The sequence below is a fragment of the Rhyacophila brunnea genome, unplaced genomic scaffold (assembly GCF_057557595.1).
Source record: "Rhyacophila brunnea isolate RB1 unplaced genomic scaffold, BYU_Rbru_1.0 scaffold_1, whole genome shotgun sequence".
Taxonomy (NCBI): domain Eukaryota; kingdom Metazoa; phylum Arthropoda; class Insecta; order Trichoptera; family Rhyacophilidae; genus Rhyacophila; species Rhyacophila brunnea.
Window position 1 is genome coordinate 56,119,506 of NW_028232751.1, and position 72,089 is coordinate 56,191,594.

A 72,089-nucleotide genomic window follows, 5' to 3' on the forward strand; every position below is an offset into this window, starting at 1 on the left:
AAAAATTATAGTATTTTTAGTATAATTTTGGTCCTCGTACTATGTACGATATAAACCAGCTATAGTACGCCCAAAATACTATAATTTTGAACATCTGAAAAAATATGTAAAAAGTGCTCAAATTTCGAGATTTCCGTTCGAAAAATTGGTGCAAAGTACTATAATCTCGCAATAAAGGAAGATTTGGAGAACTTGAAAAAAAAATGCTCGAAAAACGTTAAAAAAAACCCCTTTGACTTTGGTTTAAAATGAAATTTATTGAATTCTTCCGTATGCACTTTTGGTCGGAAAAGGTACATAAATAAAAAGGGGTTATTTTTTTCTGAGAAACAAAAAACCTATACATTTTCAACAGATGATAACGCGTACTATATTTTTCCCCAAATACTATTTTGGAGGCTCTGTACTATAATTCCAATTTGAAAAGATGGCAACACTGGGTTAGCGTACCTTTTTACCTACGCGTGCCAAAATTTCCCAAATATTATTTTTCGTTATAACGTGCCGAACAGTTTTTCATGGGGAAAAAAATATTTAACAATTCTACTTATAAAATGATGATGTTCTAGATACCACTCACAGAACATAGGTACGCCATACATTTCGGTCCACCAATTTTGAAACTGTCTGCCCGAATTACCTACTACTACTAAATTCACCATGATATTAATCTAGTTAACCTACTGTCACATAGTGGAACAACTTAATCTTTAAATTGCGTAGATTGCGATTTCCTTTACTGCACAGTGCACTCAAATTCCATAAGTTAAATTGAATTATTGTTACCGTTACTATTTCTGACTGCTCTTACATGAAGTAAATTGCATCGTTTTCTCTCGCACGGCATTGCTCTAGCTTACTACGTTATCTTTCCTGTCAAAACTATCGAACTTAGTAAATATAAATACTAACAGTACTTAAATATAATCAGAGTTGACTGAACGATTAGATTATGTAGCATAAGTTTTACATTATTTGGATGTTGAAAGTGTTATTTAACGTAAATAAATGTATTGTAAATTAGAGTACCTAACTACAGTAGTAATAGTAGTAACCAAGTGTGTAAATGTAACCAAATTCATGTGCAAGTACCTTCTCTAGAAATTCGCCTACAGTGCGACTTTTAATATCGTCTTTTATGTCACCACGGTCGTTTTTGGGACTGAAATCATTAACTTACCCCGCTGGTAGTACATTCCCCGTGCCCATAATTCAGTGTGTTTGATATCGCTTGTAGTTTTATTAACATTAAAATGCATAAACCTTTTCCGTAGAAGACGACATGCATTATTTCGAATGTAGAAATATTGTGAGGAGGAGAAGCAGAAAAGAATGCCTTTATTTCCCTCAAAAGTGCCAGACAAAACAAGTAAACACGCAAAAACACGTGACGTAACCGTGTCAGTGCATGCAGCGCTGTGACGAAAAAGTCACAATGTACATAATATACAACTCGACTTATTATTAACAAAAGAAATTAAAAATCTAATCAAACTACAGATTAATTAAAATAAATAGATGCAGTGTTTCTATAAAGAAATACTACAAAATATTTTGTCATAAAATTTAAGCCCATTTAGAGGATCGTAAATGCTGAACTAATGCTTTTTTTCATAATGGAAAATTTCACAGTCATGCAACCAGGGGCGGGTCTAGCGGTAAGCGGACTGGGGCCCCGAGGTACCAAGAACTTGGAATGTCTTTAAAGAATTGTCTTACAGACGGATTTTGATAATTTCTGTGATTGGGTGCAGTTCATCGTTTACTTTATTATGGTCTCGCTACTTAAGTCTTAGCGATCGTGCCCATAGAACGCGTCGAGCGGGCGAAGTCCGCGTATGAAGCTTTTATTCATAACCATAATCACACGTCTTGTGCCGCGCATTACCCTTCACCTATGTAATAAGCGGCCCAAGCAGCACAAAATAATTATTATTACAGCGCGTCTCATAACAAAGCAATACAAATATTATATTATTTCGGGGCATGTCATTAATATTTACGACGACCAGCGATAAACTGGACACGCAATAAAATTAAACAATGACTTCTCTGTAATTAAATAATTGCTTTTCGCCCGTCGATCGACGACGCTTCGCGCAGCGTGATTTTGGTAGCCGTGTTCAATGAATGGACTTCTTTGTATTTTCATTAAATCGTATCGCCGAGAAGCGAAAAACGGTGACTCATGCGGCAGGCGGGGCGCAAGGCATCGTCGAGTCCAGTGGGCGCTGGCTTATTTGATGACGTTGTATTTTTGATGATTTACGCGCCACTTGTAGAAATTTTGCGCGAGCGCCGCACTCGCTGCGTCAATGGGCTTTATGCCTTAGTTTCCGAACAATAAAAAAATGCACCGAATTTCATCATTTTTCCTGACGTTTGAAAACAAAAAAGTCGGACATGAATTTACAACTAGAGAAGATTTCATAGTAAATTCATTTTATGTCATATATGATAAGGCAGAACTATCGCAAAGAACACAAACACATCCATGCAACTCAGCCTCTGTCTGTGCGAATGGCATACCATACACCAGGGATGGCGAACCAATGGTGAGATGATTTTGCATGGCACGCCAATGTTTTATTTTTAAGAGAAAAAATTACTTACTGAAAAAATACAAAAGAATTTTACAAATAAATTAAAAAATAATGACGACATAGCCATGCGTATTTTCTTCGATTTTTAAAATTATTTTCCCGAATAATATTTACCTATCGATGTGGTGGAAACAGAAACAACGAAATGCGTAAATGACAATCGCCTTGTACCTAAATTGTAATAAAAAATAGCACGCTAATACTACACATTTCAAGAATAAGCATTAACGTTTGTAAAATAATTGTAATTATATAATTGTATAGGTCGGTCCTAAGGCTTTATGCGTCACACATAATATTATCGCACTGACCTCACCAGGCGGCGGAAGAAGCCGTCTCGTGATCCTCTGATTCTGATCGATTTACAATGGTTGAGACCAATGAAAATGATTATGTTCAATCAACAAATCTGATGAAATTTTATCGACATTCGTTCAAATACAAACAACTGATGGCTATTTTGCCTCAAACATTATCGCTAAAATGGAAGAATAAACGAAGGAAGCGTGGTTAAATTGCTTCCATGATCTCTTTGAACATGGAAAGAATTATTCAAAGAATAAAATATATAAAAGGGCTAGGAACACGGCGAAAGATAGAATCTCAAGAACTCAATTGTAATTTTCCAACGTTCGTAAGAATTCTTAAAAATGTTTTTCTTCATTTTTTCCTTATGAAAAATTGCTCGGCACGCCAGACAGTCGAAAAATAATATTTGGGAAATTTTGGCACGCGTACGTAAAAAGGTTCGCCATCCCTGCCATACACACTAAAAAGTTACTTCGTTTTCAATCGCTCTATAATCTATATTACTCCAAACTCAGCGCTCGAAATGGAAAATTTTACGAACCGGAGCGCTCGATAATTTTATGAAAATATTAACGTTGTTATCTAATTGTATACATGTATTTTATAAAAATAAGTCTGTTAAAATTTTTATTATATGACATATATAGCTCAGGCGGTCAAATTAATATTTCCACGAGACGGAGCGATAATTTTGGAGATTTTATGAACCGGAACGGCGCTACGGTGCGTTCCGGTCCATTTCGAGCCCTGTCTAAACCTATACCTAATTGCGGTATTAATTGCTGACAAGTCTTATTATATAGAGTGAACATCTACGGGAGCAGAGTGGCATTAGACCAGGATGAAATTGTTCAAATTCAAATTAAAACTAATTGATTTGTCATATACTTGGGATGCAGGATTGATAAACAACAAAAGGAATTCGTATTTGTTGTTTACTGTTTATTTTTAATATTAGAATTTATATATTTTTTTCGACCATGTCCGATCCTAATAAGATCACATGAGTGGAGGGGACGCTCTACAGAAATGCCCTTGAGAATTGAAAATATGATATTTTTATATGTGGTCCGAAATAGCTGGTGGGTCAAAAGTAATGGTCAATAAATTAAATTTAAAACAAACAAACTCGCTTCATTTTAGTGAGTATGGGGTGACCAAAAAATAATATCTTTTAATATACTTCAATGTTACTAAATTCAATATGTTAATCAGCTTTTTGGTGGGAAGTATTTTCAACCAATACGAGAACTAAACATACGAAGGATGTTGAAACACATATTATCTACATACATTTTTATTTCATGTGCTATCCAAAAAACATTATTAATAAATAGTGTTTATTTTTAATGTGTAAGACCTAAGTACATCATTATTAAAAAAAATAGGTTAGTATTTTTTAATTCTAATGCATATTTTTAAAAAACGTAGAATATATTTAGTGATGTACCCGATTAGTTTAAGTTTAGTCTGACACTTTTACAAACTAGTAACGCAACTTTTTTATAATATGTACTAGTGAAACAATAGATAGGTACCATTATTGTATTTTGTTGGTTGAGCAAAGCCAATGCACGAAATAATTTATAACGCCTAAAAATAAATATTAGGTATTGTGCATGCACCCTATATACCTACTTTTATTATTTTTCACATTGTTTTACATTCGGCCGGCCGGCCGGCGAACAGCGGTGACGGAACCTAATAAATCATTGCAATGAATTGTTATTATGTTTTTAAAATAAAATCTTCGATGACCAGGATTTTGTTGTAAATTTGATTTTAAATGACGTGGTACTCGCTCTGTGGACCAGTGTTGCCATCTTTTCAAAGTGGAATTATAGTACAGAGTCTCCAAAATTATAGTATTTGGGGAAAAAATATAGTACGCGTTGTCATCTGTTGAAAATGTATAGGTTTGTTACTGAGAAAAAAAAAAAACGGAGAATTTGAGAAACTCCGAGACCCCTTTTTATTTCGGTACCTCTTCTGACCAAAAATGCTTAACGAAGAATTCAAGAAATTTCATTTTAAACCAAAGTCAAGTGATTTTTTTTACCTTTTTCGAGCATTTTTTTCCTAGTTCTCCAAATCTTCTTATATTGCGAATTTATAGTACTTTGTACCAATTTATCGAACGGAAATATCGAAATATTAGTACTTTTTACATATTTTTTCCGATATTCAAAATTATAGTATTTTGGGCGTACTATACCTGTTTAATATCGTACATAGTACGCCGACAAAAATTATAGTACAAATACTATAATTATAGTACGGTTGGCAACACTGCTGTGGACTCTGTTTGACTGAAATATGAATCACACTGGCCCCTGTTATACCCACTCTTAATATCTCAATCTATTAGGTCCATACCTCAAGTACTCTGACTCATACACAACTTGAAAAATAATATGTGTACTTACCAGACCCAGGATTTGAACCTGGGACCTACGACGCTATAGGCCGACGCGCCATCCTGGGTATAGGTATAATATATTAATGGCTTAACAATTCTACTCAACTTTGTTGTCAAAGGGTGACTATAAAATAATTGTCTTATGGGCTGGAAATTGCTATGTCTCCTAGTCAACCCTGTTCATATTTCTATGAGTCAGCCCCGATAATGATACCGGGCTCTTTTGGGTGCCATAGAATTGGATCCTTAGGGGATGATATCCTTGGGCGGTGTTACCACATAACTGGAAGGGAGCATCATTTCAAAACGTCCTGTGTGTGATTATGCGGGCACCGCTTGCGCAAAATAATAGATAATAATATTAGGTAGTGTCACGAACACGATTAGCGTGCCCCTGAGAGGACACTCCCATAAGGAGTAGTACCATCCAACCGCTCGATCTGATCATAATAGTCAATGTACCACCGGTTATGTAGTTATAGGCTTACGACCCTCGACAAAGCCGAGCCATATATGATGTATGCGGAAGTCCTACAGTTGCTCCAGCAGGTCCCACTGATCCTCAGGGTGAACTGTAGATGAGATAAGTCGGTCACAAGGACCATGAAGAGTGGTGGTAAGAATGTAAATAACAACGGAGTAATAATAAAGTAGTAATTAAAACCCATTTAATAAGATGACTACGCTCATCATGCAAAGAATATGGGTACTAATTAAGATGGTAGTAATAGGTATTTCATGGTAGTAATAGGTATTTTGTAATGTCAAATAAATAGCTGATAGGTATATAAATATTAAAATAGCATAATACTGTATTGGACTTCGATTAAATGTAAACAATGTAATTAAAACGAAATGAATCTTGTATTGTATAACTGCGATGATTAGGTATTATCAGCGTGTATAATTGTAGACCGACATTAGTATATAAATTTGTAGCCATAATTAGAGTATAATGTTAACATAATTAGACCCGCGAAATTAAGCTAGATAATAATTAATCAATATTTCAATCAATTTAATTAGACAAAAATCGATCTAGACCTGAGCTCCATACACAGCATCCACATAGCATCTAAAACATTCGTGAGGTACCTAATACCCTTGACTTCTAATTTTCATCACTTCCATATTAATATCATGCGCGTAATCAACGCATCTCGCGCGCGATTACCCCGCGGTTTTTCTCGCGGGTCATATGTAACATACGCGGAGCGGCTCTTGGAGCTGCGTTCGCCAGTCGGTAACCGGACAGTTGTCTCCCTCGCACAACTGGATCAATTCCCTATCCCGACCGCGACCGCAGCCTACTCGCTCATGTGTGGAGCCCCGTCCTTGTTACGCAATCCGTGACAGCCGCTAGATCCCCATACAAACACATTATTAATGATAACTAGAACTGCGCGTGTCCGATCAACGTAAAATTTAAAATGACGTACGCGTCTACAAACCGCGGAGATCTCAGTTATTCCATAGTACGCGTAACTATAAGAGTTCGCGAGATATAGAGCTCAGGACAAGATTAATTTTACCGCCTTAATTATAAATTAATTAGATATAACATTTATATGCATGCATAGAGAATAAGGCCTAGTATTTTAATAATTTTAATTTTTGTCGTTAATGTATACGTAGTGCGCGGGCGGCCCACTTATAGGTCCGAACTTGTGGCTCCCGCCGCTCAACCATGGCGAGACTTATGTCGCGAGGTGTATACTCATATGCTAGCTTTTGAAGAGCAATTTGACGTATCACACTCTTCGATGCGTTGAGTTTTCGCTTGGTTAATTGAAATCTTAAAGTACAATACAAGCTAAAAAACGCACTCTTTGTATGAAGAGCTAAGTGAAAACGCGAGCCCAGCGGGATATCGCGGCTACGACTTTGTACCAGCGGCCCGCGCACACCAAATACAGTTGATTTCAGCTCTCTCGCGACTTGCGATTTCGCGGGGCGATCGATTAAGTCCAAATCTCATAGTGAAAATGATATGTGGATTTATGACCCATGGAACGCTCGTCCTAGGGGATGAAATCTCCAGATTTAGATAAAAACCCAGGAATTTTGAATCCTGTATCCAGTTTTTCACTGCCTCCGGGGCCGAGTCCACGCAGGACGTCGGTCTGACATTTCCATACAAATTCATATATTTGTGCAAGATTGCACAGGAGTTTGGGCCCACCCAACTCCCCCTTTCCTCCTGCGGGTTAAATACCTAAAGTTGGACTCTAACGTTTCGGCGCGAGAAATCATTTACAAATACCTAACCCCGACCTTATGTTACTTTATCCTGACCTATCCGGTACTTTAATATTTTCGAGCGGGAAGTATAGTTTCGTACAGTGGTTCCTCAACGGAGGCCCCGAATCTTCTTTTGACTTTTATCTGCCGCCCATCGGGTCGCATGAACCTGACCGTCAATCCAAGCTTAATAGTGGTGACCTCTTGATACTTTGGACAATTGTGAAATTTTTCTTCGAATTAATATTTCTTTGTTACGAGTGTTAATGTACTTTATCTTTGACGGATGACCGTATACCGTGCTTCGAACATTTATGTGAATAATATTAACCTTCTGAACACCAATAATTATAATATAATGAACCATTGTGAACTTTTGTGAACATGAACAATATATGGACCATTTTCCGACTGTGAGTTTTTATTCTGGTTACCAACCATCTGAAGACCTTGGCCTGTGACTCCTCTTGGCATTGACAACCTCTGCTTCCAAACCCTTGGAACTAGCCGTGGCAGTAGAGGGCCCCGTCAGTAGGTACCTATGTAGGTATGTAGATTAGGCATGAGTTATACCTAGCAATAGCGAAGGGTTGTGGTAGGGTGTTAAGATTCGCTATAAATTGTTAGTCATACGTATTTGTTTTTATTACTAAGACTACAATTTACAGATGGTTATGGTTAGTTTTTAAAAATCAATGAAACCCTGCCCAAGCCAAACCATAATAAATAATAATTTTCGTATATTTTGGGCGATACGACAACATTGTGCACACTTTTTCATTCATACGTGTTCGTTTTCGTTAGATTAAGAATACATAATATTACATAGGTAGGTATATTGTTGGTTATTTTTTTTAAATTCATTAAGCCCTGCCTCAACCAAACTATAATAGATAAAAAATATTATTTTATTTATAAAATATCCAAAGATATATATGATTTAATTGCACAATTTTAGATATTTATAGATAGGTATACGAGTATTTTTTGACTATTATCTCTTATGGCTTGGTTTTCGCATGGTTTAATAAAATTGAATTTTAAAAACTAACTAACACCATCTTTAAATTGTAGTCTTATTTTAATGAAAACAAAAACATATGACTGTCAAAGTTTAGTGTGGACTATTTATGGCGGATCTTAACAGCCTACCTCCACCCTTCACTATTGATATCAGTGTATCCCAACCTTATTTGTGCCATGCCCTTCAACTTCAACGCTTCAAAAATGTCCTTTATATCAACATTTTTCGTTACCTAACAAATTTTGAAAAATAAATGAATTGCTTGAAATGAAAAATGTACATAAATGTACAACTCGGAAGAAAGTTGATGAGATCCTGCTAGGGCCCTAGGCACATACCTTGAATGATTAAATATTTTCATTAATTGGGTAGAAATAATACATGATTCATTTAAAAACATTTATTTGATATATTGATATCATAAATAATAATAGTCACAAATTATAAGGATTGAAAACGGCAATTTTGCATAGGTAATTATTATATTATTATTTTACCCATTTAAATGTAAACCGATTGTATTGCTGGAAATGCGTTATCAATGTTCTTGCCAAGTGAAATTTGTTCCCAATATTAATTAATATTCCGTTGAGATATTCTGTTCCGTTGACAAATTCCACCTGGCGAAGAGTCAAAAATATCAACAATTATATTTACAATGTATCAGATTCGTTTGAACTCTTTGTTAGTTTATCTTTTATTTCTTAATATGGGATACAACTTAAAAAATAATCGAATGGCATTCGTTAAAATATCAAAGAGTCAGATGAAAAAAATTAATCAGGCGAAAGCCAGTGCGCGTTAAGTATTCTGCACTATAATAAAAATAAATAAAAAATGGCGGTACCAGTTAAATAAATACTTTATGAAATTCCTCATTTTTTTTACATTTTCCTTACAATAATATTCGCTGAATATAATGTCCCATGAAAAACATTACTAAGTTTTTTCTTATATTTATATAAATAGTTACTTCTCGTACAGTCCTTCATAATGATGATCAAAAAATATGCACGTCCGTGCACACGTGTATGATAATATGGTGTAAATGACAACAAAAATATGAAAAAAGAAGATGTTTTATATATTATTTATTTATTGTTTTTTTTTGTTGAAGTATTAATGTACGTTTTCTGTTGTTTAGTGGTATCTCGAAAGACAGTTTTGTGATTGATGAAATAGATGGAGAGTGCTCGTCTATTCGGTGATGGTCCTGGTGGTCGACGACTCCTGCACGAGGTAGACTTGGCTTCCGGGCACGGAGGAGGTGGTGACGAAGGTGCGGTGCTTGGCACGAATCAGAGACAGGTTGCTCTCGGCACTGTCGGCGCGGTCTTCTGCGGCCTCAAGTTCCCTCTGGAAGCGGCGGACGCGAGTTACGCTCTGTTGGGACATGCCCTCCTGCAAAGAAAACGAAAGCAATTAAATGATTTAGAATAGATTCCGTCATACATCCATACAGTATAGGTCAGGGATGGCGAACCTATGACACGCGTGCCACTTTCCCCGCTTCTTTTTGTATGACCCAGTTGCTTTTACATTTTTAATTCTTTTGAACGTCGTCACTCGTCAGTCATCATTACCAAACCAAGCACTCACTCCACATATTATAACATATCACTGTAAAAATCGAGGAGTTCCCACTTAACCTTCAATTGGAAGTGATTAATCTCCAGTGTACATGCTAAAGACAAATTTTATGAAACGAATCTGAATTATATAATTTCATTTCCAAGCAATGACCAGAGTTCATTCAAATCATATAGGTATGTACTAGGAAATTTACATCTGTTTGCGTTCTGTTTATCTGCGTGAAAAGACATTTTTAAAGATGAAATATGTATGTTAAATCGAATGATCAGTATTAATAGATGACCTAATTTTGATTATATGGAGTAGGTACTAACTTCAAACCCTAATTTATTGAAATGTCATCTCAAAAAAAGCAATCGAATTACTAGAGCTGTATTTCAAACAATACATTGTATTGTGCTTATGTATTTATTATATTCAAAAAATGTTCAATTAATTGGCGAAAACTACATGGGTAATAACTTGAGTTGGCCTTTTGGTGCTCAGAGCTTAAAACATTTACAATTTGCCCCTTTACAAAAAAAAATACTGACCCCTGCTCTAGGTTATTAAAATTTACGATGTTTTTTGTCAAAGCAATGACAATGATAATATAGATATAAATAATATTAAGAAAATCGCAATATGTAAATTTATAAATATAATTCAAGGCTTCAATAGTTGCCCACATTGCCCACCTATTTTTATATTAGGCACTTTATACAGTAATGTAGGTACTTCCTATCTCTCTATGTAGGTACCTACTAGGTATGTTACCTTCGAAAGATTCTTAAAAAAAAATACCAATGAATTGTGCATTAACTAAATGAATTGTGAAAATACCTACATTAAAAAAATATAATTCCCATTAACAAACCTGTTCTTGGATCTGCCTCTTGTAGATGCTAAGTTTCTGTGAGGTCTTATCAAGCGAGTCTTGCAATAGTGAAATGTTCTTCTGGTCTTCTTCGCACTGGATGAGGACCTCCTTGACAGTGCGTTCCTTCTTACGCAGGATCTTGATGGTTTCAGCATGCCTTCTCTTTTCTTCGTCAAGCTCGAGTTCCAGATCACGCATGCGTGCTTCCAATTTGCTGATAATCCTCTTTCCTCCGACGATTGCATTGGTTTCGACTTCTTCGAGACGGACGGATAAGTTCTAAAACCAAACAACGAGTAAACTAATATAAGAGTTGTTCAATAAATAGTAGGTATCTTATAATTATTGCCATTTCATTTTCAAGACTAAATTGATAAGTGACTTTTAAGTTTAAGTTTAATGCCAATACTACGGCTCCTAAGACTATTTAAATGACCGATATAATTCATTTTCATCCCAATAACACCCCCGTTACACCCCGGGGACAGTTTTGCGGTTTTTTCGGAAAAAGGGCACCGCGTACAGGGCCTTGAAACGTGGAAGTTAATGCTGCAACCTCCATTTTTATTGAAAATGTCGCTAAAATGTGTACATTTAAAAAATATTGGCGTTTATTTCAGCTCGATCGGAGGTTAAATGGCAAAGTTAGATGCAAATAATTTTGTTATTAGAATCGCTAATCGGCAGGTTGGCGCGGGCGACGCAGTGCTGCCACATTAGATCGGAATGCTTCACTCACGGACAATAATTGTATGTAGCGGCATCAAGAGTGGGGAGTAGTAAAAATCTATATATTTTGGCACCAAATGGAAAAAAGTATATCGAAAAACCCTGGAATGATGGATTGGATATTTATTTTATATAATGGATGGATATTATATAGAAAAGTCTTAAAATAGTAAATTGAATATGTACTTCTTTTTAAGATATTTAAATAAAAATAATAATCTCTAATATTATATTTTTTAACTTTTTTAAATTCAACCTTTGCACTCTACGTATTACATTTAGAATATTTATTTTCAAATATTAAACCATTCCACCCCCGGGCAGCGCCGGGTTATACTGCTAGTAATAATACTTATATTATATTGATGTCCAGTTTATACCGAAATCGAGAAACTGCCCGTTACCAGCATACCATTTTACCAGGTTACAATCCGAAAATCATCACAGAAAGAGAGATTGTGCTATGTTAATATGTGCTTCGATCTTTAAATACAGCAGTGAAGTAGTTATCATTTATTTTAATATCTTGTATTAGGTACATAAGACAGATTTATTTATATGAACTTAAAATTTTAGTATAAAGTTTAGTATATAGTATATTGGAGTACATGTGTATTAATTCCTTAGTTTACATAACGTTGTAGGAAATGGCATTATTTACCTTGACTTCAATCTCCAAAGACTTCTTAATTGCCTCGATCTTGACGATTCTTTCCTGCTCTTCGTGGAGTACTTCTACGGAGTGTTTCAACTCAACCTAAAAAAGAGAACATGTCTGTAGAAGTAATTGATAAATTTAAAAGAAAAAAATAGTTAGGTAGGTATCTACTAGTTTTTTAATACCGCCCCAATACGACAGTGTTGAGAATTGAGTATTGTGCCAAAGTTCAGAGACGTAGACGCGAATGAACAAATTGAATTTTATTTTATTGCTTATGGTGATTCTCATCTGCGGCCACCACAGCCTGATCTGATTGTGTCCAAAACGATGGTATACATACCACTTTATTCATGGTATGCGATGTATCGGAAGGGAAATGCGGTTGAATTTGTTTCCATAAAAACAAAACAAAATGATTCACGTATCAACGGCTTACAACTTGTTGCCAACTGTATTATAATTATATTGTTAGACAGTTAGACTAAAATTTTGGCGCTCGGAGATACTGTGTGTGTATATATTATGTACCTATGAACGTAAGTAGGTAGGTTAATAATTACAATGTATTTATCTATCTATGCCAAACATATTGCAACTTTCCAATTTCGTACTACATGTAGGTACATAGGTATATAATGATAATGTTGTTGGAAATATCGCCGTCTCCACAACCGTTATGCGGACATATACCGTGGCTAACGTTAGGCCACCTTCAAAGTTGTGCTGACATTGCTTTAGGGGCGCCGGGTGGCCTCCTAATATTTTCGGTTGGCGTGCACAAAAGTGTGCAAGTTTCCTATTCTGATTAATTTATTAATAATGATTAAGCCTTTATAGGAAAAGCACTCGCGCTGTACGACGAACCTTATAGAAACTTGACATTTTTTTTTAAATTGCCAGTCGAAAAAATATCGGAAATGGTTGTCGGAAATGACCATGTATTATTTTGAAAAGTACCTACCTACTTAGTACTTACTAAAAGGTGATATTTCGAATATATTACTTCATTGACAGCAGAGCAATATTTTTTTTACATTGGTAATAATAATAATAAAGTCGATCAAATTAAGGGGGATTTTATCAGTGATGAAAATTATTTAAATGGCAAAGTCTATTAGAGCAAATCAAAATAAAATAATTAATTGACAGTCTCCTAATTCACACTTTTGATTGACCCATTTCTCATAGGATTCATTGCGATTTCATAGCGTTGTACGCAATGTAAAAGTGTGTCCGGAAACTTGTACGTATGCAGTTCACCGTATCACACTTCACCGTGAAAATAAATGTGGTATCGTAAATATATACCTATAATGTATATTAAATACCTTCCAACCATCCAACCTCTTTGGGTCGTACCTATAGTACTGACATAAAATTGTTTAAATATAACACGGTTCTTGTCTGTTTACTTTACACTTTACAGGAAGCCAGCAGCAAAAAAAAATTGAAAATAGCCGAAAATACTGCATTATTTGTTAGGTTAGGTTTTCATTCTCGAATTCATGAATTTTGCCGAAATGAAAGCTCGCGGCGAACTGTGCCATGGTGAAATGTTTTACGTACAATTTACATATAACCATGTAAAAGACTGAAACGGATGTGGGTTTATATGACGTAAGGAGCGGATTTTAGTTGTACAGATCGCCGCTAAAGCATCCGTAGTGATGGTGATGGTAGGTAGGTACAATGATAATGCTCATGTAGTGATTTATTGTTACCTGGACGCGCTGGTATCTTTCGTCGCTTATTCTCAGTTCCTTGGTGATCTCATCATAGTCTCCGGCAATGACAGAGAGCTCCTGTTCAATCTTGGATTTGCTGCTGGCGAGGTTCACGTTGATGACGGTCAGCTCATTGATGCGGGTCACGGATTCTTCATATTGTTGTTCAACAACGCGCTTGGCACGAAGGGCCTAATAAAAATACAGTCGATAGGTATAATTAATTGTTTCGTTCAGATTCAATTCTTATTAGAACAGCATCGCATTAATTACAATATAATACAATAAGTTTAAGGTAGGTACCTACTGCATGTAATTTAAGTAATTATTATCAGTAGGTAGGTATTCGTCGGATTCAGCGGGTCAATTAATTGATTCAATGAATAGTTATGTTTTTCAACGTTTTTTTTTACACAATACATAAGAATAAATTGACTATAGTTGTAAATAATAAATCAAATTATTTTAATAAAATAATTGATATCAAAATGAAGATAATTCTACGAAACTGACGAAATAATATCCACTCAGGATTAGGGTTCCCACACGTCCTCTTTTTTTAGGTCAATGTCCGTGTCCGGTATCTTTTTTTAAATTTTTATCGAATAATGCGTAATATGTCTTTTTTCCACTATGGACATTTTAAATTCCGTACAATAATATTTTAGTCTATAGATACCTATTATTATCTTCATAGAATTGTGGTACCCACCTTACTACATTTATTAATTGCATTTTATTACCGGATACCAATTCTTGTTTATTTATAAATATGATTAGGTATGTGAATACATGATTGTAAAATTATTACATTTCGGGATAAATTATTGTGATCTAGCAATCATTTTCGTTCCACGGGTTCAATTACAGTTGCAAAATACATCGCAGAAACACTCAGAATTGAGAAAATCACATGTATGATGTATGTATTATGAAATCACCGGAAATCGAACCCGGAGTCCCCGTACGGCATTGGAGTATAGAGCCGCTGGTAATTATGAAATATATCCTCTTTTATCATCGTCAAATATGGGAATATGAGAGAATTCATCGAATTCTCCATTTCTACGGAAACGATTGTATTATGGTCAACGGGAGTGTAGATACTTACGGATTCGTAGTTTCCACGGATTTCTTCGACTTCTCCGGTGAGTGACTGGAGACGGCGCTGAGCAATTCCGTATTGATCAAGAGTGACTTGGAGTTGGCGTTGTACTTCGTCGTAGTGAGCTTGGAGTTCGGTCAACTGTAAATAGATTTAAAAAATAATGATGAATTTAACTAATTAAAAACATGGGTTCTCATTCATGTGAGAGGATTCGTATTTCGAATATTTTCAGACGGTTCGGTGGTTCATTGTCATCGGACAGCCTTAACGTAGCCGTGGGATTTAAACCCACGAGCAATGAAACAGCGTGTGAACGCTCTAATCGCCACTTACATAACTACCCTCTAATATGGGCAAATTGATAAGACAACTGATATGAATGAGACTATTATGTTCCTTCAAAACTAGCATTACTGTCTCATTCCTTTGATGGAAAGTGGTAGGTATATATTTCCAAATATGTTGGACTACGAAAATACCTACTATAATATAGACAATATACTGTTTCGACTTATTTATAATACACACTTGCGAGGGATTCCAGAACGTTTTTGGTACTTATTATTGAACGGTGACTTAATTTTAACATCGAACTTCCAAGCTTTTTTGATTCATGCATGCAAGCTTGCAACTGCAGAATAATACATGTTTACCCATAAATTTTCTTGTTATGGCCGCGATAATACTTACTGTCAACAGTATCTCTGACAGTAAGTATATTATACGTATATAATTTTCCGATACCCTTATCAATAGGAAAAATACCCTTTTAATGACAGGACTTTATTTGACAAATAAAATTTCAAAGCATTTACGGATTCACTGAAATATAATAAAATTTTACATTATGTGTTGGTATATATTTGTCTCATTCTAGAACTATTCTACAGGAGCGATCTACTTGGGATGTCCAATACGTGACATTAAATATACAAATTCAGCGTATTTGAGCCCACGGGCCACGATGTTTGGCGCCCTCCCCCAACATCCCAACATATCACTAAAGTTAAGGGCAGAGTAATGTTCCACAGTGGTGTTCGCCAAATGGTATTCCGCGGAACTCAAATGTTCCGTGTAAAATAATGGGTATTCTGTGTATTTTTTAGCATTTTTTAATAAACAACTTTAACTCCATATTAGATGATTAGGAGATAAACGGCTCTGAAGTTTTAGTACTTAATAAAAAAATCTGAAAACATTAGTGTTGAAATGTATGTATAATCCCGTATTGTATTTTAAATTATGGCAAAACCAGTGTTTTATGGCTTAAAAATTTAGTAATAAAAATTAAATTCTATATACTTCTACATACTGCGTCGAGCGTTCGGTCGATAGTATTAATAAGAGTAATCTGTTAAATTTTATGAACACTGAAGATAATATTATAATGCGTGTATGGACACAATATCATAATGGAATGTAGGTACGTTTTTCCTACAAAGTCTAATGTAGCAAATGAATCTTCAATGTGACATTACTTTCAGCTAAGTTTATCACTAGCCTTAGTAGCCTTTTTTTCTTTGAAGTCTCAGTTCAAAATTCTTGTCGATACCTACCATAAAAGATCAACCTGTGTAGGATGAAGTTTTTCTATAACTGACTACTCACTACAACTAGGTACATTTTTCTGACTTACTTGGAGAGACTGTTTCTTGATTGTCTGTTGAAGATTGATGTTTGTCTTGTTGGCAACGTCAAGTGACATTTCCAGTTCTGTGATATGGATTTGGAGTTTCTTCTTGATGCGCAAGACTTCAGTCTTCAACCTAGTCTCAGCCTCGACGACGCGAGCGTTCAACTGCTCAATTTCAATGCTTGTCTGCTTGCTATAATTCAAATAGAATAAAACACATCAGTCAAAAATTAATACACAATAATTATTGCCAAATATGTTACCTATTTAGTTCCTTGGTAAATATGTAATTATTGTAGAAATAGTAAAATAATTGGTTTATATTATATTTTTAATTTGACATTATCAAGCAATCAGTCAAATTATTTATATACATATAGGTATTCAATCTTATGATAATATCGCCCGATTAAATATTGACGAGATTTTATATACTTATTATAGTAGTATCATGTCATGTGCGCGCGCACACTAGATTTTCAGGGATCGCACATTCAATAGCGATTAGCTACGTGGGTGTTCGACGTGCTAAGCCCCATTGCAATAAGCGGTTAAAAATTAGCTAATAATTAAAATTAAAACTATCAACCGAGGGGAGTACTTGATGGAATTTTATGTATTTAAGTTTTGTGCTACTTATTCCATTTGAGTCGTTTTTTGCGACCCGGGTTTCGCCTTTCGGCATCTTTAGGCTCTATGAGGCACTCACCAATGATAAATACATACTATCAGTTGAAACCCGGGTTGCAAAAACGACTCAAATGGAATATTAAGTACCTACAAAACTTAAATCCATTAGAATTTAGCTAATAATTATTTAAACAGGATTTAAAAGAAAATGATTGCTTTTTACACTAAAATTGTGAGAAATACGTTAATTAATTTAAGTATAAGATTTTCGTACTTTCTACGAGGCGACCACCTCAACTGATTTATCCGAAAAAATATTACCACACATAGGTAGCACAATCCAATCACATCCTATTTTTTTACAGTAAAACTTTATTTTTACGAAAATATTATAAGCACATTGAATGACCACCACTAGAAAGTTGTCGTGTAGGTAGGTAAGTGTCTAACAATAATTCTATGCCATCTCAATTTTACTTTTTTATTGTTCTAATTATCGTAAAATACTTAGTCATCTAGATTTTTTAGCACACTTGTAACATAATTAGAGAAAGCATTGGTTCTAATCTAAGGTTAGCTACCTACATATTTTATATTACACATATCTAATAATCGCTATACGTCAGCGCCGAAGGATTGAGGTAGGCTGTTAAGATCCGCCATAAATAGTAAACACAAAACTTTGTCAGTCATACGTATTTGTTTTGATAGAAATAAGATTACAATTTACAGATGGTGTTGGTTAGTTTATAAAATGTAATTAAACCCTGCGAAACCAAACCATAATAGATAATAGTCAAAAAATACTCGTCCATCTATAAAATATCTAAAATTATGCAATTAAATCATACATAACTTTGAATACTTTATAGATAGAATAATATTTTTTATCTACTATTATAGTTTGGTTAGGCAGGGCTTAATGAATTTAAAAAAAAGAACCAACGATACGTGTAATATGTATTCTTGATCCTACGAAAACAAAAAAGTGTGCACAATTTTGTCATATCGCCCAAAATATACCAAAACTATTATTGTTTGGCTTAGACAGGGTTTAATTGATTATAGATTATGAATGAGAAAATAATGTAAAAATCGACCTTTTATCCATAAAGTAATGCGAGCTTTTGTTTTCGAACGTTTTTAAATCGTCTTTTAATCCATCCAACGGCTCCATAAAGCTTTCGTTCATTTGCTGCTGGCATCGCGTGTCCATAATTTTAGCGTGACTCCTGCTGCTATGAACGACGATTTTTTGATTCCTCTGGAATCCTTTAATATCCATACCGGTAGAAGTTGAGATGTTTCGCATACTTTCCGATAGTAATGCTGCCTCAATAGCTTTTGCGGACTTTCCTCGGAGTACTTTCGCCGCAGAACTTAGCGCCGTATGCACACTGATTTGATTCATTTTGTTCAAGTCTGATTGCAAATTTTCCATCCTTTTTCTATTTTCCTGCGTATCTTCAATGTTTTTTTGAATAATTTTCTTTTGAGATTTCGACGAGACGCTTTCGGTCTGAACGTGCTTGGTAACGTTCGCGGCTGATGCCACCTTGCGTACTGAAAAGTCTGATCGCTTTGCTATTTTAAACTGGCAAAGATCTCTCTTGGCTCTATCGGAAGCATCTTGTGACAGACGATGTAGGTCCTCTTCGCTGTATGAGCGGACGGAATTTCCGGATCTATATGCAGCGAGACCGCGTTCGTTATTCCAAGGGAGATGGGGAGGAACAGCAGGTGTCAGACCCTTTTCTTTAGCATTGATGTAGTCTATCATTGGTTGATAATAATTGATTCCGTAGCCATAATTGTCCTCGTACACTGCAGTGGGGGGCTTTTCCCACTTCTTGACAAACCTTACTTTCGCAGACATTTCGATTTCCGTCTTTCACTAGACGCGGAGCATTTTCGTTGATAATCAAGGTTAAGATGATAATTAAGACTAACCGGGGCACACTTTGTAGAAGACTTTTGTAGTTTTTTGGCAGCCTTGATCTGCCAATAGTGTGATGTGTTCGGTGCATCATCCAATAGCATGACGTTTAATTTTAAACATCACGTCGCTTGTTCGGTCTATTCTATTCTGGGAACATTCTTGAGCTAGCGACGCTAGCCGGCGACATCGGGGCCATTTGCGTAAAGCCGCTCGATTAATTTTGCTTAGGGCATATCAGATAAATGGACTATTAAACTTTTAAAATCATTCGTACCATTGTATACAGCTCCTACAATGTTGCAGTCATTGCATCATTGCAATAATACATACAAGCTTGCTAAAAATAAAAACTGTTGATATTTTTAACTTCTTAATAATCTCGTGGGTATATTATGTACTCACCATCAAAGGTCTTCGTTTCGTGTTTTCAAGATACTTATGCAACACTACCATGGAATTATCATAAACTCTTATGTAAGTAGTAACTTCATAAACTCATCCTAACCCAATTTCAAACTTTCCAAGCGAAGGTTCAAATATTTTACATCACAATATACAATATAAAATTTTTGAATAAATACAAATTAACAACATAAGTACAAAAGATTCTTACATAAAATCAACTCTGTTTTTTTGCTTGAATAGAATATTACTAAAATCATCAGTAGTTAGTTACATATCATTGCTTAGATGTAAGTACATACCCACTCAATCATAAGTAGTAGTCAGTATTCAAATGTAGGTAGTGTGTTTATTAAAAATAAAGTAAATATTGAAAAACACAATGGCCGAGCAGTTACGCATCAGGCCTATAATGTCGTAGGTCATGGGTCTGATAAATTCGCTTGTTGTCTTTCAATATGTACTTGAACCAAGAATATGGACATAATAGGTCGAGCAAGTGGCTAACATCCATTTCTCGTAATAAACAACAATCTGTTAAAACTTGCACTGTGTGCAGGCCCATAATATTATGATCTTCTTAGGATTGGACATGGGTAATCTAAGTATATTGATACCTATTTTAATATTTTCAATATTTTAATTAAAATAAGTATTAAATAGGTAGGTATCTACCATAGAGGTAGGATTAAATTAAAAGAGGGGCAAGAAATCGGCTTTCTCATACAGCTGAATGAAGCAGGCCAACAATAGCCGATAACTTACGAAAAATAGCGACGCGATAAAAAAAAATCAGGGCATCACAGAGGATTTACTTTGGTCATTATAACGTACCCATATAATATAATGTTAACATTCAAATTTTGCCACAAATTGATTACCAGCCCGCCCCACCATACTTTTTCGCCATACTAGCCGGCTTCATCATACTTTCATATAACCTGACGCCCCTAGGTATCTACCTACTTTACCTACAGATCAACATAAAATTTTAATTTTTAATCTATTTTCTACAATTATTAATGGATTAAGAGACCATTGCAATAGGATAGGATTTCAATATAAAGTTTACCACCGATTTATGGTCGAAAAATTATCTCTCCGTATAATGTGAGGCATAGATGAAAATTTCATGGTTTGGTTCAATTTATTTAAGCGAATCATTATTTTCAACAATAAACACAATAACATCGAAATACCGATCGCGACTCACTGATGCTAATCTGGATCACTGTTTAAAAATAAAATAATCCACCTACATTCCCAAGTATGAAAAATTAATTGAATAAATCAATGCTAAAGATTCATTAATTGATTTGTCATTCTTTTTTGTTAAGTATATATTTTTGATAAATTATATATACTTTATAATGTTTTTATTTAAAACCTCATTAATACACGGTTATTGACTAGAGATTGTTAAAAAATACAGCACATATTTATTTGTCAACTACTATATACGTAAGTAGGTATATGAAGAACCTACTCAGTCTAAGTTACGTAAATTTTATGTTTAAGAAAATGTGCCCTCCATTCCATTTTTGGCGTTAAATGTTTGTAAAAAAGTTATAATAAATTCAATTGTATTCGTTGTCAGTGTGTATTAACCTTTTGGTGAGTGCATATTATAGTGCCTGAAGATGCCGAAAGGCGAATCCCGGGTAGCAAAAAATGACTCAAATGGAATAGTACCTACAAAACTAAAGTCCATTAGAATTTAAATTCAAATTCCATCAAGTACCTTCGGTCGATAGTATTAATAATAGTACCTATATTATATTACAATAAATATACAAATAAGCATTGGCTTAGATATGTTATATTTACCAAACCGGGACAAAAAATTATATTCAGATGAGACCATTCTTTCTATTAGCGTTCCTTCAATTATATTTTTTTTTTTTAAAGTTACAAATTGACCGAGAAACTGGGACAATCCCGTTCATACGTATTAATAATTATCTGCCAGCTGGTGTAACTTCTTGGAAATGGTGACATGTAAATTGTACGTAAAACATTTCACTGCGAGCTTTTTCTATCGGAAAGAGATGACCGAATACCTACTATACGGTCTCCAATTTTATTAGATTCAATATGAACATTAATTCAATTTTCATAGCCGATTTTGGCAAAATTCATGAATTCAATAATGAAAACACAACCTAACAAATAATCCAGTAGGTAGGTATATAGGCTATTTTCAAAATTTGTTTGCTGCTGGCTTCCTTAAAGTGTAAACCGACAAGAACCGTGTTTAATTTAGACATGAATATTATGTCAGTACTATACGACTGAAAGAGGTTGGACGGTCTTTAATAGACGGGCATATATTTCTGATAAAAAATTCACGGTTAAAGTCTGATACGACGAACTGCATATGTACAAGTTTCCGGACACGGTTGGAAATGGGCTTCATTAGCATTAACAAAATAGCAAAATTGCTTAACATTTCGTTATTTATTTAGGACGTGTAGGAGAAAAGGTATTAAGTGGATAAGCTTTGCAAAAATAAAGTTGATTGATAATATATTTTTGTGAAGGATAAGCAAAAAAACAACTCGATATGGATTGCTATAATTTAAAATTTTGAACGGACAAAAATAACTTTGCAGAAAAAGCTCTCGACATTTTTTATATAATCTATGCTCTCGATTTTGCTATGACTTGGCTCTCTACTTAGGTACTACTAACTATATTGACATAGGTACAGATGATTCTTGAATGACACAATATAAAGGCATTTCAAAATGGAAATAGTAAGAATTATATCGACGGCCCCAGGAAAAATAAATGTTCAGGAGAGCGAAAAAACTAAAATATTTACGCTATTAAATTCATCATATACAATGAGTAAGTTTTTTCTTATCTTATTTAAATAAATCAGATAGACCATTTTATGGTCTATATTCCTATCAAAATTTAATGGTGATTAATTAATTAACAGCTGAGATAATGTCCAAAAATCGTTTTTATTTGGAATAATATTACGCACTTTATATTTCGACTCGATTCAACATGCTTTTGCGCGGACGAAATAGATTACTGACTCCGCATAACACATTCATATTCTGAGATAGAAACCTTATTTTACGTCGCATTTTTCTTTCTCTATACGATTTTATTAATTACAACTATAGTTATAACGCTCTTTTACGGAAAAATTGACATTGCGCAATATTTAACTCGAAATAGTACAGCGTGTCTATAAAATCTTAACAAGGGATAGGTATAGGGACATATTGATATATATATATTTTTATACGGAGTTTTTATAATTTAAATGTATTTAAGTATGACTTTTTATGTTTTTTTGCAAATTATTATTGATATTTTTATAAATAATCAGAATATGTACATTACGAAATAATAAACATTCAGGAAAAATGTTTATAATGGAATAATAAAGAAGTTATGAGGAAATTAGTACATAACACTACTTACTACACCATCAATAAAATATCTATTTTTTATACCTACTTCGTAACAAATTTGTCATTAAAAATATAGAATAGATAGAAAAAAAACAATGTAATGTTAATGGTCATGTATATCGCTAGAACAATTTTAATTTAATTAATATTCAGTACAATTATCGAAACCAGAGAGATAATATATTTCATTAAATAAATCATTATAAGTTCGTTAATAGTTTACATAAAGGATATACTGAGTGAATTAAATTAGTAATTATTAATTCAATTTTTGCAACATAATATCTTTCTGTAATTGATCTTGTAAAATTATAATTAAAAGCTTATAAATACTGATACAGTAATCATATTAACTTTCGTTTTGTTTTTCTAATGTTTATTGTTGATATGAGTTTAATTATCGATTAGTAAACATAGTTGAATTATATTTAATTGTCAACATAAATCATGAAACATTAGTATAAGTACGTCTTAATTGAACTCAGTTATGTTAATTAATACGAGGTGTCATGATTGCAATAATTTATTTGGAAAGATAAAATAAATATGTACCTCCCCAACATTGTAATATTTAGTTTAAAATTTAAATAATCGTGGTACGAATCTGCATTTTTCTAAACGGTTGGCTTTTAACTAGTATTTTCTTTAAATGATACATTATATTGTTATCTAATCTAATCAATTACGTAGAGTTTTATTAAATACTTTCTCAAAAAAACATAGTTTAATATCAATTATCATTCATAGCACTTTATTCAACTTACTATTTTGATCGATCTATATAACTCCGATAAAATAGTAATTACTATTTATGCTAGTTTTCATATTTTAAAACAATCATATTCAATAAATTAATACGAGGTATGTATATATGAGAGTAGGTACAAGATTTTTCAAAACCAATAATTGATATTTTGTTCGATATTATACCTACCGGGGATACCACAATATGTTAATCCCATCTCATACATATTATTTACCTAGATTCTAGACAACAATAAATGATTCATAAACTGACTATTATACACGTTTTTCGGTAAAATTCTATTGAAAATAATAGATAAAATAAGTTTTCAAAAAACCCGGCTAATCTTTTCTTTTAGGTGACCGACATGTAATAATAATTTATAATCCACAGAGCTCGTTTTCGAGAAACATTCAATGTACAAAGTAATAATAATATATACCCTTTTATATTATTGCAAACATAAAATTAACACGTCGGACGTATTTAAGTTTTACAATGAGCTTAAGTTGGTCCCAATGTGTACAAATCAATTAGTAAGCCTTTCGGAAATTCTCACCATTGAAAGAGTAATAAAAATGATTTTTTTCACTTTCTTAAGTCATAAATATTATTCCGTAATTAGTAAGAATTTTACTAAGAGAATAATAAAATAAACTCTCTTGTATTTGCTAGCTAGATAAGTCCTTCCTTTTAAATAATAAAATATTTTGTAATTTAAACATGAAAATACTGCCTAGTTGTTATTATCGATGTACAAGACTAATTTAATCAAAATGTGTCATACTGTACCGAAAATAAAATAATGTTATGAAGTTAAAACATAATATTATAGGTATAAGCATCGGCCTATAACATCGTAGGTTCCGAGTTTGAATCATGGGTCTGAAAAATAGATACAAATTGTTTTTCAATTTGTGGTCGGAGTCAGAGTACGTACCTAATAGGTTGAGCAAGTGGCTGACATCCATTTCTCGTAAAAACAAAACCTGTTCTCCAATCTGTGAGGGGCCTCATTAGGATCGGACATGATCGGATATTTTAGGTGGGTACATTTTTAATTGCAAAACAATTTGTTTTCTAGTAACAGGTAATAATATTTAATTAAAATATGTCGTTTTCTGCTGGGTATTTATTTAAATTAAGTTTATTTATAATTACATACTTTTTTTACTCATCTAAATAATTGAAATAGTGAATTATTATAATGATATATCCATATCGTTTTCTATTAGATATTTGTTTAATATCAAATAATATAACAATTTCAAACTTAAACATTACGTACAACATTGTTTTTTGGGTATCTAAGTAGAAGAGTAATTAACCGAAAATAGTCGAAGAAAGCTTGTGGAGGTCTTTATTTTGCGGTGGATTTAAATTGGCTGATGAATCAAAATTTATATTTAAACATTATTACTGTGTCCTAGTGTATTAAAAGCACCTACCTATATTAGTACAAAATAATTCTTTTCTATTTTGTTTGTTTTATATTCAATAATATAATATTTTATATATAAAACACTAGTACTAGTGACTAGTGAGTAACTTTTTAACTAAAACTGCATTTACCTACTGCAAATTCCAATATTTTCCGAAGATAAACCAATATATTTTTCGAAACTAATGTGATACGTCCAATGACATTAATATGGACGAAGCATCTAGAAAATAAAATGACACTCACTTTGTGTCGGGTCTGCCGGATGGCGAAATTCATATTTTAATATCGGTATCCTACGCTCAAATGAACATTCTGCTTGCAAGCGGTCTGGCGACACCGCTGGGTCTGCCCATACAAAATTTCTGACTGTCAGGTTTCGACTCCACCGTTATTATTGTGTTACAAAATGCCAATGTGCCTAGTTAAAAATTGTAAAAAAATCTACTAAACACTCCAAGAAAGATGGGATATCACTTTGCATGTATTAGTATTATTTATTATTTATAAAATGCAATTTTAAGATATTGATGAATGTTTATTCAATGCAATTGAATGACAGGAACCATTGGACAGTCAGTCGCCTGTGATTCGCTGGGCTCACTTGCGTCTAATCTCCGAGAAGTCGTAAGTAACCGAGAATCTGTTTCTAACGCAATGAGTCATGCCACTAATACGCCATTACAATAAAGGTTATATTACTATAAATTCTCGAAGCTTGTATCGCATAATGGAAACGGATACGTCAATGGTCACGTGACATCTACCTATACATCTGTGAATGACTTTCATGCACAATTTCTCGTGCGCGCCGGGTATGAAGTGAGTCGTCCATTTAATATGTCATTGGATACGTCAATATAAACCATGCCGTATATTAGGATCTCCGTTAAAGACTGTTATAGCAAGTAAAACAACCTTCTTACTCGTAAAATAAAACGCAGTACACTTTTTTTATTGATATATGACTATACTCCACGGATATTTATGTGAACACAAATTTGGTCGATGCGATATGTAGATATAGAGCACCATTGTCAAAAACCTAACTTTGTCAATTTTTATGCTAGAGACCTGAAATTTTTACAGGACATGCACAAAAAATATGATATTATAAAAAGCTAATAAAACTTAAAACGCTATTTTCATATCATGGTTTTTCCTGGGGCCGTCGATATAAAGAACTTACCGGATAGCTTCGATCTCTTCATCCTTCTCTTGCAGACGACGTTCAGCCTCATGACGGTACTGGGCGAGCTCGGCGGCCATCCTTTGGCTGCGCTGTTCCTCAGCCTTGCGACCCTGATAATTGAGGCATCAAAATTAATCATTGTGAAAAGCCGTTAGCTAATTATAAAGAAACATACTTATATGATGCATCTACTGTTCCATTTATCGTTGAACATTGAGCTAATTTACAACTAGGTATAAGAGTAATATATGGATAAGACTAAGAGTAAATACTGCTAAAAGACTGGCAGCCGCTAGATGCAATAACCCGATTTTTAGGGCATATATCGTATCTCCCATTCTCGTGATATGCATCAGCTAAGTAAAAATTCAAAAAAAAATAGTAGTAAGACTTACAGCCTCGGCTTCCTTGTAAGCGGCGGTCAACTCCTCGCGCTCGTTCTCAAGACGACGGAGTTCCAGCTCCAACTCATGGAGACGGCGGGTGAGGTCAGTCAACTGGTTGCGGGCATCATGCAAGTCATCTGGTCAAACACAAAACAATACTATTGAATAAGTGGGTTGTCAATTTATTTATTACAAATTAATAAGTAGATAATCTAAGTAAATAAAAATAAATAAGTTGATTTATCATTAAGACAATCCAATTTTAGGCTTTTAGAATCAATTGAACAAGATTTTTATATCACAAAAAAATGGGATAGTAAAAACATACAATCTGGTCTTTCTGAAACAGTTATAAAAAAATCTTTAAAATTATATGAACCGTCCCAGAAATGTAAATAACGACTATATTATTATTACCAACGTTTTAATATGATATTAAGTTAGTAAGTCTAAGTACATACTTAGTAAAAAATACTTACGTAGGTACTTAACTATTTTTTTTATTCAACGAATAATTCACAAGATTTAAGAATGTACTTAATTTGAAAACACTTCTGAGAAATGTATAACCATTAGCAAAAATCTTTTTTGAAAAAAATACGACACACAGCAGGAATTAAACCTGCGTCTTTCGGGATTCGCGCCCACGCGCATTGACCTTAACTTACTTACCGAAGTAAGTACCTACCTTCAATTATTTTATTAATTTGACAGATTAGATTGCCTTATTCCGTTTTATCAATTTCATTTTTTACAAAAGCAATACCAAAGTGACATAATACGAGTATCTTATTCCAAGATTAAAATTTCCGAATACTTGTCCCAGTGGAACTAAACAAGTCTGGTAATTTCTCAGCTGAAATATTGACTAATAAAACAACCAATTGAATTATACCAAGTATTATGCTATTATTTCGAATGTAGGTTATGCCCCCCACAAGGTAGGGGTTGACAGGGCTCTAGCCTGAGGGCCCGGCGTGACGAGTCGACCAATTAAGTGAGATAAAACATCACAAATTTGCTTTAATAGTAATAAAACTCGCCTGCGGCTCTACTTTACTTCAATAATAATATTAATATTGATAAAAAAATTGGTTTTACGATACAATTTTTAACTGTGAATAACAAGTAATAACTGAGTCATAACTGAGTTAACAAATGAATGTAGGTACATTTTAAAAATCGCTAAAAATACACCTTAATTTTACCGCGTACGCCATTTGGAAAAGCTATTCCAGTAAGTCACACTGCCTTTACCCTTAGCGATAGGTAGTGGGCCCGCCAAACATCCTAGCCTTGGGGCCCGCTTCAAGATGTGGGGTCCATGATGTAGGTAAGTACATATTTTTGACGAAGAAGGGAAAGAGAAAAGTAGGGATTAAAATAATTCATTTCTCACCGGAGAGCTTCTTGTTCTCCCTGGCGAGAGAGTCCTTCTGCTCCCTGGTCTTGTCCAACTCATGGGTGATGCGCTGGATCTCTACCTGCTTGTTGCGGAGGTCTCTCTGGGCTTGCTCGTACATCTGCACGGTTTCCTCAAGGCGGGACTTGATCTCAATGTTGATACGCTCCAGCTGTTCCACGCGCTTTTGCAGCTCGCGGGCAGTGTTGTTGGCCTTCTCCAAGTCGATGATGAGAACCTCAACCTGTGCACAGAATAAGCATACTTAACAACATGTTTGAATTCTACGGTATAAATGAAAAGGGACATGAACTCTTAACTACCTACATAACGGGGAAATTGCTATATTATGTACCTTCCTACAATACTTATCGGTGTAGGTAAGGGGTAAGCACTTTTTGTATACAATACCCGCATATATATTATAGTCACTGTACATACCAAATAGCGTAACCCTCACTTTACACCAAAGTGTCATTTTGATGGTAATGGACTTATTGCATACTCTTACACAAACTGGTTAAGTTTCATAAATCCCAAAAAAATATTTAACATCAAAATAATTCAAAACTATTTTTTAAACCATTTGTAACTTGACAAAAAATGTTCAAGCCAAATGCTGTAACGCTCTCTAAACGTAAACCACAGGATACGTAGGTACAGAGTAAGCCACTCAATTTGTAATACAATAATATAGGTATATAATAATAAATAAAATATATTAAGTAAGTATATAGAATAATAAGTAAATCTAATGCCAAAAAAATCTAATTCTCTCTATCTAATTCTATCTCTTCAATTTAACGTAAATTTCATCGTAAGTATATAGGTAAGTATATTAATCTTATCTGTAAATAGTTTGAGAAAACGTTCAACATATTATTAAGTATCTATAGGTACTTATATATATATACCATACGAACCTTCTTAAAAACATCTTAACAATATACATAAGTATATTAAACACTTCAAAGACGATTTTCAAATAAAACTCATCCCTACGTAAGCTAGAAATGAGCTGAAAAATTTAATTTTGTAGCATTATACCAATTTTGTGTTCCTTGACACTATTGTACTATTGTTTATTAAATTGTAACCAAACAATCTTTAACCATACTAAACGACTCCTCATTTAGTGCTGACACCGCGACAGGCCATTAGATATAATTAACATAATATTTAAATGTGGTATTAAATATCAATTAACAGGTCAGCAACGATTGTGTTAATATTAATTATTTTTATAACTTAGCATATTTTCACATACTTTTTTTAATTTCTACATTTTTTGCTGATCTTTTTTAATATGTGGGTTTAGCGGCAAATAAAAGATTTATTTGAATATGTTTAAATTACACTGCCCCAAAGCATTCTCATCTATACAATTTGTCGCGGTGGTATCGTGTTGTAGGAAATAAAAGAACCCCAAAATTCTGCCTGCTTGCACGTGCAACGTTAAACGTCTTAGGGCTTGCGCAGACAGAGCGCGGTCAGGCGGTCTGCGTTCCGCGTTCGGAGTTCGGCGTTCTTTGTACTGTATGGACTTCATACTGTATGGGTACACAGCCGGTGGTCAGACCGCGCCGGTCAATTGGAACGCTGGAGTTCTGGAGTTCTATGCCCGGAATTACAAAGAACGCCGTACCTCCGCTGAGCAGTCACACAACATAGAGCGAAACCACACGGGGGAGTGAGTACGCAACAGCGGTGCTTTCTCACTTCCACTCGCAGTCGGAATATAGCGGTCAAGCATTATGCAGCGCTTGTGTCAGTACAACGTTTGTAAACAAATGGAACGCTTATTGTTGACCGTCACCTGTCTGCTGTCCCTGAACGTTAGCGGTCAACGGTCGGTTGAACGCAGAACTCCGACCGCTCTCTGTCTGCGCAAGCCCTTAAGCCGGCAACATCAAATTCAAATTTATTGATTTCACTGTTATTCAACCGTATTAGGAAATATTTTTGTCGAGGTGCTGTGATCGAATCTGTATACTTAATTACACAAACGCACGTTATTTTGCGATTCGTCTATTTGAGACAAAAGTATAAGTAGGTACACGAAAAGTCATGGTGCCAGGGAAGTGGCCGTGGCTCCCAATCCTCAACTCTGTTAGGTACTTGGTAGGTACTTAATGGAATTGCTTCAGGTGTTGATATATTCCACTTGCGTGTGGGTGAGTTTAGGTGGACATTATTTTATAAATACTTAAAAATAGGGTCTCCTTAGCAAACTCGGTGTAGGTACTTCTTTGAACTTCTATAGATGTATAATTATATTTTCACTGCTTTTGTATGTTTATATTAGGTAGGTATGTTCTCTTTTAATATTTTCATTTTTATTGCTTTTATTACTTTTTCTTCTTCTTTATCTTAATAATTTTTCATGTCACGTTGTGAACATCTTAAACTTATAATAAGTAATGTCCACAATATGTTAAAAAAAATAATTGAATTGAATGGGCGCCGAGCACGTGCCTCTGATGCGTTGCCATATTGTGTTAGCTTCTTTTGTGATTCGTGAGGAGTGGGAGCCACGACAACCTCCCGACATGACACAGTGTAGGTACAGTATAATTATAGTCTTAGTTAAACGAATCACAAAATAAACTGCGTCTGATCCGAGATGAGATCCTGGGTCCCCACAGAGTGTAGGTTTATATTAACAGATTTTTGTTTTTATTAGAAATTGATGTTGGCGACTTGCTCAACCTATTAGGTACTCTGACTCCAAACACACATTGAAAAACAATATGTTTATTTTCGAGCCCCATGATTCGAACGTATACGTCAACAATATAAGACTACCCGTTAGCCGTTCGGCAATCGTAGGCCTATGGTCTCAGTTAAATGAATCACAAAAGAAACTGCGTCTGTTATATTATGTAAACGGATTCGATCACAGCACCCGGTCTATTGACTATTTTCTCTGGTCTCCCTTGTTATTTCAAAGCGAGCGTTCGTTCGGTAATATTTTTTTATTATCGAAGTGTCGTATAATAAACGCACCGAAAAATCCTAACTTGATGGGTTTGAAATGTAAACAAAAATGAAAATTTGTAATAAAAAGCAGTGATTTTTAAAAAAAAGGTAAAAGCCGTAAAAGCTAACATTTATCCACGGTAAAGTAGATATTTAAGACTAAATTAAGGCCCAACGTTTTTAGCAAAATTCTGCATATCTATACATTTTACTGATAACTTACATTTTAAATAATCAATACGCATATTATATGAACATTAAAATATATTTTTTTTAATTTTTAGTTAAAATATATTCTTATAAATTAAAAAAAAAACTAATTAAGTAGGTAGGTACTTCAGTATACTTATACAAGGTGTGTTTTTTGGGCATCCGATATTTATAAAAAAATAAAAATGTATTGCCTACCTACTTACTTGATTTTTTATGTAAGTATATTGAAACGACCTTTGATGAATACAAAATTTAAAAATATATGTTGAAATTAAACATATTATACCTACCTATCTAGATCTTAATGTGTCGACAACGAAGGGGTTCTTCGAGTTTCTAGAAAATGTTCCGCCAAACAAAAAAGCTACTAGACTTACTTCGCTCTGAAGGCGAGACTTCTGCTTCTCAGTGTTGTTGATCTTGACGATGAGGACTTCAATCTGTTCCTCCTGCTCGACGATGCGGGCAGAGTACTTGCGACGGATCTCCTCGACTTCCTCAGCTCTGGCGGCCGCTTCAGTTTCATACTTGGCGCGCCACTGCTGCATCTCACCGTTGGACTTAACCAGCTGACGTTCGAGGTCCAAACGAGCCTCGGACTCTTCCTCCATCTGGACGCGGACGGATTCCAGCTCGATCTCAACCTACACAAATTATCATTTTATTAATGTTTATCCCTACTTCATCAAATGAGTATTAAAAATACAGTAGAGATTTGGCCAATCAGAATTATTGCTGGCCGCGAGTTCGCATAGCTGTGATGTAAAGAGGAATGAGTCCACCGAATTTGTATAATTAGACATTTATGTGTACCTACATAAATGCCAAATTTTCATAGAAAATTATCGAATATATGAGACAGGTAACATTGATAAAAATGGCACTCTTATTAATCATTAATGTATTCTTTACTGTGTGAAAGTAAAATGAAAAGGCGGTTAACTATAAAGTCACTACTTTTTATGAAAGCCAAATGAAGAATGAATTTTAGACTAATTCTGATGAGAATTTCTATGCCTAGGTACGTGAAATTTACTAATTTTATTCGATTCGACTCGTCACTATTCTAGTTCAATAATATGATTAATTTACTTACTTAACTTATTTGTTTTACTATGTTTTAATGAAGGTTATATAAATTTAATAATATGTAAGTATTTAAAATACATTCACGGAAATGCTGACAACATATTTTGTCAAAACATAACTGACATTTTTATTCAAATTTATATTTTTTAAGAATAAGCCAATGTCGCAAATATATTGTAAATAAAATTGGCCGTGTGTGCTGAAAACTATTACAAATATTAATGGGAAATTTTTCTTATCACCACTAGGTATACTTATATAATATCCTTGCACATATTTTTTCGTATCCGAATTTTTACATAAATAAGGAATATGAAAAAGTAAACTTAATCTGAGTTTTCATCGAACTTATTTATAGAGCTGATAAAAAATCTTTTACTTAGCTCTTTTAAATAGATACCTATCAAATAACTTTTTTTGATTCTCGTGTTAAGTTAGTAAATAATGTTGGTTAATGGCCAGAATGCCTCCGACATACTAATTCGCGAGTATATTATAGTAAAATATGGAATAAATTACCTGGTGAAGGGAAGCTTCCAAGATGGAGCGGCGACGCTCGTCATCTTCAAGACGCCTGCGGGCATCCTCAAGCTGTCCGGCGATCTGGCTCCTCAGGTAGGTTACATTCTCAATGTTCACCTAAAAATCAAAAATCAAAAAATTATTACGAATTCAACAAACCATTAAGTAAATAGGTAGGTACATAATAAAGAAGACAGAAAATCTAATTCGTAGGTATTATCAAACGATAGCAATAATTGACAATTGTGGTGAAGGGTTGGCATTTTGGCAATGCCTACATAATAAATTAACTACCTACCTACTGTGTAAGATAATATTTTATATGTGAGTAGGTAATAGTTTTCTTTAATAAGCCCGTGAATCTATCCGTATATTGTCTGCAATGGTCATTTATTCAAACAAGCAAATAACGTCGTATAAAATATTGTATAAGTATATAAATAAGTAGGTAGGTACCCGCTCAAAATTTGTAATGCTTTTGAAATAAAGGTTAGATTCATTATATAATTTTCAAGTTATTAACTTTACTGATGTTGACAGTTCTTGTGGGTTTAAGGCGTTTAAGCCAATAAGTAATTGAGAGGATTAATTTACGAACCATTCTAACTCACATATGAAATATTTTAGAAATGAATTCTTTGAAACAACCTACTTTAATTATTTATTAGGTAATTGTATAGATAAATAAATGTATAGATCATATTTTATAAGGACCAATGACGAAAATAATGTTGTATAAACGTGTCTACATAAATATTAAATAACTTAAATTTATGATGTTTCCAAAAACACTTGATTGTGATTCAAGGTGTAAACGTAAATTAATCCTTTCAATGCATAGCCTCTTTGATATTTCTGCATTCTGCTGACGACTTGTGTAAATTACCATGTATAAAATTATAGAATTAACAAAAAGATATTTCAAAAAAAATATAATGGTCAACGTCAGCCAGTTCAGTTGTAAAAATATCGCTGAAATAAACAATTTTTAATAAAAACCAATAGTTTAATAATTAATCATTTTCATCAGATTTTGGGCTGAAAACACTGTAAGATGGATGCCACCTAGGTCTACGCTAGCTTAGCTTATTTTGCATCTATTGACAGACAACCTTTGGAAGGGTATTGAAAATTTATTATTTTTAAGTTATACCTAAGGTATATTCAGGTAAGATATATTTAAACAAAAATATGTAAAGATGTAAACTATTTATATAATTTAGTATATCTTATTAGGTATGTCATCCAGTCCTACAGCATTACAAGAGCTTACGATCACAAAACGAAAATAACGGAATACATATTATTTATTATCTCTCTATGTAGGTACTCATATGTATGATAGCTTACCTTGAGGTCCTGGACTTCCTTGATGAGTTCGATATTTTCCTGGGACAAGCGAGTCTTGTGGGAGGTGATATCAACGATGGTGCGGTTTAACTCTTCGATCTTAATGTGACACTCATTGATGTTGATCTCGAGTTTTTCGCATGTCTTCACGCTGATCAGACGCTCCTTGGAAATGTTCTCCACCTGGGACAGGAGTTCGTATACTTCTGCTTGGAATTTGCTCTTCTCCTTTTCAGTCCTGGAATACCGCAAAATTTACAAGTCAGACACGTCTCATTCAGTCTTAACTAGAATTGAAACTTATAATGCACCTATAATAAATACCAAGGACTCAATGCCAGTCTGACAAATTATACCACGTTACTTCATCCAGTATATTCAGTAACAATGACATGAATAAACATTTCTTAATAATTTCGTACAATCGCGAACACACCAGTTAAATTATCATGAATAAAGTATTTTTTTCTTTTAAAATTAGTACTGAATAATGTACCTACATGAGGTTTAAAATGTCAGATTCTGTATTCTAAAAAAGGTGGTCGAAAAACAATCCACAACCGGCGTTAACCCGGCTTACCAGTATGTATAATAATTATTATAGCTAATATTATATTGTAACAATCGAAATTCATTAATCTGCAAAACATTGTCATCGTAAGTACGTGGTATAATAGCAGTACATTGTAGGTTTTGACCAGTTTGACTATATATAGGCTCCTTGATGATTTAAAGGCAAGATTTAATAAATAACATAGTTATTAATTAAATTCGACAGTTAAATCTTAGCTATATCACTAAATACCATTATCAAATTTCCGCTAAATTCCCTAATAAACAATCAATAATCATATTTATTTATAACATTATAACACGACAGTGTAAATATACTTAATAACACTGTAACCTTTGTATGTTCACTTTGTATTTTAAAACACATTGATTGTCAAAGGGCTATTTTATTATTAAGTCTTAACCACCCGTATTTTTTTATTTTTAGGAATCACTATTTTTATCACTTTATTTAAAAATATATATTTTTTGAGTTACATATCTCTACCGGTTAGTTTAATACATATTTTATAACATTTAAGTCTCCTGTATTTATTACATTACATTGTAATATATCAATACGATACGACTTCATAATACTAAATTGTAGTAGACTGATTTTTAATTGATTTAATTTGTTCAATATTATATGTTCGTAAGTTTATAGATAAATTTAATATAATATAAGTAAGAATTTTTTCATTTAATTAGGTACCTACTTACTTAGTTATTTATTAAATTTAAAACACATGTTTTATTTAACTAGATAGACACAGCTATCTATAAATAGTGACGAGTTAATTTCAATCTTCGACTGATATTTTTTTCTCGAAGTCCACATGGGTAAAACAAAACAATGAATGATAATTTCGCGCTCGCAAATATAGCTATAAATGGGTGAGCAAACAGAAATATTATTATAAAAGTTTCTACCCTTGACACGAAACCGAACACAAAATGGTACTACAATAAAACATTATGATAAAAAGATTTACAGTAGGAAATTCATTTAAGTAAGTAGGTACCTACTTAAATAATTTATTACTGTCAGTAGGTACTTACCTATAATATTTTTAACAATTACGTATTGGTACCGAGGTACGCTAATAATTATTGCTTTATCATTTCTGCAAAAAGTGAGCTGATTAAAAAATCATTTTTTTGAACAGAGAAATAAATATTAAACGATAGTTCTCTCATTAAATGTAAGTACTTACGTTACTTATGTTTTAAATATTATGTAGGTACCTTCTGTGTAAAGAATCGGCAGATAGGTAGGTACATAAATTATAAATATTACTCTTCGCCAATATTACCATCCATAGATACCTATATTTTTTTATATAATAAATAGTATCTAGGCAAATACAAAACGTCGCTTGCAAAGTATGTGTGTTTTTAAATAATTACACAAATAAACAATACAAGCAATTCGCATATTATTATAAGATCGTAATTCGAAATTAAGCTTACATTCGTTAAAATGGAAACGCGCCAGCAATGTAGATATGAAAATAAAACAAAAATACGGAGGCCATGCATATTATTTTCGTCACATTTTTCAGGTCAGTTTTAATTTAGGATAAAAAAATTATTCGGCAATATATCGTTACTCTGAGTTCGGCATAGTAATTAAGTATTATTTTTACATACACGTGTGTTTATTTAACGATCCTCTGGGTGAATACATCTTCTAAAATATTATTTAGTTTCTGAAGATTTAGATTTCTAAATATCACTTGTATTATAGGTATTATAAGTTTCAATTTGATCACACATTTATAAAACTAAATAAGAATAGGTAGGTACTATACATAATATTATCTTACTTCACTATATTAATTATAATATATACCTAATGCAAATCTTATATTAGTTTACTGGAGCTGCCTTTCTGATAATATGCTCAAAATCTCAACAAGATGAAAATTACCGGTAGGCACTTATTGATGGTAGGACATTATTTGCAAAGCAATTGTTGTATGTTAGGTTCAATCGTTCATTGGTTGGATATACCTACTTTAAATTTAAAACTATTATAATATACCTATTATGTTCAAATTGAAAATAACGAATAATATGATTTGATTAAAATAAAGAGGTAGGTACCACTTAAAGTGTTCATCAAATTGTTGTAGCATCTTTTAAAATATTATTGTAGTTCACATTCTGTCATATTTATATGTTGACCAAATTTTATAATATAATTTAGACCCTGAAGTAAAACATGTAACCTACTCCTCTGATTTTTGAACCATTGGTGAGAAATAAGATTATACTTAATAACTTCGATATTTAAAAAAAAACACACATAGGTACAATACAGTTTTTCGTTGAATAGCTAAACGTATGTGGTATATAATATCAATTTTGATGTTGCGACTCTTAGCAGGTAGGTATCAGAAAGGCAACCAAACAGCAATAAGTTTCGCTCGGCCTTAGCCACTTTACACACCTGGCCTTCACTTTGCTGAGGACATCGATTTGCTCCTGGAAATCGACGACGATTTCCTGGTGCTTCCTCTTGAGCAAATGGGCTGTCTCCTCAGACTCAAGGTGTACATCCTCGAGCAGTTTGCGAAGTTTGCCGAGTTCGGTATCACGCTTCCTGTTAATCTCGAACTGAAAACAGTCAAAATAACATCAGTCAACGGCGATCGCATTACTTAACATCTTCAAAAGATCATCATTATTTATAATAATACTTTAATATTAATATCCGATATTATTGAGTTGTCATTGAAGACGATTTTACACAGTTCTGTGACACGGTGTTTATAATGTCATATTAAGTATATTATTTTTCGATAAGAGCTTTTATTATTAGGTAATAATTAGGTATACATACCTACGTATTGTTATTATTTTTATTAACGATAATTAAACTACAATCTATGTAAGTATTATTATCATTATTGAAAAAATATCAGAATATGTATTATAAAAATTAAAATATTTAAATTAATACGCTTTGATTTATTGGCAATATTTTTTCTTTAAAATTATGTTTTGCGAATAATGCTGAATATTCTTTAGTCGCCCGTATGTTTTTGATCGATTTATAATATAAGACTTTACATTTTTATGGATTAGTAGGTATATCTATTGAAAAAAATGGCGCTATTAAGTTTTACCAATATATCGACAGAATAGATATTATCATTTGCGTGCTCATGTAGTCATGATTATCACGATCCAGGTATTTCGGTCAAATATTACCGTATGTAAACACCAATGACCCAGATTTCGCTGTTGCTGTTAGTTGAAAATCATCTTCAACAAAACGAGAGCAGACTATAAGGGAATGAGTACCTAAATGGATTATTATTTTGAAGATGTCCCAATGCAATATTTCATATGACATATTATTAGACACCTAGCTACTTAAGTTTGCTTCAAAAATAATAACCCCGATTGATGCAACAGCTTCTTTAAAATCAATTAAAAATACATACGACTCGCGCAAATATAATAATATAAAAGTACATAACCAGCATTATATTAAATATGCAGAAAATAAACAACAATATGAAAATATAATTTGTATGCAGTAGGTATAATAATAATTTAGATTCGCACATTGCAATCGTAACCTATAAAATCATAACATAAATATTGCAGATATAATTAAACAAATATTAAGTACATTGACATACATATTACTAAGTCAGCGCCAAGTAGGTAGCAATCACGTACATAAAACAATAACATATTATATAAGTAGTTACATTAATACAATTTTGGCAGTATTTTTTAACCATGGGTACCTAGGTACATTTGAAGATGTCCATATATGTCTATATTATAATTATAAAAATAATAGTTAGTTACTCATATTATTTCCCGTGAAAATTATTTTTAATACCGAAAATGTGTATAAAATAATTGAATTTAGGTGGCGTTTTATTTATTTTAATTCATTATTTATTTTAACATAAGTTCATATTCAACTTTTTACAAAATTATAATATTATTATTATTTTAAATAATTTATTATGAATGAAAGTAAGCTGGTATTACTTAGGTCCATATTTTAAATATGTAAGTATTATATTTTAAATAATTGTAGGTAGGTACATATTTATATTATTAATGACACATTTCCTATACAAATAGAATCAAACTAAATGCTATTATTTAACTATCAAATTATTTATTTATATGATATCTAGAAAATCTTATGTACCTAATGGACCTAATACTATTATCACAAACTAAAATAAAACATCAATAATTTAAATTGTAACAGGGATATCTACCAATTAATATTAATTGTATGATTTTTTGTCACAATAATTAGCATTGAAATAAACTATTGTGTTGTTGTTATAAGCTAGATATATAAACTAATCTACTTATTCCAAAATTTGTAAACGTAAATGATATATCTAGGTACATAAAGGTAGGTGTCATTAATTAATTATTGAAGTTCGTAATAAATGTGTTTTTTTTTAATATTCAAAATAAATCAATGCAAAAAAAGACTACTTGCGTCAAACCACTCAAGTAGATACCTAGTTGAAAAAACAAAAAAAACTTTACTGTGAGCAAGTACCTAAGTATATCCAAGAATAGAATTATATTTTAAAAATTGGCTGAAGCCTCGATGACATTGAGCTATTGTACAAGCTGCTTGTTGGCGAATTTACAATCTGCTTGTAAACTCACCCAGTGTCATCATCGAACAAGCTAACAAGCAGATTGTAAACAATCTACCGAGAAAAGTTGAAAGCCGGTCAACTTACGCTACACGCTGACATGTGGGCTTACTGCGTCTGCGCAGTAGAGCGATAGTAGCGACCCCCCGGTAAGAAAACGAACTACTCAATACGTTCTGCCAAAATAGTACCAAAAATGACGGTTTCAACTCGCTAGCTTGTTGGCTTCTGAGCGAGTGGAAAGTTTTGTGTGTCATCATCACAATTAAATTCGCCAACAAGCAGCTTGAACAGTAGCTCAATCTCATTGAGGCTTAAGATTCATATTTAGCTATTTACAATATCTATAAGTAGAAAACCTTTAATGACATATTTGGAATATCATTATGATACTCTGCCAAAGATATTTTTCTTTTAACTGACTACCTACTCTCAGTTTATTCCTGTCAACGACAGTTCATGCAATATTTTATTTAGACTTATATTATTTCTATACATTTGCTCCTATATAAATATTTATAAGTTTAGTAATTAAATTGCTATGGTACTCATAACGATTTTGGTTAAAGAAGTAGCGGATAGTTACCTGGCTTTCGGCACCTCCCTCAGCCTCTTCAAGGCGTTCCGACAGTTGGATCACTTGGACGCTGAGGTCGGCTTTCTCCCTTTCGATCTGAAATAATAACAATGATTATTGTCACAATCATAAAATAATGACAGGTGTTTGAAAACTGATTAGAAACAAAGAACAACAGTGATTATAAGTAGGTACAATATTACAGAAATATATTAAGAATTAAGTAAGTGTAAATAAATGGCAGTACAATTAGTCAGTTTTCATATGTATATTATCAGTATCTAACGAGTTGATGATGTGTGTTAATTATCTCGTTAGTAGTTTAATAATAATTGTATTGCCTAATGCTAATAGGTAGGTACCTGGTGAAATATTATACTATTCCTAGATCTGCATTCTACCTCTTTGATTCTACGTACCTAGGTATATCCAAGATATTTATGTAACTTGTTCTCTGCAAAGTATACCTAGGTACTTTACCCTACCTATATAAGCATATCTTATGTCAAATAACAACATAGAAAGTGATGATAAATAATGATAGAAAGTGTTTTTTTTTAATTTGGCTTCAGACAGACAAAACATTATCATTCTTTTTATAAACTGAGTGTTTCGTTTACGAATTTATGGAATATACCTATATTACGTATGTGTTTCTCTTGCCCTTTATTAGTTTAAGTATACCGTTGTGTTAGATTAGGTAGTAACCATAATGAAAAATCGCTAATTTTAGTAAAAAGCAACTTACAAAAAACAATTTGTCATCTTACTTATTTAGATTGGAAATATGCAGTTTTTTATATACTTAGGTGTACTTATATGTAACAAGGCACAACATATTGTGAAATGGAAGAAAGACTACTGTTATTCGTTTTCTTATATAGAATAGGTATGTAGGTAAACCTTAAATATGCAATAAAATAATTGCAACGAACAGACATTATCAAATCATTATATTTTTTAAATCGCGAAGGTTTTAAATAGGATGTCTATAATCTAAATCCTAGCTAGTCTGAACATCAATAATCATTTTCATAGTATTTTTTATCAATTGAAATAAAACACAATGTAAAACTCTAATAAAAAATAATTTAAAATAGACCAATCTAATATTGGAAGATCTGCTGAAATTGAATTATTTACCTACATATGGAATAAGATCATTCATCCATTATAAACAAAACATTCGAATTATTGTAGAACGCAAACTCGTACGTCCCTGACTTAGGTAGGTACCTATGTATGAAAGTCTAAACTTGTCAATGATGTATTTACAAAAGTCAATACACAGCAAAAGTAAATTACCGTTTTTGGTCCTAAACGAAGTAAGAACCTACATGAGCATCTATCTACAATACATGGTGGAGATTGTAAATAATAATAGATTTATTTTTAAATGGATTAGTTATTCCATTCGCCCAATCCACTGGATTTTTCTTTCACCTTGTACCTACATGCTACATTGAAAAACAGCTAGCATTTTTGACCTGCCGCAGGTTCGAAACCAATCATAACTCACGGATATGTTTATACAAAAACTGTCACTCTACGCGAAGCCGATGTGGAATAATATGCAGAGGAAGAATTAATAATAATGTACAATGTACGCCAGGCCACCCAGATGAAAAACATCTAGATGATATTATTTTGTAGTTGTACTTGCTGCTAAACAATAATGAATATTGTGTGAATATAATGTGAAGTAGGTTTTATTCAATATCCTTGGAGCCCAATTCTATTAGGTAGGTACATCCAAACAAAAATAGCCGCTTATATTTTGTCCATTTTTAATATCTAAGGAAGGCTTTGATGCATTTTAGCATGAAGCCTTTGGAAATAGAAGCTTCAAATAACTTCGGAGGCATTTGTTGTGATTTTTGATAATGGATCGGAAAACGCATATATTATTTTATTTAGATAATTTAGACATCTGATGTGTAAAACAAAATATCGGTAAGTAGCTATAAATATGTATTGTGTTCTCGTTTCTAGTCATATTGCGCCAAGGTTCCAGGTGTTGAATCAATCACCCAAAAAAATCTCATTGGTCATATACAAAATTAAGGTGACTCGATTAAAATCATTTGAATACCTATATATTTGTGTACCGGTGTAGGTACATAATAATATACACTCTCGTAGTCTAGTGCGAAAGGCGCTGATACCTAGATAAGTAAGTACCTATGTGTTTTTCTTAAAGCCTGGGTGTTTGTGATTGTTTCACTTATATTCACATTAAAATTTTGTCAACTCACTTGAGATGTTTATTACCATTTGACTGATTTATCAAGGGCAGTTTTTTTAATTTTGTTTTGCTTTGTTCTGTTTTACTCAAAATTACTTCGTTAGAAATGCCATTGCTTCCAGTGTTTTCTAAGTTTGGATACACAAGCAGTATTTTTTGAAAGAATTACATCAAATAAATAAATGTAGGTAACTATTTTTTTTATTCGCGCGTGTGTACGCGAAACCCGAACGATGCAGGTTTTTTTTATATATTTTCTCAGAATGTTTTCAAAATTATGTTCAAACTCATATTCAAAAAGTAATTTAAAAGACTATTTGATATTTAGGCGCATGTTTTGTTTAGCTAATATGTTTTTATTATATATAAAGTTGATTACGGCAGCTATCTCATTAATTGATAAGAGGTTTCCCGTAGTAAAAAAAATCTTGTTTCAATTCAAAACACCTTTAGTAAGAATTGAAAAAAACCAATCCAAAACAGTTGCATTTCAATTAACCTAATATCAATGATGGCTATCTATCTATGAACATCTTATTGTTGGTTTCAGTGCTGACCCAAATATTGTTTGCACATTATTTTGTACCTCAACGGGTCTATTCTATACACAAGCCTTCTTTCGGTCCACTACGGCAGCTAAATAGGGTAGGAAAGTATCGAATAATTAACACTTATTGTAACAATTACGGTCTCGGTCTAAAATGTATCACAGCCTATAGAGGTGCTGTTAAAACATAGTACTTCTAATTATTGTAACAATTATAACTAAATTATTGTAATTGTTACAATAAGTGTTAATAATTCGATGCTTTCCTACCCTTTTTAGCTGCCGTAGCGGACCGAAAGCAGCCTTGTGTATAGAATAGACTCGCTGTTCAAGAAGTTAATTATTTACACTAATAATGTACTTTGGTATGTAATTCATTTTTCGTACCTACTAATATCGAAAAGCTAAATAGGTTTAAATATTTAAAACTAAAATTTTGAATTGTTACTATTTTGTTTCATTTATTTCAGTAAGTAATTAATTTAATATTGATAATGTCGTAAATGTGGAAAAGTTGTGAAGTATAATAATTATTAATAATATTTAAATAAATGTGTTATTATTTTATTTTAATAACAATTTGATTCAAATTTATTTTGGTGAAATATATATTTATTATTTCTATGAACGCCCAATGGTAAGTGTCATTAACCATCTATAATGACATCCAAGTAGAAGTGGACGTTGGTAGTGTTCGTTTCCCAGTATTCATTGCGATGTATTTTCGTATGAAATATGTAAACACAGACTATTCTTATCCGGTGTTGGCCAGGTGTAATTTATTGTTTCCGCAGGTAACGAAATTCAATCGAAATCTCTGAATAAGCTGGTCGAAATAATTCGTAGGTAAGAAAATAGTCGCATAAATATGTCACGAGACGTGTTTAATTATGCCATATATCTGAGCTGGCGGAGTTTCTATATCCGTGTTGCAACATCCACCCCGCTTCTTAATTCGTTGTGTGGAATTTTCGATCATTTTCCGTGTATTTTTCGCCGGGCAAAGATTCACGTTTGGCCCAGTTTCAAATATCGAATCACACAAAAAAACCGCGCGCAAGGCTAATTTTGTGCGCGCGAACCACCACACCACTGCCGTGAGATTTTCATGAAATATGACCCATTAATATGTGACATAATTATAATTGTGACAATACTTTTAATGAGATGATCATTAAAATACACTAAGAAATTCTACTGTCTATTTACGAACAATATAACTTCTTTAAAACACACATCAGCATTACATTGTACTTCGATATTCCTTTATAATGCAAGCGACAAACCTAACAAAAAATACTAGGTAACTAAATCCTTCAAATATAATAGAATAGGTACAATTTTTAACTTCCAATCTACATACGCACATTTTCCTTTAAGATAATTTTGTAGGTATTATTTCTAATTGCATTTGGCACACGAATAATAATTTAAAGTTAATTTCCGTATCACTAAAAGTATCTGCAAAATGTAGAATGCAGTCGAATTATAATTGATACTACCTACCTAGGTATAAACATAATCTAAACTCGACTATACGTAACAATAAATATTACAAGTATTTAGCTCTTTGGATATTTATTAGTACCTACATACCTAGGTTTATACAATTATATTGTTACATGGAGATTTACATATAGTTACGTATTTTTTTAAAATTAATATTGAAACTTGAAATATATGCAATTAGTAAGTAGGTACATGTTGAAATGTTATACTTTGATATGACTCAAACTATTAATATTAAGCGCATTTGAAATAAGCAGATATTATGCTGAAAAAATACTTTTGAGTTAGGTACTTACTTATACGTTTTATTAGTAAGAATTTTTTTTACCAATGTTGAGGCTATTAGCGACTATAGATACTTAAATCAATACAGAATGTCTCCGCCAACACCTAGATAAATTTGGAGATTGGATAAATGTAAAATGATAGATACTAATAAAAAACGATTTTTTGCGGACTATTTTTATTAAACATAAAAAAATGACAGTAAAGATTTCAACATTACTTTTGATGTGCTTATAGGTAAGTACTTAATAGTAGTAATTGATTGTAATGTGCATGTCATGTGCATGTTATGCAGAATAATGATATTTTATGTATTGTGAGATTAAGTTTTCCGGCGAACATTTCACCGATAAATTAACCGATTGGCGAAAAATATTAGTCAGCTTCCTCTTTGGTTTCGTTCCCAAAATAGACCGAAAGACGTTAGATGCCCACACGAAACACATTAGGTATATGTATGCATAAGTATGTATACAAATATATGACGTATGCTGCTAGTATACGATTTCAGTAGCTCGCTTTCCGAACAAGGAAGGGCTGCTTTGTTCTATATCTGTAGCATCATTTGTTTATATTGCGAACATTTTATTAGAATTAGAGCATTGTGGCTTACATTTAAATTTATTTTGATGTGAAACGAATTGAGTTTGATAAAAAAAACATAGCTGCATATTTTATAAATTATGAAGTTATTGTTACAAAAAAGCAACTTTGTTAGTCAAATGCATGAAAAAGTTTGTGAGTAGGTAGTTTTTTTGATACTTATAGGTATGGAAGCGAAATATTAAGTTGCATTTTTTTTGTTAAGCATGTAAATTTAAGCGGCATTTTTTTAATTAATTTAAAATAGTAAATATTTTTAGAAGCTAAAATGTCTTACCCTCTGGCGCAACTCTCTTTCGGATTCTAGATCGTCATGAAGAAGACGAATCTTATCCTAAAAAAGAAAATATGAATATCTTTTTATTCGCCATGAAATCATCACATGATTTCTTGTAAACAAACGTTGTCTTAAAAACAAACAAAAATCCTTGAAAGTCAAAGCTTTGAAACAATAAATAATTATCACACTGAATTTAATATTTTGTAATATACTAATAAAATATATAAATTTACAAAAAATAACTAAAGTGTTGACTTCCGTGTTGTATCCAGTTTGGTCAGTGTCGGAATACCTAAAATTATTGTTGAAAATTCACTTTGGATAATGTTTAAATATTTTTCAAAAAGTTTGTAATAAGTATAGCAAAGGACATATTATTCCGTATAATTTATTATGTAAACAAACTGTCTGAAAACACCCGATTTGACAAACCGTTGCACGACCGCTTTTAAAAGCTCTATTTTATTACTAAAACGGGAAATATGGTAACATTGGACCGGTATTAACAATTTTAAAGCAGGTCGTAAGCTAAGTTTGTTTAAACCAGTATTATTAAACAGTTTTTTTTAATCACTTGAACGAAATATTTTTAACGACACAATAATTTACTGAAATCGATAGCTATTTTGAAAAAAAAGAATTTGGGAAAATGCCGTTCACTGATTAGATACCTACACATTCATATTAGAAAGAGTTTTTTTTAACTATTACATTATGAGAAGATACGGTGCACTTTCTTCTATTGACAGATCATTAATAAGGAGATGAAAATAATTATGTAAAGTTAAAACATTTCGAATAGCCATCGAGCTGTCAGTAAATCACTGTGGATCTTCAAGTTTATCCATTCTGATCGCAATCGATCAAGGGTCAATCTGTCACTTTGCAATATCATCATGATCACAACGAATAAATCAAAAAGAGAGCACTGGTGTTGGTACACGGGTGGACATATATCCTCATATCACGAGTAAAAGGTTGAAGAAAAGCGGGCACCTCCAGCCTGGAGAGCGCGGACAGGTCGGCGCTGTATTCGATGCTAACGTCGGCGCTGCCGCCCCCCGTGGAGCGGTAGGAGTACTTTGAGGTCTTGGCGACTGCTGAGGACGACATGGTGTTGGCTTCTGTGCGCCGCTCTCGTCTCGACTGATGGCCGCTGGTACCGCAGCGTCAGTGAACAGCTAGGCGGCCGCCTTGCGCAAGCGCACTTCCCGCCCTGTTATTCTGGGCGCGCGCCTGTTCGCGCCTGGAATTTTCGCGGGCTCGAATTACTCGCCCTCCTTTTATAGGCACGCGGCGTCTTTCACTCCGCAACGTGCACTTCCAGTGGTGTGATGTCTCTTGCAGACGCCCTCGCGGGATCGTTCTCACCTCTCACCTTCCCGGTGTATCATGATGAGGACCGCGGCTGGAGCACCGGCGGCCGTCACTCGTCACACCTCCGCCATTCGAAGGCCGGTGCGCACGCGCTGGACTCGGTTCGCCTCCCAACCAAACGTCCGATCATGCTGAACATTTATTATGTACCCTTGGTGTCGATTCTAACATGCTGTGGATATCTATCGAATTCTACGCATACCATAAGACTATACAAGTTTCTCTATGAATCGTTATCAGGGCCGCGGCATGGAATTTTGGCGCCCATCCTAAAATATTATTTATCTTAAATTAGTAAGTAAGTATAGTATATCTGATCAAATGAACGAATAATCGGTCAACAGTGAAAAACATGGGATGTATCCTTCAGAATTTTAAATAATTTTAGCTGATATTTCTTTTGTTACATTCCTAAATAATGCACAAACTACCACTTCCACGTCTCAAAAAGAATTAACGCACGACATTCAACAAATATATTCTCATGTCATTTATCAGTTTCAATATTAAATCCCTAGGATGTGACATAATGAAACACAAAAAAATGTACTTACCCTTGATTAAAAACATAAGAATAGCGATTCAGCAAATTTTATAGCACCTTTTTAATAGAGGATCAAAATAAAAACCAGTCCTTATATGGACCGTTTACCCTTTTCCACATCAATACGTATTAATAACTATTACAATATTACAATTATCGTAATATTATAGAAGGTTTAGCTGTTGGAACAATAAATTAGCTGTGTTTTAAAAGCCCCTGTCAAAAAATGTAAAAATTTTAAATTACAAAATGTCAAATTACGATAAATAATCTAAATAATGGTTTCTTAAACAAGCACAAACTCTGTACTATGCAGTCATAATCAATTATTATGAGCTAATGCGAGAGAATTTCATTTTGCTCAGTCTCAATAAAAAATATAAAGAATTTTGTTCAAATACACAATAATAATGTAAGTATTTTTCTATCAATAAATAATACGTGTTACTTAGTAATTTTAAAATGACTAACTTCTATTAATATAACTTCTATCTATTGGATATATGAGACAACCCTAAGAGAGTCGCTTTTGAGAAATATCTACGCCTACGATAACGGAATAAGTAATGTAAAACTTATAAAAAAATAATATCAGCTAGTCAGCTATAAACCACCAGAAGTATCATACAAACACTTCAAATTATTACAGGTGGGTATAACATTGTAAGTACCTACGTAATGTATGTACCTACTATATAGTTGTAGATAGAATCATCATCATCAGCCTGAATCTATCTACTACTGGATGAAGGCCTCTCCAATCTGATTCCATTTCTCTCGGTGATTTGAGTTTCGTTGCCACGTACTTCCGCAGAATTTTATCATTTCATCGATCCAGCGGCCTCTTGCGGACGTTTTGTACCTCTTGGGTACCACCGGATGACTAGATTTGTCCAACGATCGAACCTTCTTCGAGCTATGTGTTCAGCCCATTTCCATTTGAGGTTTTTTAGCGAACTCTACTTGTCGATAGAATAGAGAGTATTTAATAATTATACAAAGGATAGTTACCAACAAATTCAACAATACCTATTTACATTGTATTTCAATTAATTATTAAACACGAAAGATTCCACGGATTTTGCTGAAACAGTTGTTACGCTAGCAGTAAGCAATGGTTTAATTTAGTTTGATTAAGAAATATAAAAAAAACAGAATACTTAATAGGTAAGTAGGTACTTACAAAAGATATTAAATTAAATAAAATCTATGTGATATGTACTTAGTGGTTACATGTAAATTGTACGTAAGACATTTCACCGTGGCACAGTTCGGAGCTTTCTATCGGATAGAGATGACCGCATACTATACGGTCTATAATTTTATTAGATTCAATATGAACATTAATTCAATATCCATAGCTGATTTTGGCAAAATTCATGAATTCAAGAATGAAAACCTAACATAACCTAACCTAACAAATAATCCGGTATATCGGATATTTTCAAAATTTGTTTGCTGCTGGGTTCCTGTCAACCGACAAAAACCGTGTTTTATTTAGACATGAATTTTATGTCATTACAGTACGACCCAAAGAGGTTTGATGGTCTTTAATATTCGTCGTTAATTTTCTACCAACACGTATCTCGGAAAACACAACTTTTCAGGAGAGACAAATAAGAACTTTATCCTCTCAGTTTTCTCACTCAGAAATAAATTTTCTTCTATGAAATACTATGAAATATCCATTTAGTATAGTTAAATATTATATTTTCATGAAACAAATGTTACGTTTCTTCAATCTATCGCACTATACTTTCGACCAATCAGTCATATCGTCGAAGATACGTGAATGCGTTGCAACTTTACTGTTATTGAACTATTTTTTTAACTATTTCTGAAGTATTTATGCATTGCTTAAATCTATTATGTTATAAAGTACCTATGTTTTGAGTTACGTGTTAGTGGAACATGTGCGTATTCAAATTCTGTATTCATTATGATTATATCAAACAACTAAAAACTGACAAAAATTGAGATACGTGTTTGTAGAAAATTAGCGATATCGCCTATTTCCGATACAACATTTCACGGTGAAGTGTAATACGGCGAACTGCATACGTACAAGTTTCCGGACACGGTGCTTAATAGTATATTTAAAAAAAAAAACATTTTTAAATGCTTCGATTTTAAAAAACTTATCAGCTAATTAACGCGGTAGAGACGTCTCTATATTTTTTGGCAGCATTATACTAATAACTAGATCGTATTTTTCTTTAAAAAAAATACTCACCTCAAAGCCGTTGTATGAGTCACCAATTTATATTATAGATTCTATAGTACTTACTAAAAAGCATTTCAAAGTGTTAAACTTAAGTAGGTACGTACAAACTTTTTTTCTTCGCCTGAGAGTCGTGACCTCTAATGACCAGAACAGCTCCTCTACTGTCGACAATCCTCCTCTATTCCTTCGTGAACTCCGCACCTCTGAGGGCCATTAGTAGAAAGAAGCCCGTAGCACTCAAATGAGTCGAGATATTTCGTCCTTCAACCTTTCATGTTACTATTGTCGAACAAGACCTTCCTGTCTACGTGTTTAAACTGTGAACTAGCAATCCCCTACAATCGCAGCAAAGATTACAAAAGAGAACGAGGAACTGGAAGAAATAAAAGCCCGAATAACCGCTGCAAATATTCAAATCCAGAAATGTCCACAGAAAAAGACCCGGCTCTATAAAACCGTCATACGCACAGTCGTTGCATACGGGTGCGAGTCATGGAAGCTAAACAGCTGAAATGGTGGACTGCTTTGAGAGAAAGATCCTGAGGCGGATATACGCACCCATGAATAATGGTGGTGGGTGGAGAATTAGGTATTTACAACACGGAACTATACCGCTTATACCAAGATTCAAAACTCTCCACCTTTATAAAACTCCAGAGGCTAAACTGGGCAGGCCATGTCTAGCGCATACCGATACGGATACCGAAGAAGAACTTCGAAGGAAACCTAGGGGGGAAATGCCAGTGGGAAAGCCACGCACACGATGGGGTGATAAAATTATAAAAGATGCCAACCAGCTGCTAAAAATCAGGAACTGGAAAAGACGTGCAGAGGACCGTACCGGCTGGAAGACGGCGGTGGAGGAGGCCAGGGCTCGACTTGAGCTGTAGAGCCATCGAAGAAGAAGAAGCAATCCCCTACAATGCAGCTAATTGCAATTCTGTTTTCAAATAATGAGCAACGCCCCTAAATTAATCATTTCATTTTACGCTCCTGTGGTGTACGGATCTATCGAGTTACGTAATTTAAAGCTTTTTATATTAAAAATATGTCTAACACGATCAGGAATGATCTTAGAATTATTATAAAGGAGTGCCGATACAACATTTAAAGTTAAACACGCCCCGAGCACGCGTTACCGCCATGACAGGTATGTCACTGAGAAGTATTCTACATGCGACTAGAAATACAGCGACCAGGGAACTCAGAAATAATGGGAACTGAAATACATAACGGGTAAGGCGATAGCAGTTAACCGACTCGCGTAAGGAAGAATCCGGGTTAAACTTAAACACGTGTCAAGAATACGTTTTACGTCGAATACTGAAAACTGCTCTCGGTTTATGCATTTACGCTCATTTAATGTTGGTGTATTACACACACTATTGCACGTGCATAATACTTGCTTCATTTTCGTAGGACACTGACACATTCAAAACCCTGCATCAATATGCGGCGTATTGAATATAGCCTATCGGTATTCTATTTATTATCTGCTCTGTGACAGCGACTTACTGTTATCGCCGATTTCTTGTTGTCGGACAATACCAGCATCTCCAGATTGCTGGTACTGCTGCGAGTAATATGGCATAAGAAATCGAGTATCAAAGTGACTTACTTATCAGCTAAATGTTGGTAGAGCTTTTTCAGGGTAGAGATTTTCGTGCGTTCATCTATATAATTTCGAACATCTGTCTCCGACACCGACATTTCAAACATGTCCAATATTTTTTTCTAAGTTTCCTTTCAACATCCGTACTATAAGTAAATAGTGTAAAGCTTAGACTTTAAACAATAGTAAACTCTAAAGGCATCATTAGGTGGCGATTTTAGTAGACAAAATGTAAAATACACGCTGACAGTGAGTGCACACTGCACATAGTGCCTGAAGATGCCAAAAGGCGAAACCCGGGTCATAAAAAAACGACTCAAATGGAATACTTAGTACAAAACTTAAATCCATTAGAATTTAAATGAAAATGAAAGTACACTCGGTTGATAGTATTAACTCACTTTGTGCTAACACCGCGACTAGCGCATTTGGAGTAGTTGGCCATTCGATATAATTAACGTGTTATTTAAATGTGGTAATTAAAAGGTTAGCAGTGAGTGTGTTCATATTAATATCAGTATACTGAGCGTGGGTGGTATGACTTTAGGAGCAACGAGGAGATAAGAGAACGCACCAAGCAGCCTCTCATCGCGCTGAGAATGAAGAAGCGTCGTTGGACCTGACTCGGCCACGTGCTGCGGATGCCAGAAAAGAACTTCAACCTGGCTTGCCTGTTCCTCAAGCCAACCGGACTCCGGCGTCCTGACTCCTGGAAGGCCACTAAATACTATATAGATTATAGAGTGTATACGGCGAAGCTACGGGATGCTGGTTTAACATGAAACGATGCAAGAAGACTGGCGAGTGACAGGGATTCTTGGAGGCGCCTCGTGGTGTCTATATGGTCCAACTAAGGGGCGGATATGGCCTAAGAAGAAGAAGATTATTAAGTGCATTTAAATTAAATTATCAAAATAAAACATGAATACAAATTTAATATAAGTAGGTGGAGTAATATTCTATGTTTATAAAAGAAGATAATAATATAATAAGAATGTAATACAATTTTAGAATACTTAGTTATATTTGTGGGTATATTATAAGAATGTAATACAATTTTAGAATACTTAGTTATATTTGTGGGTATATTATAAGAATGTAATACAATTTTAGAATACTTAGTTATATTTGTGGGTATAATATGATCGTATAAAAAAATAGGCAAGGTTTGTTTTGCTCTCTGTGACAGACCTTATTCGCAAACATTCTGTTGAAATAGCTAATAATAATTATTCATTGACACTGACAGTAGGTACCTAATTCAATGCGACTATCAATTAATTGAATAATTTTGTAATAGCAAATAGGTCTTTCCAGTGATTTACGAATATTTTTTGACATTTCTAAATTGTAGTGGTTCCGCTCCAAGTCAGTGGGGATTACTTTTGCAAGGATCCCTCGGTTTCCATTTTTTTACCGTCGGCTTTACTTTGTAAGTTGATCCCTTTGATTTCAAAAAGGTACCTACCGCGTGTCTGTTCTTGATAAATCATTTTGTTTTATTGCATGGGAAAAGCCAATTTGTCGTAGATTTTACATCTCGTTTCATGTTTTTTTTTCCGAACACCTTTATTAAATTTCAACCAAGTTAGTTACGGTTGACTTTATAAACTTTTGGGTCCAGTCATATATTTTTTTCTTATACACATCGGGTGCGAAAACCATATAATTCACGCAAAAAGTAATTTTGATAGAAAATACATGTTTTTACTTAAAAATTGTAAAATTTTTATTGATTCATAAAGTATACAGTCTAGGTTTCTCAGAATATACCTTAAATTCATATTCTTTTTCGTAATTTCCATGTGGTTATCTCTCCCTGGAACCTTGCATTAGAGTAAACTCTAAACTCAGTCAGAGCTCACTTTGAGCGTGCAACCTTAGTCTTGGGTATTTTCTCCCATGGCATTCCCAGGCAAAATTTAAATAGATTCTTCATATCGCCACTGCAGGGTCCCGTGATACGCTCGGTTAAGACCGAGTGTGGAGCGGGCTGGCTTTGATTTGGAAGGATTAAAAAGTTCGTAAGTAGTTCCATTTTTGACCGTTCTTGAAATAAGTTTGTAGGATTTTAATAGGTTCGCCACCTCATGCAACGTGTTATGGATTCGCCCAGTTGTAACCATCACCAACAAAATATAGATATAATTGATTAAGAATTGATTTTCAAAAATACCTACCTACTAATATTTCTTAGTTAGGTATGTTCCTATTTTCTTTTCCGTACACTGTAGGTCTTCTAATCGTAAAATGGGAATTAAGCAAATGGCTTCTACCCAACACTTTTTAAAAGTTTCACACTCTTGAGTCCTATACTGTGATATCCCTGGGGGTTGTTGTAGTGATGGAAAAATAAGCGTCGACGTTATTTACCATTTTTCCAAAATGCTCATATTTATTGGCAGCCCGAGAATATAATTTATTTAATTGTAATTTGGTATTTTTAAACGCTGGGTATTTTGACGTTGATGAATTTTAGCGACCCACTCAAAATAGCTAAGCGCCCCAAATATACATCACGACTCATAAGTTAGGGAGCGGTGGTATTGGATACCTAGTGATCTAAAAATAATGGTCTCGCACGGCGTTAAACAAAACATTCCAACGCCGGAGTTTGTTTTGGTTCGTGTGTTCCGATACTGTCACACAATTGAATATTTTTAAACGAGTTTAATGGGGCGAAGAAACACTATTTTTAAGAAAATGCAAGCCACATCAGCTACTTGTTGAAGTATAACTAAAGAGCAAACGAATCAGCCATATGGTTTTGACCTTGGTTTGATGTGGTAATGAAAATAATAGATAGGTAAACATAATATCTACCAATACCTAGTCCACGCCCACGGTGGCCGCGCGGCATAAGCGTTGGACTATCACGCTGTGGGTCTCAGGTTCGAATCCTGGGTCTGGCAAGTACACATATTGTTTTTCAGTTTGTGTGTGAGTCAGGGTATGGACCTAATAGGTTGAGCAAGTGGCTGACACCCATTTCTCGTAAAAAACAAAATCTGTTAATACAAACCTCTACTCTGTGGAGGCCCATATGATCCTATTAGGATCGGACATGGTCAAAAAAAAAAAAAAAACCTAGTCCATATTACACATAATAATAATATGTCTGTATAGCAGTTGCGAAGGGTGGAAGTAGACTGTTAATATCCGCCATAAATAGTGCACATTAAACTTTGTCAGTCATACCATACCAACGTATTAGTTTTCATTGAAATAAAACTACAATTTACAGACGGTGATGGTTGATTTTTAAAATTCAATTAAACCCTGCCAACCCATGGTATACCTAAAAGATAATAGTCAAAAAATACTCATCTATCTATAAAATATCTAAAATTATGCAATAAAATTATAAGTACTTACTTACATAACTTTGGATATTTTATAGATAGAATAATATTTTTTATCCATTACAGTTTGTTTTAGGCAGGGTTTAATGAATTAAAAAAAAAGTAACCAACAATATGTGTAATACGTATTCTTCATCGAAAGAAAAGAAATAAGTATGAATGAAAAAGTGTGTTCAATTTTGTCGTATCGTCAAAAATATACCAAAACCATTATAGTTTGGTTTAGGCAGGGTTTAATTTAATTTTAAAAACTAACCAACACCATATATCTGTAAATTGTAGTCTGAGTTCAATAAAAACAAACACGTATGACTAACAAAGCGTAATGTTCACTATTTATGGCGGATCTTAATAGCCTACCTCCACTCTTCGCTACTGCTGTATACCTAGTCATATAGTGTATAAAAATCATAAAATGATTTGTAAACATTTTGTCACTCATTTTTTTCAATGTCAACGGACATTCACACCTGGAAAAATTGCTATTAAATTAAATGTAGTTTGGACAGTCCATATCGTATAAATGTTGTGTGCTTTGATCAAAATAACATTCCACAAGACCACGCGTAACTACTTTCAATGAAACAGTAACAAAAACAAATGTGTATGTACCTACGTTTGAAAATGTTTTATATCTTCGGTGGAATACACATAAACATAACTAATCAAAGCATATTATTTTTAATGTGGTTACATGTAAATTGTACGTGATACATTTGGCCGTAACACCGTTTTCTGTGAGCTGTCTTACTGGAAAAAAATCCCGTATAACATTAAGATAAAAAAAAAACATTACTGTTCCAGTTTTATTAGATTCAATAATAACGCTGTCATTATAATCAGATATTTGATAGGTACGACTTGATACGAGAACCGACCAGAATTTTGTATAAATAAGTATAAGACATTATGATTACATTTCTAATTTACTAACCTACCTATTTTTTGTGTTTCCCTTGTATTCCAGTGTTTTTTAACGTATTTTTACCACGTTTTTATTAGCTCGTATTCTTGTTTGTCCGGTACAGATTTTTTCTTGTCCAGTAGGTACAATTTTTTTCTTGTTTTTCCAAGATTTTTAACTAGCTTCCTGACTAGCTAGACATTTGAAACTTTTAGAATATATCAGAACACGACGACAATGCATTCTTTTAATACTTTTGGCCATCTTTAAGCAGAATTGAATTAATTTTCTGTTAATTCTGTTTTGTATGTTTCGGAAAAAAATCGTTAAAAGTAATATTTTTTACTACTCACTATTATTGGTTGCTAAGTGGGTCCTAGCAACTAATTTATTAATATGTACGGGCGTTACTATGGAAATCAAAATGAAATGTCAAAATGACATTTCTGTATTCTATAATATTTATTCAGTATTTCTATCAAGTACAATAAAAAGTATTCGTCAAGTTTATATGATTCAACAGAAAATTTAAAAACGTGGTAAGTATATAAAAAGTTCTTTTTATCTTGTAATTTTAAGTCGTTTATTTAGGTAAGGAATTGATTTTTTTGATACGGTCATCTATTTCCGATATAACTTCTCACGATGAACTGTGTTACGGCAAACTGTATACTTACAAATTTCCAGACACGGTCTGGATTAGGTAGGCATCGGGGACAATATGGAGGAAATATTATAATCTACGTTTATTTTCAGTGTACCTACATATTTATGATACCTTCTTAGTGAACCCAACAGCAATTGAAAATAGCGAATACTTTATGGTTGAAGGTAAACGATTGTAAATAATAATGATTAGACCGAATAACACTTGCCAGTGGTTAATGACCATTATGTTATCTTGATACATATTTTAAACATTTGGTGTCCCTCAGGGCTCAAACTTGAGGCCACTGCTGTTCATATTTTTTTTATAAATGACATAGGTAGTAGGTATTGGTAATTGAAAGTGCTACGGTTTCATTGTTCGCTGATGACTTGAAACTCTTCAGTGAAGTTATCACCCAGGACGATTGTCGTCAACTCCAACTTGTTATAAATAAGTTGGAACTAAAATAATATATTAGATTGGGGCAGGTGTAACAAACTGGACTTTAATATTCATAAATACAATATGTATTTTATTGTTTCTAAAGCCACACTAGTATTGTTTTTCCAGTATTCGATTCATGGCATAGTTCTCTCGCGACTATCATTTATCAAGGATCTTGGCATTACGTTTGACAGTAAACTGACATTTAGTGGTCATAAGGATACCATTTTTAAGAACGTGCTACACATGTTGGGCAACAAATGATACAAATTAATAATGGTTTAATTTTTTTTTCTATAATCTTGGTTAGAACCAAGACTTGAAAGTAGGTTTATTGAACTGGCGAAGGGTGGCGGTAGGCTATTAATATACGTCACAAATAGTACACATTAAACACCCACGATGTCCCAGGTTCTGGGTCTGGCAAATACATTATTGTTTTTCAATTTGTGATTGAGTCAGTGCATAGACTTAATAGGTTGAGCAAATGGCTAACATCCATTTCTCGTATAAACAAAATCTGTCAATACAAACCTCTACTCTGGATGCCCATATATTATGTTCTTATTAGGATCGGACACGGTCGAAAAAAAAACTTTGTCAGCCATCCTCTCACGCAGAAACCAAAATCCGACAAACTGGTTGCTGATGACTAGGCTTAGGATTCTTAGGTATTTAAATATTTTTTTTTGAGCGGCCCCACAACAAAATATTAAATAAGTATATACTTATATATCGGTTTCAGACAATTTTTAACCATTTATTTTGTTAGCACCCATTTTTAAATATTTTTGGATAATTACATATTTTTACATATTCTAGGTGCACATATTTTCACATAAACATAAAATTTAAATTTCAAAACCCAAAAATTTCAACTCTGTTTCAATGGCAAAAGAAATAATGGGAAACCGTTCCATAAAAAATGAATAATTGGCATTCATCACATCAAATAATTATGGTCATCTGGTAAACACAATTGAAATGTTAGAATCATTTACAAAGTCACTAGTGGAGCAAATTAATATTTTAAACAATACTGCTGCTAAAATAAAAAATGTTCCAGGACCACTCGAGAGTCGGTACTCATTTTTAACAGAAAGTCAAAAATGAGATCTTCATACAGACAAGTGGAATTTACTTTTGAGACCATCGTCGGATGATATATCAGTTAAATAGGCTTTCTTTTTCTATTGTGTCCAAATTATAATTATCAATTTTCGCCGTAAATGGATCTATTATCTACGTATTTCCGTGTCTGGGATACTCTTCCTTTGTATAATAACTATAGAAAGAGTCAGTGAGCGATTGTAAGTGCTATCGAACAAGAGTTATTACCTGTCGGTTGACATCTATATTTTTATTTATAAAAATTATTAACACTTATTTTATGTCATGTCGTGAACGCTTTGAATTTATAATTTGTTATACTTATTCATTATATGTGAAATAAATAAATTTGATTTGATCTTCCTGTTTTACATAATCGTCAAATTATTAGGGAACATTTGCAGATCTTCTTCAGCCAACCGCGTGTGCCACAGCTGTATCTATTGTCTAAGGCCACAGCAATATCTTCCTTTGAAATGCATCAATTTTGCCTCGCAATGTGAATACGTCCGTGTGCAGTCCTTGCAAGGACGCGTTCAATTCGTTTAACAGAGAAAAAATATCTGCCAGTTATGCAAGCTTCGTCAGACTAGAGATCTTGGAACTTCGAATTATTTTGCTGCTGTAAGAATAACTTGACTTCTTGGCGTAGGTCAAACAATCGGGTTAGTACTTTGACCCTCGACATCCATCTCACCTCGGCGTGAAGAAGAAGATGAGTATGCTGAAGGCCCATTTCTTCACAAAGTGCTTCAAAGATTCGATAATTGAGCGCTTTGTGGCGAATGTGGCAAACAAGTGGCTAATCCATTTCTCGTAAAAATAAAAATCTGTTAATTAAAACCTCCACCGTGTGGGAACCATATGATCTTATTAGGATCGTATATACATGGTCAAAAAAAATAAGTAGGCATCACATAAATTTTAATGATTGATAAAATATGACAATGTCTACTGATGAGTGATGAGTTGATGACAAATAAAAAAGTCAGTTTTCCCACATAACAAGATAGGAATGCAGTGACGATAAAAATGAGTTTACCTGATGACAATATTCCTACCAATTTGAAAAACAAAATATTTTTAGCGTGTCGAGTGTAGGTAGAGTTGAAATTAGGTCGGAGTAAGAAAAGATTGTCGTAGACGTGTGTTCCTGTAAAAAAAATGACAATAATTTGTCACTTACGACATTTCGCATGACTAGAATGGTAAGTACATAGTTTTGTGGGTATTGCCAAGAATGATGATAAAAATAGGTAAATATTATCTGGAATAAAACAGGCATTATTTAAATATTATTTTACGCAGAATCGGTATACATAAATATTTATATATGCACCTAATATGTAGGTACTCGTATAGATATAATAATTATTCTAATCCATACGTCCAGATGGTATGATGACGTGTTTACAGACATACATCATCACCATCAAATAAGTACTACAATCCGATTGGGGTCTTAGGAAGGATATTTTTTTCTTTTGACCATGTCCGATCCTAGTAATACCATAGGTAATATGGACCTCCGCAGGGTGGAAGTTTTGTATTAACAGATTTTTGTTTTTACGAGAAATGGAAGTTAGCCAATTGTTCATCCTATTATGCCGTGTACACACTGGCAATAAGTTGCTGGCAACCTCATTAAATTTTACGATAATTATCATAATTTCTTAAGAAATTTTACGATAACTATCATAATTATCGTAAAATCTAACGAGGTTGCCAGCAACTTGTTGCTAGTGTGGATACGGCATGAGGTTCATACTCTGACTCCAAACACAAATTGAAAAACAATGCTTATGTGTATTTGCCAGACCCAGGATTCGAATCAGAGACCCACGACATTGTAAGCCGACGCGCAATTAATTCACTCACAACGTAATAATGTCGTGGATAAGATGGAAAATTAGAATGGACGACAATTATTATTAATGACTTGGAATAGAGGACATTATGTTAGATTTTAAATGAAAAACAATTAACGAAATCAATCGTGTGATGTTCTATCGGAAATAGACGACCGTATAAAATCAATTCCTTACCTATATAAACCAATTAAAAATACTTAATAAATAAGTATATACTTAATCAATATTTTTTTTTTAAATCTCAATGTCATACGGAAATTTCTTTCCGGTAAGACAGCTCACGGTAAACTGTGCTACGGTGAAATATAATAAATACGTACAATTCACATTTCATTTTGTTGGTTCATTCTTTTTATAAATGAAAAAATACCGTGAAATTTGTGACCGATGATGTCATTGCCGGTGACCAATTAGCCGGCTCGCACATCACAATTCGCCTTGTGTGCCTAACGGCCATAAATCAAAAGTTCTAAGACTTTCGACGAATGTTGCATCGTACATCCTCGCACATCTGCCCAGCGGCAAACGTCAAACACGAAAAAAGAGAAGTCTCTCGTCTGCCATTTTTATTGTGTTGATTGTATGAACAAACGTCAAACGCGGTGGCGTGAGCGAGCAATGACATTGTAGACAGAGACAAAGACAGAAATGACCGATGGCCGCCAGCTGTGCGCTTGCGCGGAGTCGTCTTTTTTTTAGATACGACATGCAGGCTGTTCGAAATTCGACATGTTGCATCAGCGGATCGTCTCGCGTCGCAGTTGCAACGGCCAATGTGCGAAGGTCCATTTAATAACGTTTGTTTCTTGGTTTACGATGACGTCACATCGACGTATTCGATGCGTTTTTAGGCGAGACGAGTTCCAATGTGCGAGCCGACTTAGAAATGGAGGACATATAGTGCAGGATCCCATAGACTTTTCGTAACCATAAGTTAGTAAACATATATAAGTTTATTTATGGAAAAGCTCATCTGATCCACTATTTGAGCCTGTTGATTTCCTGCAACTTGGCTATGAGTTACGAGAAAACAATTTGTATCTAAGACAAAATGACGAATGAACCTCTACCAAATTATTTTGTTAAGCCATTCAAATGTAATTCTAACTGCCGTACATTATCATGTAGTTATAAGAAATCGTCTTTGACATCTATATTATTGTGCAAATCTGTAAGTAGTGTTTGTAAAAACTGTGATCATGATACTTAAAGTACTTTGAACACTTGACTTGTTTCTTTTTTTCAATAAAGTGCACTTAGTGTGGTTAGTGGTTATCGTTATTTCATTTATTCACCTACCTATATGTGCAACCTACACTGTTTCTGGATTGACCATTATACTAAAACTAATGTCATATGCTTATAGGTATATGGTAAAGAAACCAATCTGGGTGATTCTATACAAAAATATTACTAAATAAAATAATTTAAGCCAAGGAGGATCCTAAGAATCGATAATTTTGAACACATTGCACTACCCGCTATTTTTATTTTTTCAAACGGGACGAACCGTTCAACAACCATGCCGATGGCATGGAACAATTATTGCATTTTCAATCAATCCCTCATTCGGTCTTGGTTTTATTGAAGAACTCAGAACAATTTTTGGTGGGTTATAAGACAAAAATTAAAACCTCAATAAAAAAAGTAACCACTAATATCGCCTGGAAACATCGACATTATATATCTTTGTGACCCCAAAAATCTATTCCAATTGTCAGAATGCGTTCCGCATATTATGTATACGAAAAGTCTATGGGATCCTGCACTAATAGGATCGTTTCTAAAATGGATAGAGGACGAAACATGCTATGGGAATGTTCATGTTGGGTATAACATAACGCGGCTGCTTGTCCGGAAACTTTTACGTATGCAGTTCGCCGTAACACACTTCACCGTGAAATTTTGTATCGGAAATAATATATTATGGCCGTATATTAAAGACCGTCCATCCTCTTTGGGTCGTATAGTACTGACATAAAATTCTTGTCTAAATAAAATACGGTTCTTCTCGGTTTACAGGAAGCCAGGGGCAAACAAATTTTGAAAATAGCCGATATACTGGATTATTTGTTAGGTTAGGTTTTCATTCTTGAATTCTCTGATTTTGCCAAAATCAGAAATGAAAATTGAATTAATGTTCATATTGAATCTAATAAAATTGAAGACTGTTATACTGTCATCTCTTTCCGATAAGAAAGCTCACGGCGAACTGTGCCACGGTGAAATGTTTTACGTACAATTTACATGTGCCCATAACGCGGAAGGAACACAAAAACAACCAGTGGATATTGAGTCAGACAAGAAGACACATGATGTAAAAACATTATATATTTGAATAAAAGTATACAGTGATTTCCATGGCCCCCAAATCCTGAAACGGTCCCCCAGTGGCCCCAGTCCAGGATCTTTGGCGGGCATCCTACCTATCACTATGGTTAAAGGCAGCGTGACGCTATATGGTAACGTTTTTCAAATGGTCTTCGGGGTAAAATTAAGGGTAGGTATTCAGTGTATTAACAAGCATTAACCAAAAAATCCAATTACACAACCACATATTTTAAAATGTTAATATGCCTGAAGAAAATTAGCGATTTTTTTACGATTAGAGCAAATTTGTGATGTGCGTTTATCTCACTTATCTAGTCGACCCCCTGGCTAGAGCCCTGTCAGCCCCCCCTTTGTGGTGGCAATGGTGATTTTTCCAAAGTTCAGTCTAATTCTCGTTTGGCAAATTGTTTCGATTCCTTTTATTAGTGTTAGAGTCTATGGTCGAATGTCTTCCGCTGAGTAACCACCGATCAACGTATTTTGATAGGATCGAAAAGTGTCAAAGGTGGTCCGACGAGTTTTATGAACAAAAGTCCAGAAATTGTTTTGGTCTTCAACTGAAGCCTTCAGCTCTTATTGGCGTAATAATTAGATGCATTTGCGTTCACATTCACTTGAAGAAATGGTTTTTTCATATGAGATGATTCAGGAAAATTAACTTGTACTATGTAAGCGCGAACATTGTTTCGTCTAATTGCTTTTGAACCATTAAAAATACCGTGAAAAAAGGTGCCGGAACGCCGTTCCACCGCGTTACATTACAAAAATGCCCTGAGCAGATGTACCTATGTGGCAACTGGCAACTAGTATTAACACATTTAGGTACATTGTTTATTTTTTTTTTATTTCGCCGCCCATGGAACCCGAGTGCAAGTGTACTGATAAAAATAAGCAAGAACACCAGGCGCTCAAGAGACATCCGTATGTATAATATGATAATAATAATTACAAGATAAAAAGAACTTTTTATATACTTACCACGTCTTTAAATTTTCTGTTGAATCATATAAACTTGACAATTCTATGTATTAATAATTTAGGACAAATAATCATTTTTTTGCTATTTTGCAACAAACAAACAAACAAACAAATATAGAATACTGAAATGTCTTTTTGATTTCCACAGTAGCGCACGTATATATTAATAAATAATTGCTAGGACCATCCCCTTAGAAACCAATAATAGTGGATTGGATTACGGATTTCTTCCGAAATAACTTTTCATACAAAACAAAATTAACTGAAAATGAATTCAATTCTACTTAACGAAGGCTAAAAGTATTAAAAGAATGCATTGGCATCGTGTTCTAATATATTCTAAAAATTTCAAATGTTTAGCTAGTCGGGAAGTTAGTTAAAAACCGATTGCAAGATTTGTACTGGATAAACAACCACCGGACAAACACGAATACGAGCTAAGAAAAACTTGGTAATAAAGAACGTGGTAAAATAACACATTCTGATTTTTGATATTGTTTCTGGGGGTCACATATATCTATAATATCGATATTGCCCATTGATATACTACTAGATGAGCAGTTCCCATACAAGTGTCATTTTAAAAATGTACCACAAAAGATATTACGAATATCGTCTTATAATATTTCCTTGTAGGTATAATGCGTTAAGACCGATAACATGGATTCCCGAATTTCACCCGTATTGCCCTGGCTGTAAAACTAAATTTGCGTTCTTGGAATAGTGAACCTAAGGGTGCTGCAATGCAAAGCAGACATAGCAAGTCGTCATGCGCTGACTATTAGTTAGAGTAAGATGCAAGCTAGATCGGGCTTACTCAGTAAGTTTTAAGGTGACGCATCAGTGAAACGCCAAATAATTTTCAACTGTACGCGCGACGAAATTTTGGACTCGCTGCCATTCACTGAGAGAATGTTGACCCGGGAACACGTCACTTTGCTGCGTGATGGCGACGGGTCAATTAATTCTAAAATCGTGTAAAGATGACTAAAAACGTTACCCATTTACTTTAAAAAGAAAACATGTCAATGAATATATTATTATTGTTACTAATAGAACAATAAACAGAACATAAAATGGACGTATGTTGGATTTATATGACAATTAATATTTCGTTTGACAGGCGTCATTTTCACCCGCCACCCGCAATCCGCGCATCGCCTAGCGACGATCTTTTTAGACCGTGCCTCAACTAATGCATGGCCTTAACAAAGACCGAGTCACTGAAAATCGGGCGTCATTTTAAGAAGCATATGATTCATCCAGTAGTATATCAATGATATTGCCAGAAAATATAACTGGTCAATAATTTTTAACTAACCCAACAAAAAATTGATTTTAAAAAATAATCCTCACTTGTTCAGAATTCTTCAATAAAATCAAACACGGAACATAAGTAAAGGATATACGAGTACCTAGATAGATTATAAATCGACTGAAAAAGGGCCTAATTTTACCATGCCTTGCGGTTCGAATGCTCTTGAAAAGAAATTGGACAATGAATGACTTGAATGAGGAATACTTAGTTAATTTTTGGAAAACTCCATGTTTAATATTTTGTAGTATTTCCGTATAGAAAAAATCCATCTAAGTATTTATTTGCAACAACTATGAAGATGTAACACTAGTGGTGAAGGGTGGAGGTAGAAGATCCGACATAAATAGTGCACACTAAACTTTATCTGTCATACGTATTTGTTTTCCTTTAACTTAGGCTACAATAAGCATATTATACTGTTGGTTAGTTTTTAAAAATCCATTAAATTAAACCCTGCCTAAACCAAACTATAATAGTTTTGGTATCCTATGGGCGATCCGACAAAAATAATGCAAACTTTTTCAGTAATTACCTAAGCTTGTTTTCGTTGAATTATAACTACATATTACAGATGGTGATGGTTAGTTTTTTTTTAAATTCATTAAGCCCTGAATAAACCAAACCATAATAAGAAGATAAAAATATTCTCCTACCTACAAAATATTCAAAATTATGTATGGTTTAATGGCATAATTTGAGAAGAAGAACCTACTTAGATGAATAGTTTTTGACCATTATCTATTATGACATGGCTTTAGGCTTTAATTGAATTATAAAAACTATCCATCACTATCTACTTAGGTACATATTGCAGTCTTAGTTCAACGAAAAGAAATACCCACGTATGATTGATAAGTTAAGTGTGCACTATTTATTATTAATATACTGTCGAATCTCAACTATCCGCTGCAAGCAGAACAATATAGGCACCACCTTGGCAGTTATAAATAAGTTATACTTAATATTATGTAGAAAACTCACTTCAAGTATTTATTCTACCAAACGACGTTTTCATGATCCCGCGATAATTTTAGAAAAATAGTACATTTTGCAGATTAAAATGAGCAGGCGCTGAAAAAAAATAGCGTAAGAACAAATATAATTTAACATATTTAACAATTTAATATATTTGTTCTTATGCCATTTTTTTCCAGTGGTATACCTACATAAATCTTGGATGTATAATTGATAACAAAAAAAGGACATTTCACCGACGCCCCGTTTAAAATGAACAATCTTATGAATATAGGTACATATTAATAAATAAAACATATTAATTTATTATATTGATAAATTCTAAATATCTTAACATTATTAATGCTATCATATCATGACGTAAAACTTGTCGTTACATGTAAATTGTATGTAAAACATTTCACCGTGGCACAGTTCGCCGTGAGCTTATCGGAAAGAGATGACCGTATGGCGTATGCCATATACTATACGGTCTCCAATTTTATTAGATTCAATATGAACATTAATTCAATTTTCATAGCTGATTTTGGCAAAATTCATGAATTTAATAATGAAAACCTAACCTAACCTAACACAATAATCCAGTATATCGGCTATTTTCAAAAGTTGTTTGCTGCTGGCTTCCTGTAAAGAGTGTAAAGTGTAAACCGACAAGAACCGTGTTTTATTTAGACATGAATTTTATGTCAGTACTATACGAGTCAAAGAGGTTGGACGGTCTTTAATATACGGCCATATATTTCCGAAATAACATTTCACTGTGAAGTATGATACGGAGAACTGCATACGTACAACGTACAAGTTTCCGGACACGAAAACTTGTTTGTTCACAATATCTTTAGCTAATTACCCTATTTTTGCTAGAATTTAATTGAAGGTTATTCCTTTGATTCACTTAGGTACTTATCTACCACACATCCGTTTAAACACTTTATACACTAGGTATTCTATTAGTATTCTCTCAAGAACTTTGATGCGTAAACCGCGGCCTGTGTAACAATAACAAGTAGGTAGGTGCCTACTTACCTACTTCATCACCAAATTTTTCATTGAATACCTACGATAAAATTTTAATTTTCTATAAGTAGACTAAGTTCTATCGTGCAACCACATAATATTATGTAGGTACGTAATCACAGAACAGATTAATAAATATAATAATTCCGATAGACTGTAGGTAAATACAGTACATTTTGACGCGGGGTTTTCAATGTGTGAGTGTCCTACGAAAATGAACCACGCATTATAGACGTGCAATAGTGTGTATTGCAAACTTCAATACACCAATATTAAATGAGCGTCATTGCATAAACCAAGAGCAGTTGTCAGTATTCGACGAATGACGTATTCTTGACACGTTTAAGTTTACCCCGTATTCTTCCGCACTCGAGATCAGTAGCCTGTTTCTCCACACCCGTTAGGTATTTCAGTTCCCATTATTTCTGAGTTCCTTGTATGTAATGCAGAGTGGAGAGTGATTGGAGTAGCTGATATTACGTAATTATTTAGGTAATTACATAATATCATAATACTTATATCAATATTTTCAACACGTTTACCAACTGTGGTCCGAGAAAATTAGAAAACGTACGTTCTTTCAAATACGCTGTGCACCACTGCTCTAGAATAATTATTATTGCATCGTATCCCTCTTACATTAGTTTTATATAAGTTAACAGTACCCACCTATATATAAGTATTTTATCAGTTTATTTACATAGAAAATCTTTTCGACCGGGAAATCAAAACTAGGCACAATGTTGCAATGTCCGTGCGCATAGACCAGCGGTAGCGAAGCTATGGAACGTGTCCCACGTGTGGCACGTGAAAAATATTAAACGAAATCAATTTTATAAAATTAATTGTATTTTTCATCACACTTGTAATATTGAGCTTGTGTCAGCCGGACAGTCGTCATCGTAATAATATGAACAAGCATTTGGATTAAATGGTTCGGGACCGGTACCTAACTGTTTTTGGGTTTTTATAGGTTCTAATTGTAAATACATGACAGTCGCATTTAAATAGATTTTCACTGGAGCGTTAAGTTGTTAAATTTCTAATAAAACAGGTAAGTTTCTGATGTAAATCACATGTCATTAGTTTTCTCACCAGCATGGTATTTTTAGGTGGTTATACCTTCTACTTGTAAATTCAGAAGTATCGTATTTGTTGCGGTTTTTCCTGTGTATAATGAATGAACATGTATGTTTAATTGGTAAAATCTTCTGCTTGTATAAGAACAAACATCTCATTTAAATGAGGTTTCACCAATATGTGTCATATTATTACATACGAACAAATATCGCATTTAAAATTGTTTTTATTACTTATTTAATTTAATCTATCACACAAAAATATATAGGTACTTACCTAAGTATTTTTGTAAATTTGTAATAATCAATTAATAGCTAGTACTAATAAACAACTAATGCGGTCCTAATTTATAATTTACCTCAATATTAACCATTGGCCAGCCACTCATTATTACGAATATTTTGGCATGTAAGCATAAAAAGGTTCGGAATACTGGAAAAGATACTTTGAGTACCTATACCATAGAATAGAGTAGCGCAACGTGGCATGGAAATGTACATGTTGGGCATAACGCGTAAAGATCACAAAATAAACCAATGGATTAGGAAGCAGACAAGAGTACGCGATGTGATAGAAGTCGCTAAGCAAATGAAATGGCAATGGGCTGATGTGTCGCTCGGCAAGTGGACAACCGCTTGACAAATGCAGTGCAGTTATACAATGGTACCAAAGGGACACTAAACGCCCACAGGGACACCCTAAAATCCGCTGTATAGACGAACTCATAAAGTCCGGTGGATGCACGTGTCAGCAAAGAACTAGGGAGCAAGAGGAATGGAGGGAGCTAGGGGATGTCATCATCCAGCAGTGGATCGACCCCAGCTGATGATGATGGTTATGTGCGAACATCACAGGTGTGAATAAACATTAGTAGGCACATGATAAAGACACTTGGGAATATCGCTCGTAGTTGTGCATTACCACCATAGCACAGATTAACAAAAAGAAATGTAATAGCAATGATGTTATATTGTGTAATAGTCATCACCATGGACCAAGGTTTTCAAGCAGGGTTCTTTATGATGGTCAGGCCATAAAATCCAAGTATAACAAAGCGTACCGACGAGGGAACACATAATAAATAGAATTCCGATAGGCTATAGGTATACCAATAAAGTAAAGTTTGACGCAGGGTTTTGAATGTGTGAGTGTCCTACGAAAATGAACCACGCATTATAGACGTGCAATAGTGTGTGTAATACACCAATATTAAATGAGCGTCAAAAACCGCGAGCAGTTGTCAGTATTCGATGTATGACGTATTCTTGACACGTGTTTAAATTTAACCCGTATTTTTCTTAACTAGAGATCGGTTGCCTGTTTCTCCTTACCCGTTAAGTATTTTATTACCCATTATTTCTGAGTTCCTTGGTAACGACGCGCCTCAATAGGTATTTGATGTATAGGTACTCGAACAACATCTTCATGGCTAACGTGTTAAAACAACTGTGAACTACAAGCTCCTCCCATTTTTAACCGCAATTCTATTATAAACTAACAAGCTCCTCCCATTTAGTCGATAACAGCGCCTTCCGGCTTTTGCCTAAATCTTCTTGTTGGAGAGTAGGTATATATTTATGTTATAAACTTTAATGCATATTATTATCATAATATAGATGTAACCAGAGAACTCGGTTTCCCAGAATGTTTCCGTCGGCAAAATGATGTATTGTCACAACTCTAGAAATCAAAGAGAGATGTTCGAATGATTTCAACAATACATCCATCTACCATTTTGGGCATCGTCCAGACGCGTGTAATCAGGAAATAATGGTAACTGAAATACATCACGGGTAAGGCGATAGCAGGTAACCGACACGAGTAAGGAAGAATCCGGTTTAAACTTACACACGTGTCAAGAATACGTTTTACGTCGAATACTGAAAACTGCTCTCGGTTTTTTGCATTTACGCTTATTTAATGTTGGTGTATTACACACACTATTGCACGTGCATAATGCGTGCTTCATTTTCGTAGGACACTCACACATTCAAAACCCGGCATCAACATGCGGCGTATTGAATATAGCTTATCGGTATTCTATTTATTATCTGTTATGTGGATGTAACTATTGAATATCCGAGAATGTGTTCTGAAAAGTAAGAGATGCTCGGTCCAAACATCTAATGATTCTAATCGATCGTCAATTTTGTAGGGTTAATAAAATGCGGCGTCTTATTCGGGACGTAAAGGTCTCTACACATACTTTGTAATATCCGTAACGTTTTAGCTGTATTTTTTGTAATATATGTAGGTAATATGGATTAATAAGAATCATTTATTTTTGAGCTCCTGAGACTTTCCCAGCCGTAAAAAAAAATGCTAATGCTTCACAAAAGTTCCGCCATTTGGCAACATGATACGCTCCATTGACTGTGTATGTGTACATGTGTTATTCCTTTGACGCTCACGTCAACGTTCTGAATATTGTTCGAATGAGTGTTGTCAACCGTACCTACTATAATTATAGTAAGTAAGTATTTTTTCTATAATTTTCATCTGAGTACTATGTACGTATGTAGGATATTAAACAGGTATAGTACACCTAAAATAGGTACCTACTATAATTTTGAATACTTATCGGGAAAGAATACGCAAAAAAATACTTAAGTAAGTAATAAAATTTCGATATTTCCGTAGTATAAATTGGCGCATAGTACTATTATTGAACGCCCACGATGGCCGAGCGGCTTAAGCGTTGGCCTATATCGTCTCTGGTCCCAGGAGTCGACCTATAGCATTGTGGGTCCCAGGTTCGAATCCTGGGTCTGGCAAATACACATAATGTTTTCAATTTGTGTTTGAGTCAGAGTATTGACCTAATAGGTTGAGCAAGTGGTTAACATCCATTTCTCGTAGAAAAAAAAATCTCTTAATAAGTACAAACTTCTAAATACTCTGTGGAGACCGATAAGATCGGACATCGTTTAAATAAAATTATAATTTCGCAATATAATAAAATTGGAGAACCTGGAAAAAAAATTGTTCGGAAAACGTAAAATAAACCCTAGACTTTGGTTTAAATTAAAATGATTTTTTTTAAATTCGTGAGTAATCGTTTTTGGTTGGAAGAGGTAAGTACCTAAATAAAAAGGGGGTCTCGGAATTTCTCAAATTTTCCGTTATATTTTTTGGTGAGAAGCAAAAATATGACAACGCGTATTATTTGCCGAAATACTATAATTTCTCGGTCATTGGAGAACCCCAAATTCACCATGTTGTGTCGGGTGCGACCTACCATGGTTCTCAGTCTATTTAGGGCTTTCTACTAGGTATAGTTAATATTAACTCCACAAGGAATACCGAAATAAATTATATCTAGCCATATTCTGCGGAACGGAGAAGCTAATTTCATGTTTTTAATAAAATTTTGAAAAAAAATATTCATTTTATTAACCTAAATGTCATACTGACGTATAGCTTACCTGCAGTGAGGTCCCGTGGGGGTAGGCAGGTCATGCGTTGCTTAGGGGCGGCATATTATAGAGGGCGTCAAACGATGGAACGAATATGATCATTACAACTTTTGAGACTTGACTGTATCCACGAAGCGGACGATTCGGTCGCTTTTTTTTTAAAGTTCCTTCCGATATTTTAGTTTAAAATAATTACAAGATAAAAAGAACTTTTTATATACTTACTTACAACGATATTAAATTTTATGTTGAATTATTAGACATGCTCAAACTTGCACTTGATATGAAGTAAATAAAAAACAAACAAACAAAATACTTATAGAATACTGAAATGTCATTTTGATTTCCATAGTAACGCACGTATATGTTAATAATTTAGTTGCTAGGACTACCCCTTAGTAACCAATAATAGTCTTTTACTTTTTAGGGATTTTTCTGAAATAATTTTCCATACAAAACAGAATTAACTGAAAATGAATTCAATTCTGCTTAAAGATGGCTAAAAGTATTAAAATAATGCATTGGCATCGTGTTCATATTCTAAAAGTTTCAAATGTCTATCTAGTCGGGAAGTTAGTTAAAAATCGATTGCAAGATTTGTAATTGGACAAACAAGAATACGAGCTAATAAAAACGTTGTAAAATACAACGGGCCTCCAAACTTGTCAGAATATTAGGTCTCCACGTAGATTGGAGGTCAGCATCAATCATTGTACCTAATTCAACAAGTTCATAAGATTCCTAGTTATAGTCCAAACTCTTTAGGAAGGTATGGGCCTATACCTAACATGAATAGTGTATCAAGCAGAATGTCTACTGCCTACTGCACCTGTCGTTAATTGAACGGATGCAGTGTGTGTGCAGAAAATAGATATTATTTAGGGCAGACTACGAGGCAGTCAGCGTGTGTCGCTTGCCAAAATTTAATTTAGCCACAAGTTGTGTCCCTACACCTAAATTTTGGAGTAATCATTATGTGACATTATCCACTATATTT

General features: G+C 33.7%; 2 protein-coding genes across 2 annotated transcripts; both read right to left on the reverse strand.

Annotated features, from left to right (window-relative positions):
* Positions 1-8,981: 8,981 nt before the first annotated feature.
* LOC147079985 (paramyosin, long form-like) lies at positions 8,982-47,028 on the reverse strand. Its single transcript, XM_085947474.1, has 16 exons — positions 46,877-47,028; positions 45,878-45,934; positions 40,421-40,507; positions 37,632-37,798; positions 34,625-34,862; positions 33,272-33,391; positions 32,041-32,307; positions 28,469-28,715; positions 27,079-27,206; positions 26,681-26,793; positions 16,907-17,096; positions 15,274-15,408; positions 14,160-14,354; positions 12,439-12,534; positions 11,046-11,327; positions 8,982-9,997 (listed from the first exon to the last, which is right to left on the reverse strand). The coding sequence occupies exons 1-16, from the start codon at positions 46,991-46,993 to the stop codon at positions 9,794-9,796; spliced, it is 2,643 nt and encodes an 880-aa protein (XP_085803600.1). The 5' UTR covers positions 46,994-47,028; the 3' UTR covers positions 8,982-9,793.
* LOC147079986 (paramyosin, short form-like) lies at positions 18,487-21,131 on the reverse strand. Its single transcript, XM_085947487.1, has one exon. It carries the CDS (start codon positions 19,407-19,409, stop codon positions 18,603-18,605), a length of 807 nt encoding a protein of 268 aa, XP_085803613.1. The 5' UTR covers positions 19,410-21,131; the 3' UTR covers positions 18,487-18,602.
* Positions 47,029-72,089: the final 25,061 nt, after the last annotated feature.

Bases quoted from the DNA above. Each gene is read 5' to 3' on its own strand.
- LOC147079986 (XM_085947487.1), bottom strand. From the start codon at position 19,409: ATGTCTGCGAAAGTAAGGTTTGTCAAGAAGTGGGAAAAGCCCCCCACT.
- LOC147079985 (XM_085947474.1), bottom strand. From the start codon at position 46,993: ATGTCGTCCTCAGCAGTCGCCAAGACCTCAAAGTACTCCTACCGCTCC. The intron at 26,794-27,078 runs GTAAGTCTTACT...CTCAATTATCAG, and splicing joins CTTACAAGGAAGCCGAGGCT to GGTCGCAAGGCTGAGGAACA. The intron at 15,409-16,906 runs GTAAGTCAGAAA...ATCTATTTACAG, and splicing joins TCAAGAAACAGTCTCTCCAA to TTGACCGAACTCCAAGCTCA.